The following is a 71309-nucleotide window of genomic DNA, read 5'->3' as shown; positions in this document are numbered from 1 at the left end:
CGCTGTTGCTCCTCCTTCAAGAGCGAAATGGGCGGGAAAGAAAAAGGGGCACGCGCCTCTTTTGGCCGTGGATGGGGGAGGAGGAGGTTGGGTGTTTGACAGCTGTTTACCTGATTGGACGGTGGCGCCTCGTGAGACAGCAGCTGGCCCGCCTCTCTCCCCACCTCCAGGAGGCTGAATTATATATTGTATTTGAGCGCCAGAATCTCGTGGCGCCTTAAGAAGCTTGACAACCTGTTGTTGTGTCAGATGGTTTGCTATAATAAACTCGCCTTTGTCTTAAAAGTGTGGCACTATTCTTTTCCTTGTCTGCGAAGGCAGATTTGAAAGCCTAGGAGTTGTTAATAATGGCCCTTATGGGTGTCTTGAGTTCCCACTCAAGACACCCAGATAGTTGCAGATAGTCCTCAACTTCAGACCACAATTGGAACCAGAATTTCCATTGTTATGTAAGATATGAAGTAAGGAGTCGCACCCAACTTGACAATCTTTTGCTAAGCGAATTTGGCTTCCCCCATTGATTTTGCTTGTGGAAAGCCAGATGGGAAGAATGCATCCCAGGATACGGCAACCCAAATTTTGCCCCCCCTTGCCCCCCAGGGGATGTGCTGCAATGGTTGAGGACCAGTTATCACTTTTTTTTCAGAGCCATTGTAACTGAACAGCTGCTAAAGGAATGGTGGTAAACCGAGGACTGCTTGTATACTGAATCCTTAAAAGTTTGTGTTTGGGCTAACCATTTATGATCTCATATGGGTTTAAAGTCATGGTTTATGGCTTGGCTTGGCTTGGCTTGGCTTAGTGTTAGATTGGAACCCAGCCATTCTGATGTAATCAGTATCAAGAGTGAAGCAACTGAGTGCTGAGTGCTTCCATTGACTTGATTAGTTTTATGCCAAATGGCTGGCTGGTCAAGACATAACAATTTGTGCATCTCCAAGCAAATGAGAGTATCAATTTATCTCAATCCCATTTGTAAATGAACACTATGATCATTGATGACATCACATTTTTCTTTGTTACTGTCAGTCGGAGCTGCCTTGACTTGGTCTCCTGTTTTAGGATAGCAGACGATGCAAGCTAGCCCCCTGTCCAGTTAATTTCAATTATTTTTAGAATAATTGAGAATATAGCATGATGGGAGGAGATCTGAGGTCTATCATTTGTTATTTAGGTGTTAACAGCCAAGATGTGACTGGCTTATGGATAAGGGAGATGATCAATATGGCTAGGATGTGTTTCTCCCCATTTGTACAAGCTACTCATGACCAAACTATCAAATCACCAGTCTTTTCCTGCCCTTCAAGAAAAGGAAAATATAATCACTATTTATTCCCCTAAATATATTGCTTTTATTATTATAATAATTCATTGCAAAGTAAAGGATTTCCTTCACTGCTTTCATGAGCATTATTTCATTAGAGTTAATTTGGAATAAGGACATCTATTACCATTACTATTGGGCTTTGGTATTCTGGAAATGGCAAAATATATAGGATCGCTAATGATAACTGGTGTCATAAATGCAAAGCTTTTTATATTTATGGGATAAATGTCCTAGTTCTGGGATATTGGCAATATTTGCAGTGAGATTATGATAATTTTCAACAAATTCTTTATATACTACTTTTCTGTCAACATATATTTAATTCTTGCAGACATAAATTATATATAAGTATACTACTAAGTACCTTTAAAATGTGCTAAGATCTGCAGTGTCACTTTCTATGATTTCACTGATTTGCCACTTGAAATTTCCTTTCCAACAAAAGACTAATGAATGGTACATTGAGTTATGCATGTAATTGATAGTAAATGAAAGGAAAATAATGTGTGTGCTTTATGATTACTAAAACAATGCTCCAGCAGGCCAAGTTATCTATTATAGAGCTAGAATTTGAAATGGAAAGTATTCAGAAATACATGTGGCTTTTTGAAAATAAAAATTATGTCAGAACTACTGTTTTTTTCTGCATAGTCTATTGAAGAAAACGAAGTTTATTTACCAAATGATGAACTTTGGATTTATGAAATTGACAGTGGATTATGGTAAGTTACATTATTTACTGTACTGTTAATTTATCAGAAGATAATTTATATAAGAAACTTTATTTATTGAAATTATTATTTTAGCTAAATAAGCTTTTTACTTCCTTGTTCTTTTAATTAATTTCTTGAAAAAGAAATACGGTCTTAAGGCTAGATTTCCATGCCAGAATATGTTGAAATATGACTGGCTAGTTCTAGGTTACAGCAAGTACAATTTATGGTTCAGTATTTTGTGGAAATTTAGGTAACTTGATTAACTGGACAAACCAATCCTAGATTGCCTACATTGTATAAAAGAGCCCTGTTAATTTTTATGTGATTTTAATGCATTTGGAAATGGATATCAGTGATAATTCTTTTCCTTCTCAGAGGCTATTGTAACTAGAAGGTTCTGTTCTCCTTTAGGAATGAGTCAGAAAGTATTGGACTAGCCAAAGAATGTTGCTATTGTTTCCAGTGTATTTACCTGATTGTGATGAAATAATTCCCCCAATTTACTTATACCTTATGTTGCCTGAAAATAATGACATGTAATGATCATATCTGGTAGGCATCAAGTTTGGGAGTACTAATGTATAATGACTGGAAGAGAATGACATAGATTGAGGTAGATAACATTTTTCGGCAAAAATATTATTTCAAAGTACTTAAAAGTATTATTTCTTTTATCTGTTTCTCATACACTCTGAGCAAAGTTAAAGTATATTCTGTATTGCCTGAATTGCAGGTCAATGCATCTAATGAAAGGAGAGTTACCTCCATCTATGTCTGGAAGCTGTGGAGCTTGCATTAATGGGAAGCTCTATATCTTTGGAGGATTTGATGACAAAGGATACAGCAATCGGGTATTGGATTCCTTTCATTGTTAAAAACTTTCCCAACAAAATAAGAAATGTCTTAAATGGTGAAAAATATTGTTCAATTTATTTAAAACTGAACTATCTTTTTATATATTTATAATTCTTCCATGTTTTTATGTATTAACCTTTTTGTGTTTCACATTTATGTTTTTATGATTCATTGTTGTAGCTATATTAAAACTTAAAAATACATAGTGGTAAGAATTTATAATGATCAAGAAATGTCAAGAATAAGATCTGAATTTGGGATTTTTCACAGATAAAGACTAATCAGCACAGATAATAATTTTGGGATATCTAGGTACTTGAGTACCTCATATGGCATAGTTTATTTTTCATTTGACAGTATAATCTTTCTTGTATATGACATAAATGCTGTATGGGAAATAAAAATAACATATCTCACAGAATGAATATATTTAGCATTGTTAATTCTTGTATGCTAAACGTAAGTACTACCAATGTTAATTACATCTTGATATCACTTCCAGGTGAATGATGACCAACAGAACTACCGTTTGATAGCAGTGGGACTTTATTGATAAATATGTTTAGGAGAGAACCAAACTTGGGCCAGTCACTCTTTCAGCCCTACGAAGGAGGCAATGGCAAACCACTTTCAAAAAACCTTGTGAAGAAAACTGCAGAGACTTGACGGGTGTCAAACTTGCAGCATCATGTTGCCGTCACATGAAGCTTCGCAACATTTTTTCCCTTCGTGAAGCTGGGGTGGGCATCAGTGGTGGGTTCCTCCCGGTTCGGCCCGGTTCTCCCGAGCCAGTAGCGGTGACGATATGACGTCACTGAACCGGTTCTGCCCACTTGCGCCCCCCTGCGCCACCCACCCACCGACCCCCGCGTTATTCTTACCTTTTATTTGGCCCTCCCCCAATCTATTGCTGCCTCCTGAGTCCCAGCTCATGGCTAGAGGGAAAAAACCTGTTTAAACTCTTGCCGCGGGGCTTCAAAGGGCCGCTCTACAGCTGATCAGTGTTAAAAGAAAACAAATGAGTAGACCAGTGCCTGCAAAAATACATGAGTAGATCAGTGCCTGCAAAAATACATGAGTAGACAAGTCCCTGCAAAAAATAAATGGGTAGATCGGTACAGCTCTGCAAGCAGTTAAAAGCCTGGTAGACCAGTACCTCTGCTAAATCCTAAATAATTGTCACATGACCATCAAGCCATGCCCACAGAACCGGTAGTAAAAACATTTAGAACCCACCCCTGGTGGGCATGGCCTGTACATGATGCATCCGGCCCTCAGGCTGCCAGTTTGACACCCCTGATCTAAGAGTATCAGACATGATTGAACAGAAGAAAAAAATATTTAGAAGCATCATAAAAAATTCTAAGACTTTAACTTAAGGCCTTTTATGGCCATCAGGTCTTCATACTTTAAATTAGAATGTATTAGTTTGGGATACCCTGGTTTCAATAACATTACTTGTTTAGTAACTTGTTTTTGTAGGTCCATGCAGTGAGGAAAATTTAGTTTCCAATATATGTTTTTTCTGAAAACCATGGGCATTAAATTTGCAGCTAGTTTCACTTCACTGGAACTACTAAGCATTTTCGTTACTAGAATTTGGCCTGAAAGGGAGCATCAGTTCAAAAACAGATCACAATTTCACAATTAGAAAATGTCTGAATGTTGTTAGCAGAAAAGCTTATTTAAATATTGGAAATAAGAGAATTTAATCCTTTTCATTAAAATAGTAATGGAATATTGATTTTTCAATTCACTATCTTTTTTCCATTAGCACTTATGTTTATATATTAAACATAATATTAAAATATTGTATATTTTAATTTTCTTTAAAGCTCTATCATGTTAATTTGCGAACAAAAAATGGAATTTATGTATGGAAGCAAATCACAGACTTTAAAGGTCAGCCTCCTACACCACGTGACAAGCTTGCTTGCTGGGTGTATAAAGACAGGTAATTCCATAAATGATTTCATAAATGGGGAGGAAATTGATAGCTGATTAAAAAATATCTGGTATCTTAATGGTTTGATAACATTTATCAGTGGGATATACTACTATGAACAACACTTACATTATAAGTAAATAACAATAGGCTGTAATATTTAGGATTTTTTAAAAGGTAAAATGTTTTGAATATTGAATTCATTTTTCTCTTGATATTGCCAGTGCATTGCTGACAGAAAAGTAGTATACTTTGGATGTCTTTCTTATTTATGTAGAGTTGGGAATACATATAAGGCAAATAAACAGATTACTACAGGTGACATTTGAGAAGTCTTGTGGAAAATGAAAGGGCAGAACTATAGTATTTTTAGGATTATTGCAGAGAAATTAATTAGTAATTTTAATTCTAATTATTTCAGGTTAATCTACTTTGGTGGTTATGGCTGTAGGAAACAAAATGAGCTAAGTGACTGTTTTGATGTTCATGATGCATTTTGGGTAAGATAAAATTTAATTCCAAGCAAAAAATAGAAGCTGATTTATTATTAGTGTTTTTATTGTGTTTTTTTAAATTATTATTATTACTACTACTACTAATGTCTTTTACTTTTTTTAGGAAGGTCAAATATTCTGGGGATGGCACAATGATGTCCATGTTTTTGATACAAGTACTCAAACTTGGTATCAGCCAAAAATTAAAGTAAGCGTTGTAACTCTGTGTATAGATATAGCCAGGTGCATTGGTGACACAACATATTTGTTGTAGGCATATTCTGATTACTGTTATTCTCTTGCTTGCAGCGTGGAATTGCACCTCAGCCTCGAGCAGCTCACTCATGTGCAGTCATAGGAAATACAGGCTATGTTTTTGGAGGACGGGTTTTGGTTTGTACTCAGTGCCCATTTATTTTTTTATGAGAAGGATGCTTTAATGCAGAAAAGGAAAAATATATCTTTCTGAAGTAAAAAGAGACTGTTAAAATATTGCTATGAGGAATTTTCCCCCTCACTTTTTCTCTGGCTGTAACTTGATTCCAAAATTTAGTCATCAAAGACTTAAAAGGGCTTATTGAAGAATAGGAAAGAAGAATGTTCACTATATTAAATGAGACTGTTGTCCATCTAGCCTAATATTTTTACGTGTAGAGCTGTCCAGCAGCTGCTAAGTGCGTTTAATGCTGCTCATTCTGGATAACGGCAGCAAGTAACCATGCACCAAAAAAGGAAGGAGTATTTATTTGAAAGGCTTCAGCAGAAAAAGATGAAGCCCTTCAGTCTTAAACCAGAAATTCTAAAATACTTTACCTGTGTGTTCTGAAAAATACTGTAAATGGAATGTGACCACACATACACTCTAGGCTAGTAGGAATTAGTTGAGTTGGTGTGAATAGTCACTTGGAACTTTATGTTGAATAGTTTAATTTGATTTTGTTGAAAATCAAATTACATAATTCAAATGAACATAACAGAATGAAAATAGTATGAGAACAGTTACATAACAATACTATTTATTTTCTTCATGTTCTTGTTGACCATAATATACATAATCTCAATTGATACAGTTAGATAAATTTTCTTATCTGAGGAATTTATAAACTGAAATTGATACTATATTTTATTTTAAAATAAAATGGATGTTGTATTTTTTAAATAGCAAACAAGGATGAATGATTTACATTCTCTGAATTTAGACACCTGGGTTTGGTCAGGAAAGTAAGTTTTTTTCTTCAATGTCGTTTTTTCTGTTGTATATAAATACCCTAGTTAAATGCAAGTTAGTTTTGAACATTTTCTTGGGATTTGCTTTTTGATAATAAATCACTACTATTTCTATTAATGTCACATAATAATGTTTTTATGATAGTAAGCAAATTTATAATTTATAGATGGATTTCTGCATATTATGTGGATGAAATTTTCAGAGGATAAAAGACCAACTTAAATATAAATGCAAAAGCACTTAAAGTTAAGGTTCCTCCCTCACAATATCAGCGACTGATTTTGCTATGATCCATCCTTTTGCTGTTGTAGACTGCTTTAATTTAAAAAGTTTTTTAAATTTTAAATTGTAAAATTTAAAAGTGAAGAAAATAGGTCAACAAAACACATCTTATGATTTTATTAAACTGCAAGGATTTCTTAGATGAAGTTTCTAAGAATTTTTACAGAGAAATGAAGAGATTTATTTTTAGTTATACATTAGATTGTCAGGCTGACAATTCATATTAACCATCATATATAGATTTAGTTGGATACGAGATGGGTGGCAAATAAATTTCCTAAATAAATATATAAATAAATGAAAAACTTATGTGTGTGTGTGTTACTTGTAAGTTGCAGAAATTGGTGATTATAACATGGCTCCTTGCTTCCTGGTTTAGTTGAGTTGTCAACCGAAGAAAGCTCAAAGGAGTGATTGAATCCTAGTTGTTTTGAATCTATACAATTCAGTTTCAGCAGTTAATGAAATAATTTATATCATATAAGCTGCCTTAGGAAATATTTCTTCACACCCATCCCCCATGCTGTAATATTCAATAATTATTTGGGATTTGTTTGTTTGAATTTTATAAGCAGTTGTGCTTTTGATTGCTCTTCTACTTAGAATTGCTACAAATGGAGAAAAACCAAGAGACAGATCATGGCACACGTTGACTCCTGTGGCAGATGGGAAACTTTTCCTATTTGGTGGGCTGAGTTCAGACAATGTACCCTTAAGTAAGTAGCATTTGTCCTGAAATGTTGAGAATGTGATACAGATATAGCTAGTATTTGAGTTACCGTGGCAATTGGGACTGGGATTGCCACCACTAAGTGATTCACTTATAAAGTGCACATGTCATGTGGCTGCATTGCTTGGCAGTCACAATTATTGTTGTAGTCCCAAAATGCACATGTCCTTAAGTGGGAAGAAGCAGAATCCCAGGTAGGGAGAATGGGTTGCAGGAAGGCAGGAAAGAGCTGGTGCAGGCTGTATGGGAGGCCAGAGGCGGGTTGGCCCAGGCTGTATGCAAGTCATGGGAAGGCAGGAGAAGATCTGGAAGGGCCCACAGAGCCTGAACATGGCTTGCGATCTGCCCTAACACCTTCTCCATTGAGTTTGCTTATGATTGCAAATGGCAATCATGCAACTGCGGCTCCCTGCAATGTTACACAGTAATGGTGAGGCAGACACATAAGTGCCTGGATCACAGTTAGTGTCCATTAGCAGCGTGATTTTGAACAGTACCATTAATGATCTCAAACTGGTTTTCAGCAAACAAGAGGACAAACTGGTAATAAACCAAGCTGCTTAATTAATTTAAACAGTATGACTTATAGTCCATGCAGAAAAGTCAAATGTTCATGAAACATTTGCCATATTCTGAAATGAAGATTCGGGTCACTTAAAGGAGAGTAGATTGCTTTTTTTAGGAAAATAAGCAATGCTACTCTTTCCAGCTACTTCTGAAACTGAGGTGAGCTAGGTGATGGAAAAAGGAAGAAAGGTACTATAGTCAAAGAACAATGTAAAAACCTACTAAACTAGTACCTGCTTCTCTTTTAAGTCCTGGTCAAAATAGCACCTGTTTTTCATGCTGAAAATCATTCACCTACAATACAAAACAATTTGTTACATAATTTCTTGTCACTTTTAAATAAAAACAATAGCACTAATCTTTTTATCTCTATTTTCAGGTGATGGTTGGATTTATGATGTTGCAACAAATGAATGGCAACAACTTACATATTTACCGCAGACTAGACCTAGGTATAATATGCTAGTCATATCCTGAAATTGAAAACCATAAGACTTTGTAATTGTTTAATTTTGAGAATTCAAATATAGATTTTGATCTAATGTTGAGGTATCCTTGGTGCTTTCTAAGCTTGGTTGTTTTCTTGTAGACGTTTCATTATTACCCAAACTAGGTAACATCATCAGTGCACTGCAAGAAAACAATCAAGCTCAGAGAGCACCAAGGACTCATTTCAATCCTGAACTATAAATATTCTCCTTTGTGGATCTAATTTTGGCTTATAAAAGTAGAAAAGAACATCTGCCACAGTGGAACAGTGGTTAGAATGCAGTACTGCAGGCTATTTCTGCTGACTGCCGGCTGCATGCAATTTGGCAGTTCAAATCTCATCAGGCTCAAGGTTGATTCAGTCTTCTATCCTTCCGAGGTGGGTAAAATGACCCAAATCGTTGGGGGCAGTATGCTGACTCTGTAAACCGCTTAGAGAGGGCTGTAAAAGCACTATAAAGCGGTATATAAGTCTAAGTGCTATTGCTAGCTAATAGCTAGCTAAGTGCTATTGCTAGTCATCACTCACAGTTTCTCCAGGCTCCCATTTTCCCAGTCATAGCCTGTTGTCATATCTATTACAATTCCAAAGAGTCCTATAGCCCTCAGAAGTCATTTTGCATGGTATTATAATGGGGAAAAACAAAATTGTGTAACAATTGAAATTTATAATTCACATGCTTCAATTCATTAAATTAAAAACATGGCTTAAATTACTTAGTACAATTTCTGTTTTTATCATTTTACCAGATTTGACTGCTTAAATATTTCCTATAGTTGTCAGCAAAGTTATTAAAAATAATTTGTTTTGATAGTTCTGTTCAGACCTTATGCCTAAAAAAAGGGTAAAAATGTCTCGTATTGTAGTTCCACCCACAGTATCTTCATTCAAATGTATCCCATGCCATAGCTTTTGTTTTCTCCATGCTTAATAATGTGACCCCAAAATAGCTTCAAGTTGGGGCTCGTTAACGCCAGTGAAGACCTCCATAAAATTGTGTATGTTTTTTTAACTGGATTGATGCTTCTCTGAGAGCAGGAAAAATCATCTTTACTCAACCTGTGGAGGTCAGGAACTAATGGTCCTTTACATGCACTTCTCTATCCTAGTGGGCAAAAGCCTGAATAAGGCTGCCATTATCAGAAAAAAACCCATAAACTGTAAGGATACTTGTTTAGCTTTTCAGGTTTCCTTCCTAGTGCATTTATTTGAGGAAAGAGGCACAGGAATTTCAACAAATATTGCTTCATAGTACCTGAAGTTAGGAAAGCAAATATTGGCCACTTAATCCTACCTTTTCAAAAATATGCGTATGAGAAGGAAACACATAAGTACAGAAGTAAGATCATACATCCGTGCTATATCTCTATGTCCATAGTCACTATCTAGTCACTCATAAGAGTAAAAATAACTACAGATAGTCCTAAGGTAGTAGTGCTAATTGGGACTGAATACTCTAATTTTTAAGCAATGTGGTCATATGTCAAAAAGTTTGCACTGCTTAACGGCAGTTCCAGCAGTTCCATTTGTTGTCATTAAGCAAGAAACCTGTAGGTCACTAAGTGAGGGCTTCAAGTGACCCAGACTTGTGACTTCCTGCCAGCTTCTCCATTGGCCTTGGTTGTTGGTACCAGTAGCTGGCAGGGAAGGTCGTAAATTGTAATCATGTGACTATGGTTATGCTGTAATGGCCATAGGTGGAAGGACTGGTTGTAACTACCACTCATTCAGCACTAATAATTGCTGAACACGTGTCATTAAACAGAGACCACTTGTAATTACAAATTTTGAACACAAAATAAGACAGAATGAAACATTACAATATCTCTAGAATAAATCAAAATAGATCAAACATTTATGAATCTTGCATATTGAATTTCATATAGGTGGGTTTCATGTAGATGAAAGGGGAAAGGTCTTGAGTCTGAGTACTCTTAAGTTCAAATACATGATCATTAGGGCTGCAATACCTCAGATGAGCGAGTGGTTACCAGAGAGACACTTTACCAGAGACAGAAAATGAATAAGAGACCTTGTCCTTTTGACCTCTGAAAAATTTTCATTTTATAGTAAGATTGTTATAGTTTGAATTCTATTACTTTACAATGCTTTTATATTTTGTAGATTTTAGATAAGTATATTGATTATATTGACATTTGTATTTTTGCTCTGATAATATGAAGATATGCAAGCTCTCTTCAGAACTTCATAATTTAATATTGAATGTAACAGTACAATTCACCAAAATATTATTTTTATTGGGGAAAGGGAAACCAGTATATAAAAACTTTATAGTATTAATCTATAATTTATCCATTGACATTACAACAAATAAGCTGATAAATATTGCCCCCTTATCCTGCTATTCAAATAAGTATGCTGAAGATCAGATTTACAACATCTGACTTTTGAGGGGTAATTCTTTACCTTATTAAACTAATTATGTACATTATGCACTACAGATCTCAATTTTCTGGTTTAGATGCCAGCCCTGATAGATATGTGTACAATTCAGTTATAATGTGGTATATTTGAATTACAACAGATACTGTAGTTTTTGACAAGGATTTGTTTAAACAGATGATGTTAATTTAGTTGATTAATAATGCAAATAACATGCTTTATTAGAATGTCTAGGTGCTAAGTTAGAGCAGCTGTGAGAGGACATAAACTCTGTCAGTCAATAGAAAAAGCCTCAGGTTTCAAGCTAGGAGTCAAGGCCCAGAGTGAAGGCAGGAAAGGCATTCCAGTGTTCTGCGATGATCCAATCCAGGCCAGAGTTTTCCTAATGCAGATAAGACAGAGGCAGAGCTATCAACAGGTATGAGGAAGAGAACAGGTGGGATACAGTTTAGTGTAAGGAGAATGGTATATAATTGCTGAAATAAATGAATGAAGTAAGTTTTACAGTAATCTTGCACATACTTTGTATATAAATAAAAGGGAACTAATCTCACAATCTTATTACCCAATGAGTTTCATCTGTTAATTTAATTTCTAGAAAATGACTTCACACACAGTGAAGCTGTCCTAACAGTTATTGCTGTGATCCTATACAAATGAGTTGCATTCTCAACAGTCTATATCTGTGTCTATTTATTTATAGTGCAAATTTCTATGCCACCAAACTCCAATAATTCTGGCAGTTTAGCAAACGGGGGTGGGGGGACCCAAAGGCAATGCCCTGCATCAGTTTGTTTACTTTGCACTAGTGTGTGCAAAATAACACCCAACTTTTGTAGGATGCAAAGGAGGAATGAGAGAACAGAATGCCCTATTTACTTTGGTTCCCAATCATGTTCATGGTTCATAGTAAAGTAAGAAGATGGAACTATTACAGCTCAGGTAATACTCATAGAAAACTGCATTCTATGTAGAGTTGCTATGATTTTTGGTACATTTTTGCCCCCAAATGTCTTTTTAGTCAAATAGATCTCATCTCTGTTTTTGCCTGTTTCCTTGATTTTTTAAAAGAAAGACGCATCACACTTCCAACTTGTTATTAACACACATAGTGCCTTTCTATTTAACCCACTGCCAGCCTATATAGTGATAGAAAAAAATATTGGTCCATATGATTTCTTTCTCCAATTAATGCAGGCAGACAATTAATGTTAAAGAAGATTATAGTAAAGAAAGTAAAGAAAGAAGAGATGATCCTAGTCCAGCATTTTCAAAGCTTTCATTTCTTGTAAAAAGAAATACAAATTCTAATGAATAATGACTAGGGGTTGCCTTAAATTAATGCCACGACTGGAAAAATAGAATATTTCAGATAGCTGAGTTTCTAAGTGATGCCATCTTGAATATTCATACTTTGATATTCATGCCAAATTTCATATTATGGCTTATGAATATTAAAAGAATTTTTTACATTTTCATGAATAGTATAAAACAAGTTTAAATTGTACTTAAAGTATTATATAATCTATTTTATAGAGATAGAATAAGCTGTTTTGATATTTAAACCATCACTCATCAGTGCAAACCATTTTTAAGATTGAATCAAATGCATTACTAATTTTTAAAATTCTTCCTGTTCTTCTTGTTAAGAAAGTAAGTCCACTAATAGTAAACAGGAAAATATCAGTAAGATTTAAATTTCTTCGTTCACTACTAACGTTCAAAATATTCTAAAGAATTGAGTAATCACTCTTAAGACAATATAGATATTATATGTTGGATATTAAGTGAAAGGTCCTATAATGTAGATATAATATGAACCTCTAAAACATGTAAGTAAATGCTTCTCCAAAATCAGTTATTTAAGCATTCATTCTAAGTATAATACATTCTAGGTTATGGCATACAGCCTGTGCTGGCAAAGAAGGTGAAGTATTAGTCTTTGGAGGAAGTAAAGATGATTTGCATTTCCTGGATAGGGTAAGTACCTTAAAGGATCTAATTGCTTTTTATACATTTTAAAGGAAATGCACATTCCGCTTTTTTATGGCAGAATATTTAAGGAGAGAAGATAATTTGGGATCAGTTTTGATTCTTCTTAATGACAGTGGCATCGGGAGACCCAGAAAATACTTTGCTTTAGTTTTTCACAGCATTGTCTAATTTTCATGCTATATTCAGTGTGCACGGAGTTAAAAAGTTCTAATTATTTCATCCAGTTTGCTTTTTCTACAGGCATATCCTACATATAGTATATAAAAAACAACATTTTAGTGGAGGCCAGATGTTAATATCCCACCTTTATTTTGTATAATTCAAGGCAGCATGCATCATTATTCCTTTTCTAACAACAGTGTGAGATGAGTCTGGCTTCCATGCCTTAAGGGATGATCTAGCACTCAATCACTTTTTCTGCCCTGAACAAGCCAGAGCAAGATTCCACTTTGTTTTAACATCCCCTCTCTAGCTTCAAAGATTGAGAGTAAAACTTGATACTTGTTACTTTTTAACACTGGAACCATGGGATCAACATATTCTGGGCTTAGATGAAAGTGAAAAAACAAATGAATTTTCTGGGGGGAAAATCAGGATTTGGGACTCAGCATATATTTGTTTCCATCAGTAGTATAACTCTCCAAAAAGTGAACAAAACAGGATCTGAGTTCATGTGGCAGGAGAAGCTAGTTACAACAAAAAATGATTAGTTCCAGCTGGATGCTGTGGTGGGGAAAAAACAATCAGAAAAACATTTCCCAGCACATCTCTATGAGAGAATCAGATGGGCAACAGTTTGAAATGTGTCAGGCTGTTCCATTTTTAATCCTACTTACACTTGGTCACAGGATAGATCTACTATTAAGAATTTCAAAAGAATTCCAGAATACACACCACCATGCTTGTCTTGCTTTGCTGCATTTTTTGGTTTTAACAACTGGCAGCTTTGACACTTTTTAATTGTGTATATGGTTTTCAATACTTTTGTAGGAAAGAGAACTGCATATATTTGAAATCATTGCTTTTTCTCTTCCTTAGGGACATTGCAGTGATTTATTGATTTTTCAAACCCAACCATATTCACTTCTCAGGTGAGTTGAGAAAAAAAACAGAACTAATAATATTGTAAAGCCTCCGGAATAATATACTTAAGCAAATACTAATAGCAACTATTACAGGAATAACTATCCTTATATAACAACTCCAGTGTGCAGAGCTATTTAAAGGACTCTGGCATGCGGAAACCTAAATTTGTAACACCAAAGATGCTTTTTCAAGAGGCAACTGGACTTTCTGATTTTTCTTTTCTTGATTTTGCTTCTCATCCAAGAAGCTTCTTCAGCTCTGACTGGATGGTGGGAAATGGAAGGATTTATATGCCAACTGTCTGCAAGGAATATAAATCCTTCCATTCCCCACCATCCAGTCAGAGCTGAAGAAGCTTCTTGGATGAAACACACAAAAACCTATATATAGAATAACAGAGTTGGAAGGGACCTTGGAGGTCTTCTAGTCCAACCCCCTGCTTAGGCAGGAAACCCTATTTCAGACAAATGGTTATCCAATTTCTTCTTAGAAACTTCCAGTGTTGAAGCATTTACAACTTCTGGAGGCAAGTTGTTCCACTGATTAATTGGTCTAACTGTCAGGAAATTTCTCCTTCATTCTAGGTTGCTTCTCTCCTTGATTAGTTTCCACCCATTGTTTCTTGTCCTGCCCTCAAGTGCTTTGGAGAATGAGAAGCGAAATGTCTTCAGAGAAAAACCAGAAAGTCCGCTTGCCTCTTGAAAAAGCACCTTTGGGACAACCATGACCTGGATAACTGAGAATCTCCATAGACATTTAAATATGTAATTGATATTACATACTAAATATGTAATAGGATATTAAATATGTCCTATTGTTTTGAGAGTCAAGTAATGCTGTGTACACACGGTGGCTGTTTTCCATTAATGAAAGGATATTTTCTCTTATAGAAATTTTAATACATTTTGCATTCTTAATATAAACTCTCTTGTGTCATTATTATATAACAGCTGTTTAAGCCAAATCCATAATCTATGATTCAAGCAAATCATAAAAAGTATGATGTTTCAATAAAATTCTAACAAAGAATATATTATTTTCAGTAATAGTTATCTAATGAAAGAGCTGACGTATTAAGACTGAGAACATTGCTGTGAAAGTGCATCGGGGTGGTGTTCACTTACCTTCCACGCATGCTCAGAGCGTCAAAAATGTGACATGATGATGTCCGTGTGGGTGGGCAGAGCCTCTCACAGCTGCCACTACCAGTTCTCCCGAACTGGATAGAACCAGCTGAATACCACCACTGGAGTGCATATTGCCATTCTTAGATGTTTTAACTAATTTACTACTATGTAATTTATAGAGAGAAAAACTTTATAACCTTCATATTGTTTCTTTTAGATTGAGTCTTGATTGTATTGGTAAAAATGCTGTTCTCTTGGAGAAACAAATACCGTGGTTGCCATCTAGACTTCTGGAAGAAGTTGTGAATAAGATAACTTTTTGGGTTGCTGTTAATCATCGTCAGAAAAAAAAAGCCAAAGCAGAGGAGAACGAGTAGATTAATGTCCTTTAAACAACAGTTCCATTATTTTAAAACAAACAACACTGACTATTATTGGTAAATTGTTTGAACTAAATTCTAAATTTCTGGATGCACAAGAAACAGTTTCAAAGGTTATCAGTGTCATAACAGCTCCAGTTCAAGGCGCTGAAGATTAAAAATATTCTTGGACTTAAGAGCAATTTGATTTGATTATTGTTATTAAAGATAATGGGATCCCAAACAGTAAAAATGGTGTTTGGTCATATTAGGTAGTTTATCTTCTGCTGGTATTTGAAAAGGATTTTAAAAAAAAAAGTTGAATTGTGTTTAAAAAATGTACAAATTCAAAATCCTTTCACAACATTTTGACAAAGTTGCTTATTCTGTTGATTGTATAAACTTCGTATTTTAACAGTTGAAAATATGTCCTTAATTTATTGTAAAAAGTGTTTATAAAATCCTGTTTTCTATTCTTTTTGTGTTTTGTGATTAACACTTGTTAGAGTCTGAATGTAATTTACTGAACATCCGTTAGTCTCTTGCCAGTGTGCCATTTTGAACAAAACCTTGAAAAAGTATGGTAGTTCTACTCCTGAACTTTAATTATAGTAATAATTAAGCTCATATGAAGCTAAAATATTTGGGTAGATTATGCCATATAAAATACTCTTTTTATATCCCTTTAAGGAGATTTTTGATAATAGACTATCAATAGGCAACATATAAATGATACTTGCTGCCTTATTCTTTGTGCAGGAATATTTTAGACATTAAAAGGGGAATGTAAGGTTTCCTTCTCATTAGCTGGGTAGCTTGCCAAATAAATAATATTTGACTAAATGACAATTACTAAAAATGTTCATCTGGTAATAAAGGGGTTTCTTTAAACAAAAGAATAGGTCTAAAAGCTATACTAAAATTATTGAGGTGAATTTTTTTTCCTGGGATAAAAATATACATGGATGCCCCAGTATTTGCTAATTTCAGGTTTGTTTTGATGATTTGGATTTTGAACAGATACAATAGATAAATAGGTATTCAAAGGAGTATCAAAGTAGAAAATGTTAAGCGATGTTCTTTCAAGATAAAATCAATTTTAAAAGGGGATTGGCATTGCAGAATACTGTGCGGAAACATTTAGTTCCTCTATATAGTGTCCTTATTACTTCTTGTAAATACTAGGAAAGGCTTGAAGTGTTGGAAGAAATATCCACATGGTTCAGTTCCAAGCTGGGAGAAAAACACTGGAAATATGGAGGCTGATTGGAAAGATGGTTTAATGATGAACAGAATCACCAGTGTTTATGGTTCTCATGCAGCTGACAAAATGGAGTTGGGAGGGGGAGGTTATACTTTCTTTGGGCTTTGTATTTGAGCTTCCTGTTCCTGTGCAAGAACATGTCCTTTAATATTCTATTGGCTGTTGCCTGATTCCTATGGGGTCATGTAGGTGTTATGTAGGGGTCGTAGTGGCTCTATAGGCAAATGAGAAAATGCAAATCCTAGGTGTTTGAGCTAATCTGGTCAACCTCTGGCTTATCTGAGCTCCCAGGTTTGAAGTTTGGACTGCTCTGGGATGGTGCAATGAAGGGGCTTGTCTTCTGAAAGGGTGTTGGGCAATTCCTATTATGGCTTAATGGCTTTCATCCTGTCTTGGGTGAGGGGCTACTTCTAATTCTGCCTTTGTTCAGACTTTGCTGCAGGGAGTTTCGAAATATCCTGTCTTGAATGGATTTCTGTCTGCAGTATTTGCTTTGCTTATGAATAGAGCTATCTAGATACTTGTCTTCCTCTTTCAATAAGCTCTTTATCTCTTAAGTGCTAGCATCAACTGTGGGCTATTAAGAAAGACTTGGGAGCTGCTTCCTGCCTCTAAAAAACATGTTTCTTCATTTCACATTTAGGGAAATACAATATTCCGCCTTTTTAATATTCCTCAAAATATTTCATTCTTCGAGGAGGGGGGCTTCCCACAGAAGGACCCTGCAAAAAAAGCATGTTGAAAGGAAAGATGGAATTCCAAGGACAGTCATGTAAGAAAATTTGAGGGGAGAATTGAAAAGTGCCTAAAAAAAGAGCAAGCCTCTGAACAGAAGCACTCATTTGCAGCATTTTATTTCATTTTTCCCTTTCAGTCAGCCTGACCATATTGCTGGTGGGGATAAGGACCTCAGATGCAATGTCATTGAATACAGCAAGGTGGGCAAAAGTGCATTCTCTGGTTCACACTTAATTGTTGCCTCTGAGCGTCATTGATAAATTGTTTGTACAATTTCTCACTATTTTGAGGGAAGCATGTTAAAATTAATGCAACTTTTAATGCAGATCAAGAAAATTCAGCTTAATTATTTCTGATGTCGTCACATGCATGCACTTTTCTTAGCATGGATAAAACAGTTTGCCATTGCTTCTGAATTGTTTTTTCAGTTTGCTAATCTAAGGAGTTTCTTTTGTTTTTGCATGCAAATATTAAGCAGATCTAATCCTTTGTTTTTATTTACATTAGCCAAGACCAGAACCAGACCTCCTATTGTAACTTCTAAGTTTCCCCAATTGGGGAAACTAATTCTGCTAAATTCCAATATGACTTTTAGTAATATCAATAATCTCTCAAAATTTTTATGGCTAGGTGTAGAGAAGTCATAGGTGTGCATGTTGTGTAAGTTCTGCCACAACTAACATGCATTGCCCAGAATGCAGCTTAAGGCGATTGCCCAAACATTAAAATGATTAGAATGATGTGGTTTTGTAGAATCAACAGCCTCCGCAGTTCACAGAATAATTTCCAGCCAAGTGTATACAATAGTTTGCATTTTATACATTTCAGCTCTGAAGCTGGATTCACCCACACTAACAAGCAGTTTGATGTTGAAAAACGAAAGGCTCCCCTCTGCAGGGCACGGTACCTAATAACACAAGCTAGCAAAGTGATTTTGGACGACAAAGCAGAAACAACAATAAAACAAATTAACAATCCATTCACTTACACCCACTACTAATATCATTAATAATTTGCCACCCGCCCAGAACTGATACAGCTGCATCTTTCTACCTAATGTTGGGAACGCCCCATTAATTCGCCAAATCCCGCGAAAGATCTTAGAAGCTGTTTTTTTTTGGGGGGGGGGTAGTTAACGTGAAACACCGATTCCCGCTTCGTGCTGCGCCTACATCACAGAAATAAAGAAATACGGGTTTGTCCTTAAACCACGGATAAACATCTCACGGGAAGACCTCCAGGGAAGTAATTCCACGCCTGGCCTGAAGAGGGAGGAAAAACGCAAGGCGACCTTTCACCAGAGGGGCGGGGCTTCTGACAATGGGTGGGGTGGATGTCTGTTCTGCGTCGCCGAATGTTGACAGTCTGAAAGACCCGGCATACAGTAAGGCGGAGGATTGGGGGAAGGGATCCTTCCCCCACTTCAGCTTAAATTGAGGGGAGGGGGCGGTGGCGGTCGTGAAATCAGTGAGCTGATAAAGCGGTTGACGTTAATGGCGTCCCGCTCTTTAAAGCTCCCTCTGCGGCAGAATGAGGAGGTGGAGATACTATTCGGACAGGGCAGGGAGGAAGAGGGGCGCCTTTTGGGAACATTTTAAGAACGAGCCTAACGTGACCCTAAAACATGAGTCCCATAAAGGCAAACGTAGCGGTGGTTCCTTCATTTTGTGTTAGGGAGGAGGATCCATGAAAATACACCATAGAAGAGGCTGTGTTTAAGCTCATGTCAACACCAAAGATTTCATGGCTGCTTTGGGTTGTGCTTTTGTTTCATCGACGCACAACCTCCCAGTCTTGAGGCTGACAATGAGGGTGGGAAGCTCAGGTTTCTTTCATGACTAGGAAAAAAGAAAATAGTTGAAAACCAGCTTTTTCTTTTCCCGTCACCTGCTTTCCATCTTTTTCTGGCCCACGGTTGATTTTTCTATTGAAAGCATTGGTGACAGCCTCGGTTGTTAGCAGGTGAAGGTTTTTGGAGCATCTCCGATTAATCGTATTTTGGATTTTCTTACTGTTTCTGCTTTCTTCCTGGTGATGACCACTGTGGTTTACAAGAGAAGTTCTGAATAAGAATTTCAGCATAATTAAATAATAATTATTTTTTGCAGACGATTGGGAAGAGATGTGTGGGTGACTTTGTGTTAACTTGATAAAGGTTCCCTATTGGAAGTTAAATAATTCTGAATGTGCATTCTCTTGGGATTGCATATCTTGGTCAAGCATGATAATTCATATGGACTATTTTTTTTCTTTTCATAATCCTCACTGTTTTGAGACATATTTTATCTTTACAAGGAACAAACATAACAGGTTGAAGAAATTACACCAGGACCCAATAAATTGAGACAATTTTTGTCTGATTGCCAATCTTCCATCCCTAGTGAAGGTTGTTGAGAAGATAATTGGTTTACAGTTCTAGACTATACTGGAAGAATTGGATTATTTGGTCCCCTTTCAGTCAGGATTCAGGCCTGGTTGTAGTATCAAGACTATTGTAATATGTTCAGTCTGGTGCTGCACTTGGGTTATGAAAAATCTAAAAAAAAATCAGTCTAATTCAAAACTGTCTTGGTGTTCTCTTTGTTTTCTTGTACAGTGCCTATGCAGTCTGCAGAGTTGGAAAAGCAAATGCAGTTCTAAAGTGCATACAGGTAGTTCCTGACCACAATAAGAACTGGAAAATTTATCGTTTAGGGGTGCATATTAAGAGACATTACATGACTGCACCCGATCTTACAACCTTTTTACCATAGTCATTAAGCGATACATTGCATGACCACAACTTGCAACCTCCTGCTAACTTCCCCATTGACTTCGCTTGTCAGAAGCTGGCTGGGAAGGTCACAAATCGTATGAACATAGGTTGCTGTTATGGTTGTAAATGTGTGATGTTGCCAAGCACCCAAATCACAATCATATGATTGCGGGGATGTTATGACAGTCGTAAGTCATTTTTTTCAGTGCTGTCGTAACTTTCAATGGTCACTAAAAGAATGGTTATTAAGCAAGTACTACCTTTAGACCTAAACTATAGCTGGCTTCTGCCCTGCTGATGTAAACAAAATCTGGTTTCTCAAGATAAGCAATCTCTACCAACCCTAGGAAATTTGAAAGTTATTACGTATAAGAAAAACGGGTGAAAGTTAGTTTTCTGGGACTGCCGAAGGCATTTTTCAATCTACAGTGTCATATCTTAGTACAGATGGAGAAAATAGCTTGGGGGGGGATGCTACCTTTTGGTTAAGTATATTTGAAATTGCCACAATCCATTCCTGCTTTCTGTCTCTTTTTGAAGGATAATATCCTATTATCAGTATGGCAGATGACAATGAAGAATTGCCAGCAGAGGAAGATCTGCCTGAAACAGAAGAAAATTTGGAACAGCTGAGCATGGGGAGCCCACCTGAACGGAGTGGTCATGTGGCTGTTACTGATGGAAAATGCATGTTTGTTTGGGGTGGATATAAGGTGAGGGTTTTGGTAATATGCAAATTGGTGCAATCCCTGTTGCACGCTGATACAGAAATACATTTCAAATGTATTTATTTTTTAAGCTTAATTTTAAATTGCTTCTCTTCTAAAATAAGAGTTATCCCACCATTTTGTATGTTTGCATTTGATAAGCATTCCCATCATTTTGTCTTGGCTAAAAAATTATAAGCTATATTTTGATATGTTGAGATGAAAATAAAAAGCCAGGTATAAAATGATTTGAGGGAATAGGATTGGCATTTCACAAAAGAGGCATTGCCTTTTTTGAGCCCAGAAATGGTATGCTTATCAATATATATTTGGGCTTGAGGGATAGTTCGTAATCTGTGTGCTGTAACTAGCATAAAAAGTCTGGGATGCTTCTCCGTTGCTATATTTTATTAAGCTGCAGCATCTTCCTTCCTTCCTTCCTGATTCAGAATGCTCAAGTGAGGGGCATTTATGACTTCTATCTGCCAAAAGATGAAATCTGGATCTATAACATGGAAACTAAACAATGGTAAGGCACTTAAATAACTTCCCTGGATACCCTTCACCCCTTCTGTCAGAGGATGGAATTTTTGTCATGTGTAGTTACATGCAATTACTGATTTTTAGAAGGAGTCAGAAAAAAGTTTCACAAGACTCATGACAGTTGCCTTTCTACCCTTGTTCTGGGTAAGAACTGGAGGGATTCAGTTGCAAAACATGGGCGTGAGAAAGGATGCAGTATCAACAGCAGAGGCCAGGAAAAAAGAGAAGCTTTGCTGCTGGAACTTGAAACAATAGAACCACAGATTTTTTTTTTCTTTCATTGCTTCAATTCAATTTTATAGATAAAGTCTTTAATTTAAAAAGACATTACAGGAAGTCCTTGACTTACGACCAAATTAAGCCCAAAATTTCTGTTGCTAAGTGAAGCATTTGTTAAGTGAATTTTGCCCCATTTTACAACTTTTCTTGCTACCGTTGTTGCATGAATCACTGCACTTGTCAAGTTTGTAAGATGGTCGTTAAGTGAATCTGACTTCCCCATTGATTTTGCTTGTCAGCTATTGTTGCAATAGTTGATCACATGACCCCAAGGCACTGTAACTGTCATAAATTATGACAGCAAATTCAGTTGCTAAGCATCTGAATTTTGATCACATGACCACAGGGATGGTGCAACGGTCGTAAGTGTGAAAAATGGTCATGAGTCACTTTTATCAGTGTTGTAACTTTGAACAATCAGTAAATGAACTGTTGTAAGTTGAGAACTACCTGTATCTCCTCTTATCTGCTTATCGACTTTAATGTTTCATAGAAAAAAAAAATTATGAGGGGTTTTCTTTCAAATTCCTTGGGGGTGGGGGGGGGCGCAGGCATGGAGAGAGTATTCCATCCTGCAGGGATCTTACAAGAGAAGGGCTGCCATATCATCCAGAGTCTGCAGATTCACTGGATCCTTGCTCAGTGAAGAGACCAGACGAGCAGATTCAGTTTTCATAAGGTTATTGCCTGATGGATTTGTTTAAAGTCCTTTGTGGCTTGATACCAAAGCACCTAAGGACTCCTTCAGTCTACTTTTCCTGCCCAGGTATACTTGCTATATAAAGCGATCTAGGGCAGAAAGAATCTTCATAGTGTCATAGCTGTAGAATTCACTTCCCCAAATTTGCTTGGAACCTAGCTTTCTTTCCTTTAATATCAGAAATATATTTCCTCCCCCCAATGTTTTAATTCTGTTTAAAACCAACCTAATCATACTTTGCTAATGCTGTGTTTATTACATTTGAATTTTAAAAGATGTGATTTCTGTTCATATGGCATCCTGAAAAATAACATCGTTACCAAGGTACCTATCGCAAAAAAGATAAGGGCCTGCATTTTGGGGAAGGCAGGTGCTGCTGGGCCAACTAGCTTCTAATCAGTATGTGCTAAATAAGCAATGTATCAAATTGATTCCCAGTGTTGTGAAGGACAGCTAAGCATTGAAGATAAAAAGTTTTCTTGTTTGATTAAAGCTCATTTTTTTAATTTATTTTTTTTGCCTCTTCCATCTTAGGACAAAACACAGAACAACGGGAGATGTGCCTCCCTCTATGTCAGGCAGCTGTGCTGTCTGCATGGACAGGGTTTTTTATCTGTTCGGAGGGCACCATGATTGTGGCAACACAAATAAGGTCAGTGATTGGGAATGTCTCAAACTCTGATCCATCTGTGAATTTTCTTTTTTCTTTTTTTTCCAATTTCCCAAAAAAAAGCCCCACAGTTTTGCACGCAAATGACAGTCTCTTATCAAGTGTTTAGAATGTGTAAAGATCCATATGGAAATTGAAAGAGAATTCATTGCCCCATTTTTGGGTGGCTGATTGTTTTTTGTGTATTATGAATACATCCTGAGTGTGTCAGTACAGTGGTATCTTGATACTCAACTGCTTTGAAATTCATTGAATTTGCTACTCAATACATTTTGACGTGACAATTTTGTCCCAGCATTTGGGGCTCATTTCTTTAGTACTCAACACACAAGCTAGAATTTGTCAGTGTCAGCTGCCTTGTGGCTCACTACATTATTCCTAATGGGAAAAATTTGTTCAGGCCTCATTACTTTTGGTACTCATCAAATTTCCTGGAACCAATTAACAATGAGTACCAAGATAACACTGTACATTGTAAGTACTCTGTGATTTCATTATATATGAGTCATACAGCTACTGTTACAAGATGGATAACCATAGAAATCAAATAAATACATAGATTAATGGTATGCTGCCCACCCCATGGACTCTAGGGATTTATGGTCATAAAGACACCACTATCAATTATAAACCTACTGTAATAGCCTTGGAAATTCTTGGCCTGTGTCTTCACAGTTAAAAGTTTTCTCTTCGAAAGAGCCTAATTCTCACTGCCTTCCTGAACATTAATAGGGTGGCAGCTATCTTGATCTCTGTAAGAAGCAAGTTACTCCAGAGTCAGGGTTTTGCCACCAAGAAGGCTATCCTTCTGATCTCCACTCACTTAACCTCTTGAGGATGGGAGCCCAAAAAGGTCGCTCCCACTAGCATGTATTAGGTGGGCAGATTGCACCTGCAGTAGATAGTCCCAAAGATATTGCAAACCCCAGCCATAAAGGTTTTAGAAATAATGACCAGGATCTTGACCTAAGCTAAGAAGCGGGGAATTTTGTGCTCCACTGTGGCAATAAATCTTCATTTGAAAGAGGCAAAAATGGCTGTGAATAAGAGTGTGCTGGTGTCCATATTGTTATGCGGAAGAGAAAGATAAATACCTCAGGAGAAGCATAAAAATATGCTGAATTCAGTGAGCATGTAGAAAGCCAGTTTGGTATAGAAGTTAAGGCATCAGGTTAAAAAGCAAGAGACCATAATTAAAGTCCCATCTTAGCCATGAAAGCCAGCTGGGTGACTTTGGGTCAGTCACTTTCTCTCAGTCCAACCCACCTCATAGGGTTATTGTGGGGAAAATAGGAGAAGGAGGTGTGTTGGATATTTTCGCTGCCTTGAGTTATTTGTAAAATAATAAAGGCAGGATACAAATAAATAAGTGTAGTAAAACAAGAAAGATACAGAGTCAAGAATGGATGGGGATTGGGAGTGAACCCTATGAAGATGTACATTGAGTTGGTTTGGCCCCATGGAGAGAATTGAATTAGGACTGAAACACAGAACACATAGATATAAGAAGAGACAAATGGTTGATAGCAAAGGAAAGATTAAGGAAGTTGTAGTTGAATGGTGATCGCCAAAAAGAGAGAGACGAGAAATTAAAAAAACAAAGAACAAAGTGGCATACAGATATGGTTGAAGCAAAGGTGCAGTACAAAGATAGAAATGGAGAAGGAGAGCAAATGGTTTTGTCTAATCAAATCTAGCTGTATTTTTTTCTCTCATGCCTTTAATTGATTTGTTCTATTTCTTACTTCCTTTCTGTGGTTTGCATAATGTTACTGAACCTGAAAGGGGGGAATAGCATGATGGGTATATTAGATAAATAAATAAATGTAAACCCAGAAAGAGTTCTGATCAAATGGGCTTTGAGGATCTTTAGAGAAAGTTGTATATTTATTTATTTGTTTATTTTTATTTGTATTTTGTGTTTCTTTCTTCAAGTTAAATTGTTAAAAGTTTTTCATCTGCTCTATCAGATGCAATTCAAACTATATAGTAGTCTAATGAAATCAAGGTTATTTTTCATACAAAGATTTTCTTCTACATATTTTGAGAGCTTATCAAAGTTTAAGTTCTACTTTACTTGGTGAGAGTTAACGCATGTTCCTCCTCAAACAAGTTTCATAATAATAAAATCTATTCCAGTAGTAAAAGTAGTAATAAAACTTTTTTCCCAAGTGTTATTACACAGTTTTTAAGATGGACTGCATATCTCTGACATTTCAGCTGCCTGTCATTTTCTATTTCCTGTCTCCCCAAAATATATCCCCCAAACCTAAGTGAAGATGTTCCCATTTTTCAGTAATCTCTTTTTATCCGTAACCCTTTTTTCTATTGCTTTTGTCAGAGGAATTTTTCCTCTTCGTGTTTGGTTTCTTGTAAACTTACTTGTCCTTTGTCCATGTTTGGGAAATTCATTCATAGACTTCTACTTCTTTTGCCAGCTGGACTGGTTTTTGGGAAGGAAGGTTATTTTTGTTTGATGCGGAAGTTAACAGCCTTAGTAGAATGGTGAATACAAAACTCCTTAGTGACCCAAAGAAAACTCTACAGTTATTCCTTCTCTCCTGAAAAGAAAGATCAGCTTTTGCTGTTTGTGCAGAAATGAAGTTTACTGCTATAAATTAAGTAATAGGTTCGTCATGAAATGCCTGTTGGGTTTGGGGGCTTTGAGAATTAGGGATTCTAAATTGATGTGACATAATCCAAAAGAGATGAGACTTAATTTTTGCCATGGAATTGGAAAGTCCAAGACCTGTTCTCTTTATTTCTTTGCAGTTCTACATGCTAAATTCCAGATCAAATGACGGAGTGTTGCAGTGGGTCAAAGTGGACTGCCAGGGTATTCCTCCATCATCAAAAGACAAGCTCGGAGTATGGGTTTATAGAAATAAGTAAGCAACTATCAACTATTCCAAAAATCTGTTATTTTTCTTGGAAACAATTGTGTGATATATTCTGCTACTTATTTTTTTAAAAAAATCAGAAAAATGAACTTTTATATTATGTTTAAAAGTTGGAATGGAAATGGAAAAAATGGAACTGCTTTGCTCCATTTTCCTTAGTTTATTCTTGTAATTGGATCATTTTGTACGTAACCATATCTAAGTGGTGGCTTCAGACAGGGATTCTAATGTAAACATAAAACTAAAAACCAATACAGCTTATCAATATTTGAGAATAATTTAAAATGTTGGAGTTACTAATAAGAATCAGTCATCTAAAACATTATATTAATTGAAACACTCAGCACCAATCGAAACCACCTGACATTGCATAGGTTTCATTTCACTTAGAGAATTGATCTAAACTGCTGAGAATTTTTGATATCCAAAAAGGGAGCCTGTAATTATGTCCTGCCCAATTTCCCTGTTAGAAGCAGTTTATGAACATTAAAAAAACTACTGCAGTCTTAAACGTCTTTTTGAAATATGTAAAAAAAATCTGAAAAACTGCATTTGAAATATCATTCCCATACTTTTAGGTGTGTTGTATTGCAACTGCCATAACCCCAGTAGTCGTACTCACTAACAATTATATACGATACAAATTTGGAAAGATAAAATTATCTAATCTCATAGCTACTCATTTGGATTCCCTTCCCTGTTCTCTTTGTTTATTCACAAAACACTGTGTAAACCCTATGAACCAAAAATGGTTGTTCTATCTAATTTAAATACAAAATTTCTACTAAATATAAAATAATTACAGTAATCTATCATGATAGTTTATTGTTGTGGTTTATTTTTTTTTCCCCTTATATCGTTTTGAACAGACTTATATTCTTTGGTGGCTATGGCTATTACCCAGATGTGGAGCAGATTGGGACCTTTGAGTTTGATGAAACCTCTTTTTGGGTAATTCATTTTATTTTTCTGAGCTGGAATTTTTTTAATGGAAAGTTGGAACTCAACCACGACTTGGCAAAGATGGGTTTCTTCTTACCATCTTTGCGGTCATGATATTGTGTGGAAAGAATTATATCTCAATAATAAATGCAGGCTTTGTTTTTAAGTCAGCTTGCTGGCTACATTTTGCATATATTTGAGAAAAGGGGATTCCCTTTGAAAGGGGCCCATAAGGTTCTAAGTAACAGAAAAGCCAAATTTATCCCCAAAAGATTTTGCATAGGAACTGTTCAGAATTTAATCCCTGCTAAAATGAAGGACTCGAAAGACTTCGAGAAATTGCTGCCTGCATTGCTGCCTTCCTAGTCCTGACTTTAGTAAATAAGAAAAACTTGTTATCTAAGACAGTACAATTATTCAAGAATTCTATTTATAGAAGCAAATTCAGTTTGATTTCATTTGGGGGATTATCTTAACCTGTCTAGAACAGTTTTTTTTAAATATAAACAGTCCATCTTCTCTTAAACAGTGTGTCATCTGGATACAAATATCTCTGTGCAATAACCATCAGAATTTACAACAACATTCACTACATTGATATTAATTCTCTAATCTTAAAATTATAATATATTAAACAATTGAGCATAGTAAACTTATTCATTTTCCCCTCTTAACGTATCTTCTGCCTGTCTAGAACTGTTGATATGCGGTGAGACAACATGTCCTCCCCCACTTCCTTCTAGATGCAACTAACCATGATTAAAAAGATCTATAATTTTGAAAGCTAATTGCTTCCATTCTAGGCCAGGTGTTAAAAACCTCACAAAATTGCAAAAAAGAACCGAATGTACACTCATGCAGCACTTTTCATTCGGCTTGACTGCCTTTCTGTCAATTTGAATGTCTGCAAGGCAACTCACAAGTCAAGAAAAAGGAATGATTTAAAAATAATTCTAGACATGCTACCTTAGTTAGAAATGTTGAAATGTTTAGCTATAGAAAACATTATAACTTTGTGTCTGTTTCTGGCTCTAGAATTCAGGTCTTCCCAGAGGGTGGAATAATCATGTACATGTCCTAGATACGGAGTCATTTACTTGGAGCCAGCCTGTGACTACGGTAACTCTCAAATAAATTTCTCTATGGCAGCTTTAATCTGCCAAATGTCCAGGATCCTGTTGTTCTCCCAGTGTGGATCACCTGGGCACTAATCTTTCTATTGGTGTAAAAGTGCTCCAATGGTGTGGTAATTAACAGTAACAGTCCCAGTTCAACTCCTACCTTTGCTTCTAGTAGATTTATATCAGCAGTGCTTTCTCAATCCCGTCCCCCTGGCTGTGTTTTTGTTATTGTGTTGTTAATTACAAAAATTATAAAAAACAGCTAGTTTATCTCTCAAGGCTCCTGCAGAGATAAGACTATTTTATGTGGAAGAGAGATTTTTCTATTAGTGGCCTGGGAAACAAAGGGGAGACAGACACAATTTTATACCAGGGAGGTCCATCATAACTTTGAACAATCAGTAAACAATCGGCCGCAAATTGAGGACTACCTTTTGACTACCTGTATCTTCCCTAACCTAGCACTCTCCAGTTGTGTTAATGACACCGTTGGTCATTTTCAGTATGAGTGGTAGAAGTTTTAGTTCCATATATGTTGAAAACATCAGACTGGAGAAAACTGATCTAAAGAGTACATTTGAGATAATGTTATATTCCAGGGGTTCCCAACCTCTGGGCCGCGGACCACCACTAGGCCATGAGCTGTTTGCAACCAGGCCACGGAAACAGTGGGCGAACACACATGCACACGCATCTCCACTTGCATGAGCAGCGGATGAGTGCGTGCATGCGTGCTCCATTTGCATGAGAGGCGGGTGCGTGTGCATGTCACTCGTGGAAATGGAGCTGTGCAGGCTTGCCAGCTGCTCATGCACAGAGCCATCCCCTCTCTCTTCCCGCCCTGCTGCTCCGCAAAGTCAGAAAGGTTGGTGAATTCTGATATATTCCTTTTTCTCAATTGCCTTCAGAATAATATTTTCTGGAATTCTCCTCCCAGGGTAAATCACCATCACCCCGAGCAGCCCATGCTTGTGCTACAGTTGGAAACAGAGGATATGTCTTTGGAGGCAGATACCGAGTGAGTAGGAATGCAGAATGGAGGTACAGTTTCCTCTTGGAGGACCAACTTCTACTAAATCCACGTCTCTCCCTCTCTTCTCAGGAATCTAGAATGAATGATCTTTATTTTCTTAATCTGGAAACATGGGAATGGCAGGAGATGTAAGTAGGTCTTTCTTTCCCTACATAATTGTGTTTCCTTTCAATATGGAATGTTTAAATTTTACAAAATTTATATCCTGCCCTTTTAGGTAATTTCTAAGGTTATGGCCATTTCTCACATTAGACTTTTTGAGGATGAAAGCTGTGACCTTTCCAGGGAAATATTTTCTGCACTTTTTTTCTTGAAAATGGTTCCAGGGTTCCATTTGCAGTATTACATTTAGGATTATCCTAATACTTAGTATTATCACAGCTTAGTATTATCACAGCATACGGAATTTTCTTCAAAAACCAAACTACATGATTCACCAGAAAACTCTTTGGGTCTCAAGAATTTCCACAATGTAGATGTTTGTTCTGTCCCCTCCCACAAGTGGCCTTGCAGAGGCTCAAACAGCCCGGCAGTAACAAACGCAGACTAGAGAGACTGAAGCTGGCCCTTTAATAAATAGTTCTCTTCCAAAGCGTATATCAGTCCAATAGTTACCGGGCAATGTTCCAAAGGACTTGGCAGACAGCCAGCAGACTAATGCAGGAATGCAGACTCTTTTCAAAAACTCCAAACTAACAGTTGTAACTCCACTGCATCCAAAACGCTAACAAATTGTTCAAGCCTTTCCAGCCCAGTCACATCCCTTTTATACTTTGTAGGGTGTGGCCCTACGTCTCCTGACCTCACCTCTTAGGACGTGGCAATAGCTGTTCTCTACAACGTCTCCTACGTCTCTCTCTTGCATCCAGTAGGGGCTCCCCCTCGTCGTTTATTTATTTTATTTATTTTATTTCGAATTTATATACCGCATCTTCTCCCGAGGGACTCAGGGCGATGTACAGCCAGATAAAAACATACAATATAAACATTAAAAACAATTAAAAGGATATATATTAATTTGGCCCCAATTTAAGATAACAAACCAATTAAAAAATATTTAAAAATATGTTAAAAAATATGTTAAGCCAGCCCGGCTTGCTGAAAAAAGAAAGTTTTAAGGGCACAGCGGAAGGCACCGAGGTCTTGGATTCTCCTTATCTCTGGGGACAGCTGATTCCAGAGGGTAGGTGCCCCCACAGAGAAGGCCCTCCGCCTGGGGGTCACCAGCCTACATTGTTTGGCTGATGGCACCCCAAGGAGGCCCTCTCTGTGGGAGCGCACAGGTCGGTGGGAGGTCATCGGTAGCAGCAGGCGGTCTCGAAAATAATTAGGTCCTATGTCATGGAGCGCTTTAAAGGTGGTAACCAACACCTTGAAGCGCACCCGGAAGACCACTGGGAGCCAGTGCAGCTCATGCAGGTGGCTCCCGTGATTACCCGCACGGCCACATTCTGGACCAGTTGGAGCCTCCGGGTGCTCCTCCATGTCGTTACTGGCCTTTGTTTCCTCCTCAATTTGGCTGGGGTCCATAGGCACGTCAGCAACTGTCAGTTCTTGCTGACTCACCAGTAAAGATGGCCCCTCTGGCACATAGCTCGTGACAGCTTCCTCCTCCTCCATATCATCCTCCGAATCAGCATGCAAAGATAAATCAGCCTCCGGGGCTGGGGTCACAACAATGTTCTTCCCCTTTATCTTGACAGATCTCTCTCTCAATCTAGGGATCTCTATAAAGTTCTGTATTTTTATCCACCGCTTGTAAAATGTTTACCGTTTTGCCTATAGAGGTTCTCTGTCATCCAGATCATGGTTGTCCCAAAGGTGTTTTTTTTTTTTTAAAGGCAACTGAACTTTCTGATTTTTCTTTAAGACATTTTGTTAGTTAGAACTGAAGAAGCTTCTTGGATGAGAAGCAAAATGTCTTAAAGAAAAATCAGAAAGTCCAGTTGCCCTTAAAATAAAAAGTACCTTTGAGACAGTTTACAATTTTACCCCCAGGGTAGACATTTCTGCCCCTGTGAGCCTCGGTTTTCTGACTTGGTGTGTTCTTCTCCCCCCCCCTCCCCACAGAGTTGTGCAGGGCATTTGCCCTGTTGGACGATCTTGGCATTCTTTAACCACCATTTCCTCAGACCATCTCTTCCTCTTTGGTGGCTTCACAACTGACAAGCAGCCACTCAGTAAGTAAATTTTAGAAGCGTAGATACCATCTTCAGTTTCTCAGATTACTGGTTTTTTCAGAGAAGAATCCTTAATTCTATGCCTTGGATTTATTTTTGCTTCCATCTGATGATTTCACAAGCCCCTTTAAATCATTTGTCTTCTTTTAACGACCCTGTAATCCCTTGCAGGGTAGAGTCTGGGCAACTGAATGGAGTTAGCAGAGTGTTTTAATGGCCGGATGCCCTTCCTGTTGCCAATGTGGAGTTTTGTTCAGCAGATACATTCTCAGTGTGCCCAGAGAGAGAAATCACTGCCTCTACCTAGGATTGAACTATAGCCTCCTGATTTGTGAGGCGAGAGATCCTCCTCTAGGCCACTGCACCACTCCTTTCACAAGCACCTTTAAATGGGGGGGGGGGGGGGTATAATCCAATAAATGTATGGAATGTTTCTTTCATCACCATTGTCCCACTTTACAGAGTTGCTTTATACAGGTAGTCCTCGATTTACAACCACAATGGAGCCCAAAAATTATGTTGCTTTGTTAAGTGATTTTCCCCCGTTTTACAACTTCTCGTCATAGTTGTTAAGTAAATCGTTGTAGTTGTTAAGTCAGTAACCCGGTTGTTAAGTGAATCTGGCTTCACCATTGACTTGTTAGAAAATCGCAAATGGTGATCACATGATCCCGGGCTCTAGTTGTCTTACATGTAGTAAATATTTGGCATCTTGTTGGGTATCATTCTATTTTTCTCTAATTACAGTGATTACAGTGTATTTATGAAATAGAGCCTGGAAATATCTGTACCATTTCATGATTGGTGCGGTGTCCTAGAAGTGGAGCTCTCGCCTCACAATCAGGAAGCTGTGAGTTCGATCCTAGATAGAGGCAGATATTTCTCTCTCTGGGCACACTGAGAATATATCTGCTGGGGAAAAAAACTCAGTATTGGCATCCGGCCAGTAAACACTCAACTCCATTCAGTTGCCCAGACTCCACCCCGCAAAGGGATTATGGGGTCGTTAAAAGAGGATGATGATTTCATGGTAATTTCTTTGCCAGGGATGAGGATTCCAAATTATTTAAGAAATAAATTAAATTAATGAGAGGACTTTTTTTTAAAAAAAAAAAAGTACCATAAAGAATATAGTTATATGGGGCATCTTGTAGTTGGCCTTCAAATATGTAGCCCTTGAGCTCTGTGGTAGCAGTGGTAGGTCTTCCCAGGAGAGCCCAGAGCCTCAGGTGATGCCTTTAAATCTGTACTTTGGCCCATCTTGTGACCAACCTAGTTCCTTTGGGCAGCACTGAAAACATGCCTTCAAAGTTAAAAATCTCTTTACATTGCAGGTGATGCCTGGATCTATTGCATCAGTAAAAATGAATGGATACAGTTTGAACACAACTATTTAGAGAAACCCCGGTAAGACAGTGGCAAAAGAACTGTATTGTATTTCTACATCCCAAATTCACTACAGCAATCTTCCCCAGCTTCATGTGTCCAACTGTCATGCATCTTGACTTCAGTCAACAAGACACTGTTACAGTACAGCAGGATTTTTCAAACTTGGTAACTTAAGTTGTGTGGCCTGGGAATTCTTGGAGTTGAAGCCCACATATTTTAAAGTTGGCAAGTTTGAAAAACACTGCAGTATATTAACCCTCAGAAAAATATTTTGCTGGTTTATCTGACTTTTATTTTTGCCACTCTGAGCAGTATCTTTTGCAGCATAATTGGGGAGAGAATGATTGAGAATATTAAGTTTTTTTCCCATTTCTATGTTTTCAAAGTCCCCTGTCAAAATGCAAGAAAGATTTTAAAAAATGGAATATTGTGAAGCAGTTATGGCATGCTGCTGCAAAAATATCAAATCATACATTTTCTTGGTTTTGTTATTTATGAGTGGAATATAAGGACCTATAGAAAAATGCAATCTAATACAGTAAATTCCAGTTGCTATACACTTGATGGGGTTGTTGATATACTCCCCCATCCAATTTTTACTTAGCTTGTAGTTTGCAACTGAAGCTGTAGTTACTGTGATTTGTGAAGTCTTACAGACTCCTGTACCCTTGACTCTTTTGTGTTTGTCCTGTTGCATTCTCAATGGTGCAAATGTTCTATCTGCAGACTCTGGCACACTGCCTGTGCAAGCGATGAGGGAGAAGTGATCGTCTTTGGGGGCTGTGCCAGCAATTTACTTGCCCATCACAAAGCAGTAAGTTCTTTTTTCAGGTCTATGTGGGGTTTTTTTTTTTTCAGTTCACTGGCTTTGACTGTGTATAGAGCACAAAGCAGCTGGTAGGAAAAGCAGTAAATGACTCTCTCTGGTTCGTTTTTACTAAGGAATGATTTCACCAATCTGTTGCAGTGCATTCAGGCCTGGGTTCAGGGCAGCCTGCCCATTTCTTTCCATCTAGCACTGCAATCATAAGTGCAGCAAAAGGCAGCCCTTTTGTAACCCCAAAAGGGTGGTTTGAAATTCAGCTGGTGATTTATTTAGCATCAACCACAATAAATGTTGTCCTTAACCTGTCAACAGTGGGGGATCAGGTTCAACTCAGATTGACTTCCTGAAGGTACTTAATAGACAGTCTTTTTTATTACTGTGTTGTTTCTGTGCCATATATATGTGGGTATATGCATAATTTTGTACTTACTTAGTCATGTTTATGTAGTGTATATTGGAGGTTTTCTTTTCTGTATGCAATGAAATTTCATTTTAATGTATGCCAAGCTGTTCCATTCCATTCCATTCTATTCATAAATTCTGTTTGATACTGAGCCATATTTGCATGGCTATTTCCCCCAATCAATGTTCTTTCATACAAATCAAAGACCTCTGTTCTAGACTATCTTGCTGTATGTTTCATGAAAGCACAGAGGACACATTACCCAAGAGTATAAGTGTTGCTTGTTAGCTATAGAAATGATGGAAATAAATATTCGTATGTGCACCAATTGATGTGGAGGGTTGGCAGCTGGTGGCCACAATGCCAGCCTGAGTGGAAGACTGAACTGCAGTATATGTGAAAGTGTTTGAGTTACAAAGACTGATGCTCATTAGCATTTTTCATTTACTGAGTCACAGAGATTTATAATAAATAACCTAATTCTTCATTGATTCACTTTTATTCTGCCTTTTGTGCAGGAAATCTGAGCATCATAATTTATTGTCTTCACGCACCTTGTGAGGTAGACTTGTTTGAGAAGCTATCTAAAGGCTAGACAAGGATTTTGAAACTCTTATTTCTGATCCAGGTTCAGCAGACTGTTCTCTTCCTTGTGAATTGTAGATTGAGGTTCTCAGTTATGACATTTCAGTTCTAATTGATTGTTTGTTTGCTTTCAGGCACATAGTAATGAGATACTTGTGTTTTCTCTTCAACCCAAATCCCTGGCAAGGTATTTTTAATACTTTAAACTGCTCTTTCCTTTGATAAATATGCAAAATGAGAATTTGAGGATATAAATCTGGCACTATGAGAACAATAATAAATGCTGTATTTATTTTGGTAGGAAGCTGACAGATCTCTTGAGGAAATTTCTAGTCTAGGCCAGTTCCCTCAAACTTATGTCTTCTACAAGTTCATGAAGCAGACCATTGAGTAGATGTTGTTTTTCTATTCAGCCTACGATTACTTGTATCTGTTGTTTCCTTAAGAAACCTTCAGTGTTCAACAAATACACTAAGATTCAATAGAAATGGATAGCTGTTCTTATCACCCTTGACCCTGTATTTGTATTGGTATTAAGTAGGAAACAGAAGAACAACAATTTGTCTGAAATTTTAAGTTTCTTTTCATTTACTCCCCTCCAGATTGTGTTTAGAGACTGTTATGTGCTTCAAAGAAATCCTGGCCAGTTCCTGGCACTGCCTTCCCAAGCACCTGCTCCACAAACTCAACCAGCGCTTTGGTAGTAACAACACATCTGGATCATAGGGAGAATCTGCACTGGTCATACTGTATATAGATGGCCTTTCTATAAAAAGATGTAATAATTTTACCATCCCTGAATGACAAAATGACATTTGTATAGATTAAATGTTCTTGTGTTGTAATTAGTGGCAACGTTGCTTTGATGTCTTTTTGACTGCATGTGAATAGCTTAGAAAGAGAACCTATTTTTGTGTAAAATTTGGTTGCAATAAATGTTATTATTTAATGCAATTGTGGAGAGATTTGCTATTTCTTCTACACTGGTGCTGGACCAGAAGCCTTGTGTAAGATTGCATTTTGTTCCATATAGCACAACCCCATATTTATTAAATCTAGGGTCAGGGCTCTTCAACGCAGCATAGCCTTACATGCAAAATTAACAGTTTGCCCCAAAATTAATTGTTTCTATTATTCCTGATTTCTGAGAAAGGGTAAACAATACTGTTTTGGCATCCAGCGTCTCCAATACTAAGAAGCATATTTTGAATGGGACTTCTGCGGAATGGTGGCTTGAAGTTTCTAATCACAATGGAATGTATGAAACCTAAGCCAATAATTCTTTTCTTCTAAACATGTATTAAATGCATCATCTGGGTTCATGCCAAATTTTTAAAATTATCCACACAGTCTTCTAATACGGGAGTCCCCAACCCACAGTCCAGGGACCAGTGCCGCCAAGAACTGGACCATGTGAGTGAAGCCTCATCTGTGCACATGCAGGAAGCGTGTGCACATGCAGGAAGCGTGTGAACTGGTCAGCGGAACTGGTCCCTGGAGTCCAAAAGGTTGGGGACCGCTTTCTAATACAATAAAGGTGATCATCTAAAGACAATTTAGCAAAAGAAGATGGGAAAAAAATCAGTTCTATGCTGTAGCAAAAGAGTACAAATATGAAATGTGACATGGAGCCCAGTTGGTCACAATCAAACGTACCAAGCTGGATCATAAGCGCTTTCCAATATAAATCCATTTTCTAGGAAGAAAGTGAAGTTAGTTTAGGACACAGGAGAGAGGAAAAGCACATCAATTGTGATCATTTGATCAGTAGTGGATTTTATTAACAAAACAGAAAGGTGCTCCAGTGATGATGTATCCTGTCATTGCTCCTGTCATTGGGCAACACAATCCAAAGGTGCAAGCTTGTGAAGTTGTCCATAATTCATATCATTTCTTTTTCAAATGTTGGAGATTAGGGGCCGATACCTTCACTTTGCCTGGAATATTTCTGGATAAGTCCGTATCCTATGCAAAAGAATGACATGTCCCTCTTGATTAGCTATATTCTTACAGTACTGTTAAGTCATTTTTCTACCAGTAGGAAAGCCAGGTGCTAAAACAAGCAGCAAATACCAGATAAACTTTTTTTATAGTTTTAAAATTCTTTTTAAGGAACTTAAAACTATAGGCCCATTGACTATGAAACTTTTCTTAATCTGGAAGGATACTGTGGATTTCCTAATCCATAAAGAGGAATATCTAAATATCTCTACTACTGGTGTCAAATGAAGAGCTTCTGAGTGCTCCTAGTAGAACTTGAGATCTAGTTAACTTTCTAAGATAGGTAGGATCTCTTCCTTATTGTTAATTCCAACTGTAGTTTCCAAAATCAATCTTACATAACTTTTTTTCCCTATGAAGACACTTCTGAGATGAAATTGTATTCTGTTAGGAGGGATGGGCTAGTCTTATCAGCCCGCCACTCATACCCAACCCCAATGTTTTCGCCAAAATATTATTCATTATCTGGAAGTCTGACTTTTGTGTCATAGGACTTTGGAGTTATCACTTTGCAATCCATCCCCTATTTTTCAAGACACGAGTCTATTTCAGTTTCACATGGAATTTACACCCGATTTTTCTTCCTTTTTGTTTCCACAACACTCGCTTTAGAAGCAAATATTTAAAAGCAGGGTTTTACCTTCACACTGCGGAAGAGATCCTTCTCCCTTGTAGTTGATTCCTTGGACTGCATGAAATTATGCAAAGCAGTCTTTGCAGCTGTTATGACACAAAACAACATAAGGCAGATGAAGTATAAACAGTTGATCTGTTTTGGGGAATTCTTGCAAACATCCCCATAGGTTTTCTATATCTTCTCAGCTCAGAAGACAGCATCAGAGGCTTCTTGGGGAAAAGCAGTTTTCATTTTTTAAAGTTTATCTTAATGTTTAAATGGCAGAGAGTTTGAGTAGAAAGACAGAACATTGTACGTATGCATATCAATAAAACAGAATTTAAGAGGAAAGGAGATACTGCCAACAGGACAATAAGGAGCAGAGAGAAAATGTGTGAAACCAAATTATTAATGGACAAGCTAAAATACACGTTTGCTGATCAGCACTTCTATTAAAGGGCTTAAATAATTAGCCACTCAATCTATATATGACCCACTGGGTCTTCATTTCAAATATTTTTTTACCAGGTTCCTCAATGCTTTCATGGCAGAGTGTATAAAGCACTTGAAAACTTCTTAAAATTTCAGGAAGATATTCAGAGACGTACCTGCTTTAAAAGTTCAATCTATGTTGAACTGTATAGCACTGTTAAACATCAGCAGTTGACCACAGGGAATGTTTTATGACATTTTGTATTATGTCCTAAAAATACTTTTATGATTTTTATGTCATAAAATGGTTTATGAAATTTGCTAAATGTCAACTTCATGGGAGCCACGGGTTCCAGATTTTTGATGCAATCTATAAATTATTCACTTTGAGGTACCCGGGTAGAAAACTAATTGTCCTACAAACATTTTCACCAATAAAGAGAGAAGGAATTTTAGATTAGATTAGATTAGATTTATTAAATTTGTATACCTCCCTTCTCCCGAAGGACTCAGGGCGGTGAACAGCCAAAATTAAAATACATACAATATAAAAATTAAAATAAATTAAAACAGAACTAAATCAGTTTGGCTTCCCCAAATTTTAAAACCCTTTACCCATAAAATAACACATTAAAATTTTAAACCAGCCCGGCTTGCTGAAATAAGGTCTTCAATGCTCAGCAGAAAGTACGGAGGTCTGGGATCAGTCGTATTCCTGAGGGTAGCTCGTTCCAGAGGACCGGTGCCCCCACAGAGAAGGCTCTCCCCCTGGGGGTCGTCAGTCGACATTGCTTGACCGACGGCACCCTGAGGAGACCCTCTCTGTGGGAGCGGATTGGCCGGTGGGAGATTATCGGTGGCAGAAAGTGGTCTCGTAAATACCCGGCTCTAAGCCATGGAGCGCTTTAAAGATGAGAACCAATACCTTGAAGCACACCCAGAAGACCACCGGGAGCCAGTGCAGCTCGCGCAGGAGAGGTGTTACATGGGAGCGCCATGTCGCCCCCATAATTACTCGCGCGGCTGCATTCTGGACCAGCTGGAGCCTCCGGGTGCATCCAGGAGGACATCCAAGTTACGAGCCCTCTCTGTGGGGGCCAATGACTCGCCCCCAATAGCCAGCGATGGCACCAGCTGGCTATATCAGGACGCCGGCAGCCACAGCCACTCGGTCTTGGAGGGGTTGAGTTGGAGCCTGTTCCTCCCCATCCAGACCCGCACGGCCTCCAGGCACAGGGACATCACTTCAAGGGCATCGTTGGGGTGGTCTGGGGTGGAGATGTACAGCTGAGTGTCATCAGCGTACAGATGGCACCGCACCCCAAATCCACGGATGATCTCACCCAGCGGCTTCACATAAATGTTGAACAGGAGAGGCGAGAGGACCGACCCTTGCAGCACCCCACAAATAAGGTGCCTCGAGGTCAACCTCTGCCCCCCAGCCAACACAGACTGCGACCGGTCGGAGAGATAGGAGGAGAACCACCGTAGTACGGTGCCTCCCACTCCCAACCCCTCCAGCCGGCGCAGCATGATACTATGGTCGATGGTATCAAAAGCCGCTGAGAGATCTAATAGGACCAGAACAGAGGAACATCCCCTGTCCCGAGCCCTCCAGAGATCATCAACCAATGCAACCAATGCCGTTTCCGTGCTGAACCCAGGCCTGAAGCCGGACTGGAACGGATCCAGATAGACAGTTCCATCCAGGTACTGTTTAGTACTATACAGATAGGACAAATGGCTCTCTTTATAAGAGAAGGAGTTTTAGTACTATACAGATAGGACAAATGGCTGAAAAGCACACAAGAAGGAATATATATTACCTTTCCCTTTCTTTTGAGTGCCTGGTGTCAGCTTGACTTTATATCTTTAAAAAAAAAAAACAAGCATAATTTTAATAGGAAGATAGCTTTCTCTGGGCAGGTATACCCATGCCAATAATTGATGACACTCACTTGTAACCGCCCATGGCAGTGTAAGGTGCACAGACTGGAACAGCAAAGAGGAGGATGTCTTCCTGGTGAGGCTGCCCAGTCAGAGAATCAAACAGAGCCGTCCCTTCCTGGATACAGCAAAGGATGAGCATGGTGAAATCATACAGACTGGAGACTGACCATGGATGTTCAGCTGCTCTCACTTCAACAGGGTGTGCTTATTTTGCAAAGAGGCGTTATTATCTGTCAATTTTGTAACTGATTGGACTGCAAAGCAGTTATAATGGGACACTGGTGAGTCGTGGTGGCGCAGTGGTTACTACAGTACTGCAGGTTACTTCTGCTGACTGCCGGCTGCCAGAAGTTTGGCAGTTTGAATAACTCAGCCTTCCATTCTTTCGAGGTTGGTAAAATGAGGACCCAGATTGTTGGGGGCAATATGCTGACACTATAAACCGCTTAGAGAGGGCTGTAAAGCACTATGAAGCAGTATATAAGTCTAAGTGCTATTCTATTCATGTCTTTTTTGTACTAATTTATCTCACAAGCCCAGAAATCCAAACATCAGACAAAGACGGCTGGAAACAAATTAAGACTTGCCTTCCCTCACACATTCAACATTTCCATTTTTATCAACATCAGATGATACTCCACAACATTTTTATAAAGCTAACAGTGAAACATCAGTCAATGGGATCTCTACAATTGAACAGGATCCAGAAATATGGAATTAGCTGCCTAATTCTTTGAGTCTTCCTTTAAAGAAATAAGGAGGAGGATCAGGACAAGGAAGAGAAAAGGCAACATCAGCATCTCCTGGCTTGACATCTTTTGCAAAGATGTGCTTGAAGGCACGTGGGCAAGGGCAGTTAGAACTGCAGAAGTGAGACAGAGCGGGATGGAAGATTTCTTGAGGCTGAGGCCAAAGCTTCCTTATCCTGCAGGTCACACTGACTTTCTCCATTGCTGGTATAGTGTTAAAGACTTTGTAATGATGACAAAATAGACATTCCACCACCTGCTCCTTTCTACTTGAGAGGACTCATTTTTAAGTGATCACAGAAAGCAGGTACATTCAGATTAACAGAGTTGGAAGGGACCTTATAGGTCATCTAATCCAACCCTCTGCTCAAGCAGGAGACCCTACACCATTTCTGACAAATGGCAGTCCAATCTTTTCTTGAAAGTCTCAAGTGATGAAGCTCCCACAACTTCCAACTTCCAAAGGCAAGTTGTTCCATTGGTTGATTGTTCTCACTGTCAGAAAGTTCCTCCTCATTTCTAGGTTGAATCTCTCTTTGGTCAGTTTCCATCCATTATTCCTTGTCTGGCCTTCAGGTGCTTTGGGAAACAGCTTGACCCCCTCCTCTCTGTGGCAGCCCCTCAAATACTGGAACACTGCTATCATGTCTCCCCTGGTCCTTCTCTTCACTAGACTAGCCATGCCCAGTTCCTGCAACCATTCATTGTATGTTTTAGCTTATAGTCCCCTAATCATCTTGGTTGCTCTTCTCTGCACCCTTTCTAGCATCTCAACATCTTTTTTATAGTGTGGTGACCAAAACTGGATGCAGTACTCTAGGTGTGGTCTTACTAGGGCTTTATAGAGTGGTATTAGTACTTCACTTGATCTTGATTGTATCCCTGTGTTAATGCAATTTAGGATTGCGTTGGCTTTTTTAGCTGCCGCTGCACATTGCTGGCTCATATTTAGCTGATTGTCCACTAAGACTCCAAGATCCTTCTCACAATCACTACTACAGAGAAACCATTTTCACTCCCAGGCTATGATGCCCTCCCATCAAATAAAGAAATCTGAGAATTTCCAAACTCCTTTTTTCCCCACTAAATAAAAAGAAATAACCAGCTCAAATTTACCTCGTTTATGTTTTGATCTTGGTCCTGCTCCTCCTGGAAGAGTCAAAGAAAACAAAACATCAAACTTGAGCCAAGACCGAGAGAAAGGGAGAAACACAACTTGCAAGACTCCATTCACTCTTATTTTAAGTACCCATGATTGCTTTATTAATCATTCTACCTTGTCATCCAAATGTTCCTCCAAAGAAGCACCCTCTAACTCAGGGATTAATTCTTCTATCCTGGCCCCCTGGCCAGGCTTCTGGTCCCTCCTCTGTCTCTGGGACTGTTTCTTGGCAGATTCTTGATTTGTTTTTCCTTTTTTGGTTTTCTTGGGTTTCTCTTCCTTGTTTGACCCTGCAGACTGGCAGACCAAAAGGATCAGAAGACAAATTTCACATTATATTGAAGTGGGGGTGGGGGTAAGAGTCAACTCTATTTTTGCCTTACTCCCAGCAGCTTCATGATCAGCTCCCGGTCCTCGTCATCCTGATCCTTGTATTTCTCCTTGATTTTTTTCAGCTTGTTCTGTGGGCAAAAACAGAAGGGAGTGAAATTGAAAAGTCTCATCGCAAACTGCCTTTCTTAACCTGACTGGTTACTCTTCCACCACAATAATCCACAGATAATATAGATTTTTGCATTTGTGATATATCTACTACGATCCTCTCACTGTGAAATGTAGACATTCTCAAGGAAGTTTGACAGATTTAAGCATCGAAGAAGGACTCGATCTGTGGTTTTTCAGGCAGCCTGGAAACAGGCCCAATTTGCCTGCATCCACAGGTTACTCAGAAGGGTTCAGGGCGCAGTGAAATCTGAAACATTCAGATAAAAGGCCAGGTGACCCTGCAGAATTGCAGCATTAAGAGGAATAAAGAGCTTTTCATCCCAACACACACAAATTCCAAACAGCCTGAATTGGCTTTCCCCATCATGAGGCCTTCCAGATGAGATCCGATTGCTTGGAATTGTATTTCTATCATATTTGGGTGATGTTGGATTGTAGACATGTGGCAGTTTCTTGCTGAACTCTCAGTGGTCCAAGAATCTCTAGTTTTGCCCACCTGACTGATCAGGCTACCTGAGGAGTACCCAATATGCACACAGTTCAGTTACCTTTTGTCTCCTCTTCACGGGCTGCTGCGTGCCAGCACTTTTACAATCATTGGGAGAAAGCTGGAGCTGAGGAGAATTATCTTCATCCTTCCCTTTTGGAAGATCAGAATCATCCTGGTCACTTGGCGGCTTCTTTTTCTTCATCTCTCTGAGAGAAAACAGAATTCCATACAATTTCTGCCAGCTAGCTGATTTATTTCAAAATATCAAGGACACCCCAAGTCTTAGAAGAGAGGGAAAGAAAGAGATCTCAGGCTGGCAACAACAGCCAGAAAAACTGTAGCATGCAATATAAGGTAAAGGTAAGGTAAAGGTTCCTCTCGCACATATGTGCTAGTTGTTCCCGACTCTAGATATATGAAACTGTTGTTTATATAGTATGGAGTCCACAACCAACTTTCTTGCTTGTGGGACTCCATAGTACATAAACCTCTTTGGGAAGGCAAAAAAGCAAGAATGCATCTTTGCAATAGCTGTAACTACCCAGGCAAATGCAAAACTGCCACTTAGAGCTAAATGTAAATCAGTATATCTCAACCATGGCAACTTTAAGATGTATGGTCTTCATCTCCTTTGCTGGCTAAGGAATTCTGGGAGTTGAAGTCCATACATCTTAAACTGCCAAGATTGAGAAACACTCATTTAAATGTCCTATCTAGGCCTCCTCACCTCCTCTCCTTGGCTGAGAGATGTCTCCGCCCCTGAGACTTGCTGTCACCCTACAAAAAAAAAAAAAGAGAGAGAGAGAGAGAGGGAGGGAGGGAGGGAGGGAGAGAGAGAGAGAGGGAGAGAGGGAGAGAGAGAGAGAGAGAGAGAGAGAGTTAGACTGTAGTTGTTTCGTCAGGATGAGCTGCAGCCAATAGTCTTCTATTGATATCAACGAAGAGCTCACCAAACTTGAGATGTTATCTTTCAAAGCAAATTTCAGCTGCGATCTACAATAGAACAAAGTTGGGTTTTCTTACAAGAACAGTCCAGTGTGAGAAGCCAGTTTATGTATTTATTAAATACATTTATACAGCCAAAAAGCTGAGTGGCAAATAAAAATACTATACAGTACAACTATTTAAAAGAATAAATTAGGCTGAGGTCCTGATAAAACTCATATCCATCCACTAACCAATCCATATCAACTCTGTCAACCTACTGGCCCAAGAACCTGGGAGAAAAGCCAGGTCTTAGCCTGAAGGCCCAAATGGCTGGAGCCAAATGCAAGCAAGAGACCCATGTTTCCTAAGTGAAAGCTGAGTCAGACAGCAGCTGACTCCCAACATTTATATAAGAAGGCAGAACATACTTTCTCAACTTACATTTACATTAACTTTCCTTACAGTTCTTTGTATACTTCCATAACAAAATATAGATCCTGATGCCCATTCTGTCCGTTAGCACACTAAAGCCCTTATGTTCTTAGAATATGAAATTTGGTCACCATAGGGCCTAAATACTTTTGACAAACATTGTTTCCCATCCATTACTGTACCATTCTTTCAGATTTTTTTACATATGTAATATGCCCCACATTTCACAAAAGTGACTCTGGGCAGTATGTAATAGTTGAAAACACCTATTTAACAGTAACTAAAGTAAAGGTAAAGGTTTCCCAGCACATACGTGCTAGTCGTTCCCAGCTCTAGGGGGCGGTGCTCATCTCCGTTTCAAAACCAAAGAGCCAGCGCTGTCCGAAGACATCTCCGTGGTCATGTGGCCGGCATGACTAAATGCTGAAGGCGCACAGAGCCCTGTTACCTTCCCACCAAAGGTGGTCCCTATTTTTCAACTTGCATTTTTTACATGCTTTCAGACTGCTAGATTGGCAGAAGCTGGGACAAGTAACAGGAGCTCACTCCATTATGCGGCACTAGGGATTCGAACTGCTGAATTGCTGACCTTCTGATCAACAAGCTCAGCGTCTTAGCCACTTAACAGTAACACTTAACGCTTCCCTTAACAGTAACTAGAATGCCCCAAATCACAAACATAACCCAAATCATTTTTTTAAAAAATCAAACCTTTACCAACATTAGTTCCAAATTGTTAAACTATTTTTTAATTTTTTTCTAATATACATATTATGCTCATTACACTCCTATTCATCCTGAACAAGAAGCAAAATTATTAAGCAAAGGTCTCTGGGAAGTATTGGCAAAAAATTTCAGGAGAGAAGAGACAAAGACTAATGCTCAAATTTTACACTTGTATTTGGCACATATTCCAAAGATGGTTTTGCACATATAGTCCTGCTTTCTATTACCTTTGGGACTGAAGATGTGAAAGATCAATGGATGTGTCTGGAAAAAGTATATCTGAAGCATTACTTGTCGGTTCCTCATCTTCCTCTTCCTCCAAAACTTCATTCTCTTCCTCAGATGATTCTTCCATGACCAAGGCATCTCCTGCCCCGTTCCCAACACACTCTTCATTATGTATCTCAGCAAAATGTTCTTCATTCTCTGGTTTCTCTTGGCTCTCCTCTTTATGAGCGTCCTCCTCACTGCTAGTTTCATCTCCCTCTGGTGCATCTTGGTAAAAAGCCAAAGAAGGAACGAACACACATTCAATTGCACTCATCATGATTTAAGACCGGCAAGCAAACAATCCTTGGAATTTTAAAAGGAAGAATAACTTATTGACTGAAGAGGGGGACAAGATTTGCCTGGGAGGATCAAGAGGGGATCAACATCTCAAAGGAAGAGGAGTTCACCTTGGGGAGACCCCAATCTGAGGAAACTTTCACTTTGGAGGAATCAATAGAGCTTACTGATCTCATTCTAGCAGTCCACAGTCATGAAAAGAGTCCCAGCGGAAGTAAATCAAATCAAATCTTCATTGTCAGTGCACAACATACGTACAATGAAATTGGTTGAGCTCCCTCAGTGCACCCCCCCAACATAATACAACTCACAGTGAAGACAAAAAATCCCTAACCCAATAAATTATATTAACAAAACACCCAGTCCTATTGCACCAGTGTGAACATGTTACACATTGTGCCGGCCCTGCAAGTCCATCATACTACGTAGTTATGATGTTATTTCTCATTCAGGAGTCTGACAGCCCATGGATAAATGGCACCATATGCAAATGGAAGCCCAGACTCCAGAAACGTAACTTTCTTTGGCAGCACTAGGTTAAAGCATACCCAAGGGCTCTGTTTCTTCTGCTGCCAGCTCACTGGTGGCACTGGTCACAGTCTCCATGTCTTCATCTTGCACTTTGATTTTCCGCTCACCCCGGTGTCTCCAAACACAGGATTCATCCACCTGGAGTACGGATAAAAAAAGTCATGTTTTCCTCGGATGCAGACCTAGTTCTCAGCATCTGACTGGTCACCTCACAGAAAAAAAGAAAGAAATACCTGGACCAGAAACTCTAATTGACAGACTAAGACCATATCTTTTAAGAAGAGACCGGATAACCATTTGTCTGAAATGGTATAGGGCACAGGTGTCAAACTCGCGACGTCACATGACGTTTCACGATGTTTTCCCCCTTCGCGGAGCTGGGGTGGGCGTGGCCTGTGCGTGACGCATCCGGCCCGCGGGCTGCCAGTTTGACACCCCTGGTATAGGGTTTTCTGCTTCAGCAGGGGGTTGGACTAGAAGACCTTCAAGGTCCCTTCCAATCTGTGTTATTCTGTTTTGAAAGGATCTTAAATTCCAGTTTTACCATAAAACAAAGGCCATTTCGTGTCTGAAAAGTATAGATTTTGTGAGAGGAGATTGGACTAACTTTTCCTTCTCAAAAAAAAAAAATCATCATCATCACGGACACAAAACCGTTAATGAAGCTATGGATGGGAGGCTACTTGAAAGCCTCATTATCATCCAAGAGTTTTAATCAGATTCTGCTGACTGATCCTTTCCTCCCGAACAGTTCTTTTAAAAAAAAAATCTTCCTTCAATTCACACACATGGTCAGATTTCAAAACAGATCCCACTAATATTAATGAAGGCTATTTTAAAACTCATTGCAATCTGGAATGTCTCTGTCTCTCTCTCTCTGTGCGCGCACGCTTTTACAAAATGTTATAAACCCACTAATATTAAGAAAGGCTATTTTAAAACTCATTGCAATCTGGATTATGTCTTTCCATTTGTGTGTGTGTTGTGCATATGCACCCACACAAGAGAGAGATAGAAATACAACAAACGTAACTGAACAGACACATGCAGATGAATTTACAAGCACCTAAGGCTGCTTTTACAGAATGTTATAAACCCTCTATGAATATACTGAAAAACAGAAAGGTACATGCATGTAAAGCTTAATAAAAATAGATTTTCCCTTGGAAAAAACAAAAAGAAACAAAGCACTACAGCTATGCGGACTTCCGGTACATGCAAGCGAGAGCTGCTAGGATTTCACTGAAATCACAACTTCACTTTCCTCGACCAGAAAATATCCTTTCTCTCAACTGTAAACTCCCAATCTAGTAAACAGTAGAGTTGAATACTTGGGAGATGGCATTTTGCACCTCATTTTTATACATCCCTAAAGAAGAAGCAATAACTTAAGGGCACACAGTACCTTAAATAAGAAACTGAAGCCCATCATAAGATAAGAAGGGGGAAGAAAATTCTTTTTTCCTGGAGGAAAAAAAAAAAGAAGAAATTAGATCATTGAGGTTTCCATGAAAAAGCAAACTCAGCCTCCTTAGAACATTAATATGGAGTCTGGTTCATAATTTCCCCTTCTCACTGAACTGGGCTATTAGCACAACAGCCATCCTGGGTTGGGAAATGAACTCGGGAAATGTCTCCTTGGAGAATGGAGATCTTACCTCTGATCATGAAGCTTCCGGTTGTCAGATATTCTCCAGTGGGAGCAGTTTTAGACACCTGCATGGAGGTTACCCAGATGAATAAACACGAATAACATCATACGCATCAAAGAGGGACCACAAAGGTTACCTTATCGTAAAAGAAGTGGGTATGAGGGTTGGACATGTAACAGAAATGAAAGCCAGAGTTTTTGGAAGAACAAGATAACAGATCCACTGATGCATGCCATATAACAGTGATGGCTAACCTTTTTGCCGTTGTGTGCCAAAAATGGGGGGAGCGGGGGGGTACGCAGGGGGGTCACGGGCGCATGTGCCCACACTCATAATTCAATGCCCCCCTGCTCCCCCGCGCATGCACGCGCAACCCCCCGTGCTCCCCCTGCTTTTGGCATGCGCCAGCAAAAAGGTTAGGCCCGTTTTTTGTCCTCCCCAGGCTCCAGAGGCTTTCTTGGAGCCTGAGAAGGGCAAAAACGGCCTTCCCCACCCCTTGGAGGCCCTCTGGAGGCTGGAAACGGCATGTTTCCCCACTTCCGGTGGGACTGGAGGCCCAAAAATCAGCTGGCCGGCGCACGTATGTGCGCTGGAGCTGAGCTAGGGCAACACTTGCGTGCCCACAGATATGCCATAGGTTCGCCATCATAGCCATATAACGTGCTGGGACTGGAGAAGGGAGAACTACTAATTAAGCAACTGGAACTTTCATCCCTGGCGATTTCCAACAATTCTGTAGCTTTCAGGGGAAAAAAACCCACAAATCTGTAAAAACTTATATGAAAAGCTTTTTACTTCTGAGACCAGTATTAAAGGAGCAGCACAATTAAGTCTGTTGCCACTTGTCTCAGTAAGATACTGTTCTCAATGTATTAGACTATTTATTCCTTTATTATTTCATTTATATTCTGTCTTTCCTTTGGAAGTAGATCAGAGGTCTCCAACCTTGGGAACTCTAGGACTTGTGGACTTCAATTCCCAGAATTCTTCAGCCTGCCATGCCGGCTGAGGAATTCTGGGAGCTGAAGTTCACAAGTCTTAAATTTGCCAAGGTTGGAGATCCGTGATGTAGATGACACTATATCAGGTGGGAAGGTCTCCCTTAATAATATCCCAAAAATAGCTACGCTATGAAGTAAGATAGGCCAAGAAAGAGAGAATACGTCTGTGAAATTGCCCCAAATTCAGCCAATGGGCTACGTTGTTGAATGAAGATTTGAATACAGTCTTCCCTACCTAAATTTAACCCTTAATTGTATGCTGGTTGGAGGATGACTGAACTGTACATCAGCATCTTTGGGAAATGTTTCAGATTAAAAAAAGGGCAAGCACCATATTATTCTATGGCTCTGAGCAGCCATCCCAGAATACTCATGGAGCAGAGGCTACTTAATCATTTGCACATTTATTTAGATGCACAATCCTCTTGTCTGTGAAATAGGAAAATGAAGCAAATTCCTTGTGTAACAGGAAAAGCACAAATAAATTTAACCAGGACGGTACTGAAAAGCCAGAAGTAGCCTTGACTAGATCTGCATGCCAGCACGGGAGAGCAGGAATGCATGATAAAGAACTAGAACCCCAAAAAGCCACAAGCTGTAAAAGCAATTACTGTGGGAAGTCATAGTAGTCTTGCAATTATTCAGTGTTAAAAAATATTTTTGTTAGGCTCCAAAACAAGGCATCTGTAAAATCCCCAGTAAAATGTTTCATTTCTTAAAACTAAGCCAGACCCTTAGATAGGGAAGTTTCCAGTGACCTCATTACCTGATTATGGTAGACCCACCAGGCACTAGTGATGACCCGAGCATCCCAGGCTGCGCTGTAACACAGGGCCATTGTGCCTGCCTCAGTGAGTGTCCGTGGAGGGATTCGATCTCCTGAAACAGCAAAACCAAAAACTGGCCATTATTACAGAATTTCATCACCAACTTGATTTTTAACTTTTCTTTGTGCTAAATCCCTCAATAGTCAGGAAGTGTGTGTGTGTGTGGGGGGGGGGGGGTTGAGGAACATGTGCTAGAAACTGCACTTGTTTTTAAACTGCAGTAAAAAATAAATAACACAGTAATTTGACTGAGGAAATCTGCCTTCTGGAAAGCAGAACAGAAAATAAACCTAGAACACAGAGCCCATTATTTGATCATATTTGAGACAAGGAACATTTAGGTGCTTCTATCATGGATATTTCCCAGTTACAATGTATGGCTGTGAAAGTTGGACCATAAGAAAGGCTGAGCGCCAAAGAATTGAGGCCTTTGAACTATGGTGCTGGAGAAGACTCCTGTGAGTCCCTTTGACTGCAAGACGATCAAACCGGTCAGTCCTAGAGGAGATCAACCCTGACTGCTCTTTAGAAGGCCAGATCCTGAAGATGAAACTCAAATACTTTGGCTACCTATAAGAAGAAAGGACTCACTGGAGAAGAGCCTAATGATGGGAAAAATTGAGGACAAAAGAAGAAGAGGACAATAGAGAATGAGGTGGCTGGATGGAGTCACTGAAGCAGTTGGCGTGAGCTTAAATCAGGGGTCCCCAAACTTGGCAGCTTTAAGACTTTTGGACTTCAACTCCCAGAATTCTCCAGCCAGCATAGCAAGTCTTAAGGCTGCCAAATTTGAAGACCTCTAGTTTAAATGGATTCCAGAGGATGGTAGAAGACAGGAAGGCCTGGAGGAACATTGTCCATGGGGTCACAATAGGTAGGACACGACTTCACAACAACAAATCATGGATATTCTAAAATCCATGATAAGTCTGAAAAAGTGGCATCCTGAAAAGGCCATGCCATTGTCTTTTTGTTTTGGTCTTGTTTTTGACCACAGCAAATGGTCTGGAATATTGCCCCTGGTTTAACATAATCTTTGCATGCTATCCTATCTTAGAGGATGATGAACACCCTTGGATGAAAACCTTATGCTTCAGGGGCACTCAATAAGCAATATACAACACCCAACTCCTACCAGTGTCCTCTAGTAACTGACAGTCAAGAGGGTTTTTTTAAGAGCGCACACACATTGTACAAAGTGGCATTGATTTTGTCAGAAAGAACATCTGGAAATAACAGGATAAAGAAAATGTCACCTCCTTTCAGCTTTCCCTATCCTGATACTCTTCAAATGTGTTTGTGTACAATTCCCGTCATTTGGAATGTAGGGGGGGGAAGCTGCCCCATTAGGAACTTGATGTTTCCTGATCATTTGAGTCCATGCTCCAAAAGTTAGGAACATACAAAAGCTCTGAATGTAGCAGGCTTCTCAGAGAAGATAAGTTTTTTCAATTACATGTATCATTGATGAAGGAAACAGAATTTAAGTTCAATTTGTATCAACTCTAATGCAACCAAGGATGACTCTCAGGAGTACAAGCATGCTTTTTAAAGAAATTACTTGTTGAACAATCTCAATCAGGAATGACATCTTGCTAAACAAGAGATTCATTGAATGAATCTCTATCTCTTAATTAACAATCTGTCCTCTCCATTTCTAAACTTACAAAAAAAAAAAAATAGACCAGTTTAAAACAATCCTTTAGCCCAAGGGTCTCCAACCTCGGCAACTTTAAGCCTGGTGGACTTCAACTCCCAGAGTTCCCCAGCCAGCAAATCTTAAAGTTGCCAAGGTTGGAGACCCCTGCTTTAGCCTACAACCTATTGCCCCAATGTATGCATTAACAGTTACCCAAAAGATTTTGAAAGCAGTTAAGAGTCCCTAATCTTTAATGGGCCCTTTTCCCTAAACCAGGGGTGCCCAACCCCCAGGATGTGGCCCACTACCAGACCACGACCCAGTCAGATCCAGGCCACGGAATGTGTGTGTGTGTGTGTGTGTGTGTGTGTGTGTGTGTGTGTAGTACCATTTGCACGTGCAGCAGGCAAGCACATGTGTGTAGCTCTTTTTGTGCGAGCAGCGGGTACACGTGTCCACCGCTTGCGCAAATGGAGTTGTGCACGCTCAGCCACCGCTCGCATGGAACCATCCTCCCCTCTACCACCCCCACAGATCTGCAAAGCCGGGAAGGTTGGAGACCACTGCTCTAAACACTGTTCCCTAAAACCATTACCTGATGGATTCTTAATGACACAACTGGTTGCTCCATGGAGATCAGCATGGACGTAAAGGTCCCCTATATGGAAGAAACAGGAAAGATCAGTTATGAGGATAGAATAAAAACATGTACTGACTGAAGGTGTTGTGGCCCGTCAGCGGCCTGTGCAGATTGTAGCTGATTCCGACAATGAGGAGGCTGGTGTGGTGCTGCACCAGCAGCCTGTGCAGCTGGCGCTCGAGTCGGACAGTGAGGAGGCTGGAGAAGATGTGGTGCCAGAGGCGGGGATTCAGTCAGGGCCTTCAGAACCTCCAGAAGCTCCTTTAAGTGAAGAGGAGCCTCTTCTCGATGCACAGGCACGCAGAGCTGCCAAAAGGCAGGAGTGGCTCCTCAGGAGGAGGTCTCCTCGAGAGTAAGGTTTGGGGCTAATTGGCCACTCCTTTAGCCTATTTAAGGAGAAACACCGCTTGCAGCAAGCTGTAGAGAACAACTTTAGTTCACTCTCTTTCGTGTCTGCAAAATTGCTTCTGGGATTTCTGCCAACTCTAGTAAGACTGTGATTACCTTATCTTAGAATTCTGGTAGGCTGTTAAGACAGTTCATTAACAGCCTTTGAATGATAAAGACTACGTTATTTGAGTAAAATAAGCTTTGTATAGAGTTTGTGTGTGTTGCATTCTTTGGGGTCCGTAGCTGGGGCAGAACATGAAGCTATGCATTCTCTGGCTTAGTTCTAAGAAGATATACTGTAACACTAAAGGTATTACATAATCTATGTGTTCTCCACCCTATTAAAAATACTATTCCACTGCATTGCTATTCCACTAACCCCATTTGGAGTGCCACAATTAGCAGAAAATCACACATTATTAATATGACTGTAATCTTATGTGATCCACTTTATTCACTGGCTTTACATTTGCACGACATTCGTTTCTTCCTTGTTCTCTAAACTACGACAAATAATAAACATTGAACAGCAAATGATCATCACCTAATGATATTAATTACACATCAAGTTGATACCACAGAAAGGAACAACATTAACACACTTAAATAAATACTTAAATATCACACAGGATTATATACAAGTTAAGGGTATTCATTAGTATTCTGCGTTAATGTGAACCAAGTCACTCACCTGGCTTTAAGTATCGCTTGACAATCATTTCATTTTGTTGTTGGTCTCTTCCAGCTATAATAAGGTAATTTTCAGAGCTAATGAACCACAGGAATTTCTCAAACCTGTCGGATTACAACAAACCAAAAGATAATATTGATATAAAGGATTCTTAGAAGGTCTTCAGTGTAAGGAACATTTAGCCCACCATTTACTAACCTCAATCTCACTCTCAGATGAAAATGTGGAACAAAAGGATTAGTGCAGAATCGTATTTTAGAAACTCACCAGTAAACCTTTCTAGCCTTCTGAATGGTAGTAACTGTTTGGACCTCTTTCAGTGTTTGCTTGGTCTTCTTTTCTGCTGATTTGAAAGCCTGTATAGATGAACAAAACCAAACCATCCACCACAGTTCGTCTTTTAAAGAAGCAACACAATCTATACCCAGCAATAATTTGGAACATGAATCAAACAAAGCTGTCTAAAAAATAGCCATCTTCTTCTTCTTCTTCTAGAATAATACCAATGTATTATTCTCCTACTAACTGCAATCCAGGTTATTTTTCTGAATTTCCTTAGACCCTAATGCTGCTACACTAACAGTATTTTTGATCACCTTTGTGAGTCTGCCTATATTTTAGTACAAGCTCTCCTCTCGGACAACTTATATGTTGAATTTGCAACATGATGTCTATGGGCATCTATGAATCCACTAACAGTTCTACCAGTCCTGTTAATTAATTTTGAAGGGTCATGTGATTAACAAAGCTGCATGCTGGAAAAGAAAAACCTCCAGCATTATCTTTATTTCCAAGACAATCCCTTGACTCCAAAAAGGCTCAAAAGTATGCTACATGATAAAAATGAGAACCAGTTTCAAGTCAGTGCTTTGCTTAAAAATGTGCCCATCTGCTCAGGAAAAAAAAGAAAGATAAAATGGGAAATGGAAGACTATATCTTGGAAGGCTAGTGAATAAATGTGGAGCATTCTCACTAATAGGCCTTCTGGTAAAGGAGTGTCCGATGATGGGCCACACTTATTGCAATAGCAACCCACCAAATGCATCAACCAGCCAAACAAGCGTAGATATTCTTGGTTTAACCCAAGTTAAGCTTTAAACCTCGTGATTTTAACCACTGCTTGACAGTAGTTCCAGTGAACTAAATAATTTTGCAAAGCCACTTCCTTCAGCATGATCAATATGCCACTACATAAAAATGGGGCAGCTGGTTAAGTCAATGGCACAGAGCTTCAGGAAAACTGAAATTGTATCAGTCTGAGTAGAGATTATGAAGGGTGCTGTTCTAATTTCTTTTTCCATAAACAACGAAAGCAAGAAAACCACCAATGTACCTTTTCTGCTGCTTCCACCGTTTTCTGGGTTTTTCTGGCTGCGTGTCTCTTGTGATCGTAATATCTGAGAAACATGAAAGCATGTCATATCTCTAGGCCAACCCTCTCCAAATTAAGCGCACATTTCAAGCAATCATATTTGCCCATCCTGCATGATTTAATTAACATTGGGAAGAAAATAGCGATTTAAATGGAATGCTAACTGTGGCCTCACTTTACTTCTTCAACCAATCCATCCAAAAGGCCCCACTTTTAAAGGTATGCCAGCCAATTCTTACCCTTTTCTTACTTTTTGGCATTTGCGTAAGCTGACAAGCTGAGATCCACATCCACTAGCATAGGCTGATTCTTCAGAGGCTTCTGGAGTTGTTTGACTTTCTTCTTCTTTTTCTTTCCCTTTGATTCTTCTATTTTAGGTTTTTCCTCCTCCTCATCCTCCTCCTCCTCCTCTTCTGAGATCACATACGGGTTTCTAATCCAGCAAAAAAAAAAAAATCTGTTTTGCTGACCAGAAGCATCTCTTTTAATAATAATTTTAAATAATTATGTATTTCATATTCAGGAGGATAGCGGAGTAAATTTGATCACCATTTTTCATTCTGGTTCTGTTCTACATTCCTGAAGATATACAGTAAAATTTTGCATGGTTAACACAAGTTAATGATTATTATTTTTTTGCCTGGGCCTGTTTTTGTCTTGACCTTTTATTTCCATATAGCTTCAAAGGTTGGAAGTTTTTGGTTTTTTTTTAAGTTAACAGCCATTTTCAGAATGGTGAGTTCTACAACTATAATTTCAATTCAACAATTGTCATCTATTCCTGATCTTGAAATTACTGGGCTACATCTCCCAAGATCCCTAAGGTATGATCATTCTAACTGATCTTGATGAGAACTGAAGCCTAATATCTGGATGTCAACAGATTCCCTTTCATTATATGGAAATATAATATTGCCTTGATAGGCAAAAGCCTTGGCTCCATTCCAGGACACTCCTCTCATCTGCTTGATAACTTACTTTAGGAGCATTGTGATATGGTTTGTCTGCAGCTTCAGTTCTTTGATGGCACTTGCTACTGGGTCTCCTTGGGCCTGGGCTTCTTTGACAATGACTCCAATCTCTGTCCAATCAATCTGGTTGGCTAAGGCACTGCGGACCACCTGGATGGCTCGATCGACTATCTCCAGGTTCATTTCCACAAGCTCACCTTTCACCTTGTCAATTTCCTTTGGAAAGTAAAGGAGACAGTAACTGTTGAGACCCCGCTTTTTCCTTTATCACAAAGATAAAAAAATTAGAACTTGCTAAAGACTTCAGAGCTGTATGTACTGAGACTTAGTATTTGGATGTTGGTTATGCTATGAGTATTGTGCTACAGGAAATTGTCAAGAATTGATAGAAAACCATTCTTCAAAAATAACTGGTGAACTGAAATAACAAATTATGGGATTTAAAAAGGGGGGAGGTTGAGGAGGAGGGAAAGAAAGACAGGTATTGCAATTGTGTAGATCAAGGTGCAAAAAAGGGTTTTGTTTATCTGGAAACATAAAATAGCTATGCCCGATTTAATAAACTGGGAAGTTGGTGCACTCCTGATCACAATTGATCTTTCTGAAAAATAGGCCGTCCCTAGACCAAGGTTAAGGCTGGCAGATTTATTGATTACATGTATCATCAAATCCTCATTCACAAAATTCTCAGTGTTTTACAATCTGCAGAGATATTTAGCTGTCTGCTGTAGAAAGCCACTATGCATGACTACATGGTCATTCTACCAGTAATAGTTCTGAGGAGGAGTAGTGTGTGTGTGTTTCAGTGAAAATACAAACATGACAGAAACACACAAAAAAGATGTACACCCAGATGTTCTTCCGAATATCTGAAGCTGAAGCCACAGTAAATTGTTTGCTCATTTAGCCCAGCATTTCCACGCCAGCATTACCTGTCTTCCCCATCATAATTTTAAGATTTATTCCAGTATGAACACATTATTTTACCGAAACTAGGCTAGAATTCTTGAACGACAAGACCATCCGAGATTGTGCAATAATGCTACATATTCCCACTGAATTTAAAAGGAAGCAATGTTTCTACCTGAGCTTGATGAAGAGCTTCTAATCTGTATTCGTGGTCCTTCCGCACATTTTCCAGCTTCTTCAGTGCTTGTTTTTCCTTTCAATAAAAAACACAGAAGTGGGAGAAGTAACACACTCATTTGAGCCTTCTCCTAACATAGACAGAGGAAGTGAAATGTAAAATGAGAAGAACTGAAGGCAATGGCAATATTTGAACAGAGGGCAAAAAGCAATGTTAGTTTATTTTAAATTCTGAAATTGGGAAAAGTATAGTATAGGCCTCCTCCCTGTATACATATTTATACATTTACCCTTTAAATCAATAGCGTAATGCAAACAAAGGAAAGGAAATCATAGAAACAATGACAGAATGACCATCTTGATGAGATTTAATGGTCAAAATTAACAATAACTAAGATAATGTTAGACACAAGGATTCACAATACTTTTTGCAATACAGGCACTTACAAAACTCTTGAGCAGTATGGAAAGAATTAAAAAAAATACACGTGCATGCTCAGTCTTACTGGAGCTTCATTGAGAGACTTAATCTTTTCAGGTGGAATAATTCTGAGGACATACCAGAATTACAATGAAAAAGCAGAGGAAAATTCAAATGTAAAAGAACAAGAAGGAAAAAAAATATATGGAGGTTAAACTTGTCATTTTCTAAAACCAAAATAGCCATGAGTAAAAAATGGAAATGAGAAGAGAATTTTCCTCTTAAAACTACAGTAGCATAAAAGAATTAACAGAGAATATATATAGGAATATAACATTTCCATAATAGTAATTTTGGATCAAGTAAAATAGATTCCAGGTTGTTCAACTTAGCAAACTAGCTGTTATTGGTTACCATTCTGATCTAATGATGAATGAAAGCTTCATCATTGCTTCTCCAGACAAGCGAGAACTTGGCTTATTGGCTAGGTCAGGACTGTCAAACACCCAGCACACAGGCCAGATGCATCACGCACTGGCCACACCCACACCCAGTTTAGCGATGGGGGAGAAAGTCCAGATATGTCACGTGATGCCACCATGATGACATGAGTTTGACATCCCTTGGCTAGATTATAATATAATTCTTCCCAGGTGAACTAGAGTGCCCATTTTTCAGAAAAACATAGTTCATCTTTTTCACAAGATGAGTACCTGTTGCAATGCCTTTAAGTCTATCTTCTGGCTTTCCAGCTTAGAGTAAAATTCATCCACTGCCTTCCAAAACCATAAAGAAACACAAAACGTAACAAGAAAAAGAAAATTAGAATATTTGATTGCACCAGTACGCCTTACATAGATCTACTTAAAATGTCCACTGGAAATTTGCAAAACAAATTTCAGACCCAAAGTTTGCCTCAGTAAAGGCACTTCTTTGTGCAGATTTCATTCGGATCAGCTTTGCCACAAAAGTTAACTACCCCCAAAAGCTGAGTAAAGTTCTCTCAAGATCAATTCAAAATCTTAATGTTCTCTTTAATTATTCAAGAAGATAACCAAATCATTCTTATTAACAAATACAAGGAAGAATTCTTGTTCAGTGTAATTAATTACATTTCCAGCCCTTGATATGATAAAAATGACATATAACATCCAGAACCGAGCATAGCACTGTACCTTGTTGAAAGATTCAAATTCCACGTAAGGACATTTTGAGTGTTGCGAAAACAAGAAAGGGTGAAATTCCTCATACCTGAAAGAAATGCTTTGCATTGGTGTTTGCTGACCACCAGAGCACAGCACAGTCACAAAACCCACTTCTCTCAAAATACATACGTGAGGATTTCTTCAGGAGACTTGTTTGGTTCCAGACTTGGTTTTTTCTCCCTTTTTTGGATGATGTAGCCCTATTAAAAAGATGGAGGGAAAAGAAAATCCTTATGCATTACATCTATTTTCTACTGCTGGAAATGTAAGAGTATATATCCTCTTTAGCCACTTGCAGATCTTCAGTACAATTAATGAGGCTTTTTGTTGCTGTTCTCTTTTACAGTTTGTCTGGTTTTTCTGCTAGCCATTTTGCATCCAGAGAATACTGAAATACGACATAAACATTAGCAACGTGGCCTCAAGGTAGTAAACCCAAGGCCAGAATTTCTTGGGAAAAGAATTAAGAAATGGCATGAAGCAACAGAAAACTCAACGTGGAATTCCTCTACATAATATTTGTTACAGCATCTGTGGTATTATTTTTTAAAAAATTTGATTTATATGCCGCCCTTCTCAGGGCAGCTTACAATGTGTTAAGCAATAGCCTTCATACTTTTGTATAGTTATACAAAGTCAGCTTATTGCCCCCACAAACTGGGCCCTCATTTTACCTACCTTAGAAAGGATGGAAGGCTGAGTCAACCTTGAGCCTGGTGAGATTTGAACTTACAGTAATTGCAGACAGCTGGTGTTAATCACAATGCTTTTAGTCTGCTGAGCCACCAGGCCCTTTTGAAGGCCAAATTTCCCTCACTTCACCTCCCCAGCTTCTTTTGTTGATATAGTATTTCCAAAAGAGCCCTCGGCAGCCTTGATTGTTAACTAGAAAGACTCAAGGTATCTCCCCCTGAGCAGTTGTGTTGCTGTAAAGCTAGAAATGCTTTAAATCCATGGAGTGTGCCAGGTATAAAAACCAAAGCGTTTGTCCCCAAATTATAAACTACCTTGGCATTAAAGTTCTCGGTTTCTTCCATGCAGTCTTCAGCTTTTTGTAAAGCGGCTAGTATCTTTTCAATATCTAGAAGAAGAAACAGGTGTTGAAACTCAAGATGTATAAAACTGCACATTCTTGCTGTGGCACAGCATATCCTCTCTATGTTGGGACTATCAGAGAACAGGCTGCCCAGAAAATTGCATGAACCCCAAGTTCAAGATTTTTTAAAAAAAAGGGAAATAAGTTTTTAAATAACTATTACATATTATTATAGTACACAGGAAATTATGCCAGACATTAACACATTCAAATGTTTCAGTACCTACCTTTACTTTCTATCTGCTCTACTTTGATGCTACCTGAAAATCCTGCTTCTATAAGGCAATGTTCAATCAGAGTGATCCCATAAGCTGTATTTTTTGGAGGAGGAAAAAAAAAAGATAATAGTTATTTTTTTAAAAGCCCAAATTTGAGGAAAAAAGGTGTGGCTTCTTCCACATCATTTACTAGAAATGCTATTTTTTAAGAGGGACGATTTTGATTATTTTAAAGATAAGTTTAAAATGAGAATTCTCAAAATAGAGTTGAACTTTTTGATTTATACATATCTGTTATTTCATACCCTCAAATAACATACAATCAAATCATCTTGTAATTTTCTTTAAAAATAGAAGAAATTGATACTTACGAAGGTGAGGATTTAGGACTCTCTTTAGTTGATCTCCTTTAGGTGCACTTGTTATTAATTCTGTTAACCTACGAAAGGAGTGAAGAAATAATAAAAAAGAATAAATTCTGATAATATACTGTTAACATATACAATAAAGTTAAACAAGGAATGTTTTCTCTGCTCAGAAGGCATCAATCATTTTAAAAAACAGATTATTCAAATTATACTCAAACCTAAATAATGTACAGGATTTGCATAACAGATCAAAAATAACTTCCTGTACAACTGCCATTGTTAAATACAGCCTAACTCAAGACAAATACTGTTATTTCATGGATCTAATAAAGCAGATGCATACATCAGCAGTCCATTTGTAAATCTTTTAATATGGCCCAAGATTTTTCATTTAGAAGTAGTTTCATTCTGTGTTCTTTAAAATGTTTATTTGCTTTTCCTATTGTAAAATGAGCTAATCAAACTTTTAGCAAGGAAAAAAATATCTTACAACTAAATATTACACACTACTTCATACTACAATACTATTTCTCTCATTACAATCCATGAGGCCGTCTTTACATTTTTAGGGCCAGAAAGCCTTTGAAATATCCTTTTGAAAAGATACATTATTTTATCAAAATACTCCTTAACATATTCCAATCACAAGTTTCTGGAGGCCAAGATTCTTTTTTATGATAAAATTAGAAGTACTACAAAAACCTATCATACTACTTACAAACAAAAATGCAAAATGAGAGAAAAAGATGTAAGCAAAATTTCCTACCTCCAGCCACTAGGTCTCTTAAAACACATAATTTATGCTTATTTCTTAAAACTTGAGTTTGCCCCAATTGTAAGCTCTGTATAAAATATAATAATACCTTTCTAAACTGGGCAATGATGTTGCAGTTTTGACATGATCAACTGGATAATGTTCCCGCACTGCAAACTTGACATCATCTGCATCATCTGTGCGAAATCTCAGGATATTCAAAATAAGGTACTCATGGTCAGTAAGAACAATATTGCCCTGCAACAAATTCAGAGCAGTTTGTCATTAAAATGCAGATCTGAAACTTTTTCCACAGAAGCTCAGATTTTGATCTGTGTATTTTCTCCTGCGCAAGCTAGAGGGGATATTCAGGTAAAGTTTCTGGAATATTTCCAAAATACTATAAGAAAATTTGAAAAAGAGACAGCACCAGAAGTTAATTAGGAAGCCCTAAATAAATGAGGATATGATGAAAAGAGAAATCTTTCAGAGTTAGGGAAGACATGACATGAAGGGATCTTTTTCAACAATGGCAAGAATCAGCTCCATAGGCCATGATAGCATCAGAAGATATGAGGAAATAGAAAGTCATATATGCCTTCTTCCCAACCTTGGCATCCTTCAAAGATCTGAATTTTAAGATAAGCAGAGATTTAACACCAAGATTAACATTAGGCCAACAATCAAGAAGCAAACAATACCCAATGAAGGAACTGTCCAACAAGCTAACAGTAAACAGCTCATCCAAAGAACCACCAAGGCCACTCCCACCAACATTGACAGGACAAGCTCTAGTACAGTGATGGCTAACCTTTTTGCCATCGTGTGCCAGGAAGGGGGGGCGGGGGAGGTTCGTGCGTGTGTGTGCCCACACCCATAATTTTATGCGGGCCATTTCAGGCCTCCGGAGGATCTCCGAGCAGGTGGGGAAGGCTGTTTTTGCCCTCCCCAGATGCATAGAGAGGATCTGGATCCAGGTGAGAAAGAAAAACGGGCCTTCCCCACCCACCCCAGGCCCTCCGGAGGCAGGAAACAGCCTGTTTCCCTACTTCTGGTGGGCCCAGAAGGCCCGAAAATCAGTTGGCATGCGCGCCGGAGCTGAGCTGGGGTGCCCACTGATATGGCTACGAGTGCCACCTGTAGCACATGTGCCATAGGTTCGCCATCATGGCTCTAGTATATAAAATGATCCAAATCCCACTCTCTTCTAGCACTGATGATGTTACCTACTTTGGATGAGGAAACATCTGCAAAAAGCAACCAAACTCAGAAAGCACCCGTCATTGGAATGTTAGGTTTGTAATTCACCACCACTACAGCCATGTCTAAACATTCTGTGAGCTCAACCCCACATGTAATAGAAACCAAGGTGGAGTATTTACCAAATGAGACTTTTGAAAAAAAAAAAAAACACCTTTTTTTAGGAAGGCATGTAGAGGAAAGAGACTGTCCCCAGGCCCCTGTCTCAGACATTCCTTCTCTACTTACTCTGTCATAAAGCTCTATAATCAAATGATATGCTGCTTCATCACTCCCAAACTGGAAATCGACTATTCTGTCAATGCCAAGTTGCTTCACACTCACAAGCCTTCTGGACTTCAAATGTTTGCGACACTGTTGATAAAAGAGAACAAAGAAGTCTTAAAACAATGACAGAGTAATGTGCATTCGATCAGAACAGAGTTGGCAACCTTTTCATGTAAAGAACATAAGAACAAGACCATCAAAAACTTCAATTTTCACGGAAATGCCTTGGATGAATTATAGTTTAGCCACATATTATCTTCCTTCCCTTGGATGAGGATAGTGTATTTGTTATTAAATAAAATAAAATGGTTGTTAATAGTCTGTCATATTACTATGAAAGACTTAGTTGCATTTGACAGTGGGAAGCCAACATAGTACCAAGCTAAAAAGCACATGAAATTGTCTGTAATGCATGGCAAGTTTGGTCTACAGATATTGCAATTCCCATCATCTGGGAGTTTACGAAACTCACATTTTGAAAGTTTCACAAATAACTGGGCATTTAACAGTTTTGTTAGAACCTGTCTCACAAGTTGTTTATGTTCTTCCATGGTGGTGGAATATATCAGGATATTGTCCAAATAGACTAGGACTCCCCTATACAGATGGTCATAGAGCACGCTATTAATAAGTTGCATAAATACTGCGGGAGCCCCCTGCAACCCGAACGGCATAACCTGGAACTTGTAACTCCCAAGAGGACAGTTGAAAGTTGTCTTCCGCTCATCACCGTCACGGATACGGACTCTGTAATATGCTTCTCATAGATCGAGCTTGGTGAAAATCTTACCAGTAGCCAAAGTGGAGAGCAGGTCTGTCATAAGGGGTAACGGGTACAAGGGTTCCACACATACTGCATTCAATCCCCGAAAATCAACACATAAGCGAAGGCCACCGTCTTTCTTCTCTTTAAATAGTACCAGCGCTGCCATGTGTGATCTGCTGGGTTTTATGAATCCCCTAGCCAGATTACTATCGATATATCGATGTAGCTCCTCCAGTTCCTGGGGAGTCATTGCATACATGCGAGGTTTGGGCAACCGAAGACCAGGCTTCAGTTCTATAGCACAGTCGGTGGGGCGATGTGGTGGGAGGGATTCACATTCCTTTTCGCTGAATACACGTTTTAAGTCCCAGTATATCCTTGGGACCTCCTCCAGTAGGGATGGCTCTGTTTCTCACCCCACAGCTCCTTTACTAGAACCATCCTCTGGGGGTTCAGGACCCAATACCATTTTTAGTTTGCGGTAGCCCCCCTCCCACCAAATGGTGGGCTTCCACTTGTCCAACCATGATAGCCCCAGGATAACAGATTCTATCATTGTCTCCACTACCACAAATCGCACCAACTCCCAATGTCGTCCAATTTCAAGTCTCGTCAGTTCTGTCACATATGTAGCAGGCTGTTCGCCTAGGGTTGAGCCGTCCATTTGTTCGAACTTAATGGGAGTCTGCAGAGTTATAATATGAAGACCCAACCCTTCAGCCACTGACCTCCGCAAGAGACAGATAAGAGCTGGAGATAACTATGGTATCTCCAGGAGGCCACATTGTCCAGCCCTACTCTAGGAAATAGTATGGCCTGAACTCAGCTATGAATTCAAATGGCCAGTCTCACAATTCAGTTCACTTTAAGAAAGAATGTTAATATCCTATTGAAGTTACACTAATGGGAAAGTGCACAGTTCAGCAGCTGTGCATATACTTTGCATTTTGAGGGTCCCAGGTTCAATCTCTAACATGGACAGACAAAATGATGAAGTAATAATGATGGAAAAGATCCTTCCCTGTCTTAATCCAGAGACTGAGTAACAGAATAGATGCTGAATCAGAATAGGACACTTTTATGAGTTCCCAATTTGTGTACTTAAAAAATACCATGTAATTATGTGGATGATGAAACTACAAACCATGTTTTATTGGGAAGTATTTGTAAACAAATGTACTCTAAACTAAACTTTATTGAATTAAATGGAATTACAGGTAGTCCTCGATTTATGACCACAAAGGAGCCCAACATTTCCATTGTTAAGTAAAACATTTGTTCAGTGTGTTTTGCCCTATTTTACAACTTTTCTTAAAACAGTTGTTAACTGAATCACTGAAATTGTTGTTAGTGATACGGTTGTTAAGTGAATCTGGCTTCCCCATTGACTTTGCTTGTCAGAAGATGATTGCATGACCCCAGGTCACTGCAACCATCACAAATATGAACCAGTTGCCAAGCATCTAAATTTTGATCACATGACCACAGAGATGTGGTCTTTTTAAGACCATAAGACATACATGTAAAAAGGGTCATTTTTCAATCCCTGTTATTCATCCTTCTACTCTTGAAGTAAACTAGCAGAATTTCTAATTAAATCAGAGAAAAGACAACTGCCTTGTTGTTATCAATCTTGCAAAACACCAACTATGTATCTGGTTGTTATTAACCCCAAAACAAATTCTGCCAAGCAAACTGATATTTACAAAAGGAAAATCAACAATTATTAGCTTCAATTTTCTCACCATTTTGCAAGGAATCTTTAATGAACAAAAGAAACTCAACTTACTTTCATTGCAAAACCAGATGGCATCATGTTTTTTGGCCATTCAAATTCTGTCATGTGAATCCTAATGCCAGATTCCAGAAGAAGTGTACCCTTGAAGTCTGGTCTAAAAGACAAAAAAAAAAAAAAAACCCCAACTGATACTGCAGTTGTATTTTTTCCTAGAATCCTAATATATATAAATGTTAACCCTTCTTCTTATCAAAACTTCCAGTTTGGTTTCCTTTTTCACTGAATTCAAAACCTTAATTTAGACAATTGAATCATAAATAATATTAATCTATAAAATCTGAATATGCCGGTCACTTGACTGAACACCCAAAAGTGGCACAGAATCAAATTATTTGTGTCAGGGTCTTTAAAATATTATATTGTATGATAGATTCAGCCCTAGATAATATAAACATTCTGGCAGGTTTTCTTTAGAGGTCTCATTAAAGCTTTGTCAGAGGTCAAATGTTGTGGTTTATTTTTTAATTACTATTTTAAACACTGATTTTTTTAAAAAAATATTTGATACAGCATGTTTGCCAGTTTTAAGATACTGAACACTGACATAAATATAAGCTGAACTACTGCTGTTCAAACTTCTATTAATTTGTAATATTATTTTTTGGGGGGGAAATTGTACATTTGCTTTAAAAAGGCTGGTGTGTAAGTCAACAAAAGATGTACTAAGGGAGATGGGGATTTCAAAAATATTAAAAATGAATAAGCACCAACAACAGAAATAACCAAAAAAAGAAAACAAAAGAAAGTTTGTTCTTACTTTTGGAATCGGATTAGGTATGTCTTATTATCCACATCATAAACATTGTTTACCCTCATTCCCAACAAGCTGTAAAAAGAAAAGAAAAAAATTAGAGCTTTATATATTTCTGATCAAATTATGGGAAAAAAAATAATTTTTTTATAAACTCTTTAGCAAATTATTACAAAAGATGACCCAGCAAACATTTATCCATGTACTCAGTAGGATAAACCTGATTTCATGCACTTAACTTATGCCTCATACAGGTAGTCTTCGACTTATGACCACAATTAAGCCCAGAATTTATGTTGCTAAGTGAGAAATTTCTTGTGAGTTTTGCCCCATTTTACGACTTTTCTTGCCACATTTGTTAAGTGAATCGCTGCAGTTGTAAAATTACGAACACGGTTAAGTGAATCTGGCTTCCCCATTGACGTTGCTTATCAGAAAAGGTCGCAAAAGGTGATCCCATGACACTGCAACCGTCATAAATATGAACCAGTTGTCAAGCATCTGAATATAAATCACGATGACAAAGGGGATGCCGCAACAGTCATAAATGTGAAAATGGTCATAAGTCACTTTTTTCAGTGCCATAGTAACTTCAAACAGTTGCCAAATAATTTAAATCGAGGACTATCTGTATTCAGTTAGATGGCAGCATGTGGACAGGCATGGTCAGTACTTGGAAGGGAGACCACAAGGAAATCCCAGGGCTGTAGGCTAAGTGGGAGGTCGACAAATTATGCCCAAGAAAGGCAATGACAAGCCACATCCAAATTAATGCAACAATCAAGCTCAAATTGAAGGAGACTTTATATCAGAGGTCTTCAAACTTGGCCGCTTTAAGACTTGTGGACTTCAACTCCCAGAATTCTCCAGCCAGCACAGCTGGCTGGAGAATTCTGGGAGTTGAAGTCCACAAGTCTTAAAGCTGCCAAGTTTAAGGACCCCTGCTTTATATCAACACCTTTACTTAATTTTAAATAATAGTTCCCAAACTAAGCAAATTAGCTTAGTAATAGTTCAGACTGGGAGAAGGGGAGCCTGAAACCATCTGAAGGCACAGAGCGGACTTCCGCTAACAGCCATCACCAACCAACCAAAAGCCGAGAAAGCTAAAAACAGGGACCGCTTGCTTGGAAGCTACCAGTTGAGGGGGGAGGGGCGTATCCCAAAGGGATTATTGGGCGGGGCCGGCAGTCATCGGGGCGTGGCTTCGAAAGACATCCGAAGGCCGTACCTGTGGCGCAGTTCGGCTATAACCGCCCTGATATCGACCGTGCTGAAACGGGACTTCATGGTGGACGGAAACGAGCCCCGCTCCGTCTACACGGCTTCCCTATAGCAGTTCCTACGCGCTCCTACGATAGGAGGCGACCGGGCCGCACGCCTGCGCGCCGGATTACGGAACTATGGCGAGACGGCGGGACCAAACTTCTTTATTTCGCGGAGGAAGGCGGAGCCAAAACGACTAGCTCCGCTACTAGGTGATTATGCGGCTTTTGGGATCTGAGCTCTGTGTTATATCGTGAATCTACGTGTATTTGCACGAAGTTTTGGGAGCTAGGAGAGCCGAAATTCAGCTATTCATGCGGCAACCTAGAAATCGGAGTGGATTTTTTTTTTGTTTGGTTTTTTGAAAATCCTGTGCAACTATTTGGGGAGAGAGATTAATACTGCATACTGCTTTAAGCGTATTATATATTTTTAGTTTAGCATAGTGTTATTTTTCTTGAACAAGGAGACATTCGCAAATAACGATGAAAAATACCAACTTTTATAGGTACACGTGTAGGAAATTAGCATCCACCCTATTTCTTCCAACACACCTAACACTTGAAAATATTTTTTTAAAAAACTTGGAAACTGTATTTTATTCGTACTGCAATACTTATTAGCTCGCATTTTTAATTGTTTTCTAACTTGGACCTGAACATAAATGAAACATGACTTCCAAAGGTTTGCTAGGCTGGGGAATCTACAGACCAAGTCCGGCTGCTGCTCTTCTCAATCTTCCAGACTGTCTGTTTCTTCCAAGGCTAACATTTACTTGGTTTATATTCTGGTCCAATCACTGATTCAAAGCAGCTTTTAACCTGCTGTGGGTAAACAGAATCCAAATTAAAAAAAACAAACAAATTAACATCTATGAATGTAACAGAAAAATAACAAAATAAAGCATCTTATAGCTTTATTTTACCCGTTTATATTTTTTTACTCGTGTATATTTAGGAAGAATCTCAATTCACCTGCCCTAGAGGATTACTGAAATAAATCCTGTGGCAATTATTGGAGGAAGTCAAACCTCTGGAAGTATGCTGTTCCAGAGAAAGGGGATAGATACATTCTTCCTAATATAATTGAGTGGAGAAAGAGTACTGAGAGCAGGTTATCTTGATATCAGGTTTTGAACCATAAGAGCTTCAGGTGTGAAAAATAGCACATTAAATTGCCTCCAGATACCAACCACACAGTTCTTAAAACTTTTTACATGCAAAACCAATATTAAACACTTGATTTCTGATGACTTTATGGGTAGGTCCATGTAGTCGTCTTGAAAAGAAGGGGGTATGTCTTTTTCAAGATCATTTATGCTTATTTTCAATGTTTTTAAATAGTATATTAAATGAAGATTCACTATCCTGCTGAGGCTGAAGTTAACTATCCAAAGTTCTTCTCACAATCACGATTAATTTGTGCTTTCATGTGTAACCTTCAAGAAGAAAACATGGCCAGGTTCAGTATTTGGGACAGCAATCCTTTAAAATTGTATTTAACTGAATGGCCATTTTTCTTTTGAGTCACCTTCTGGGAAGTACATTCTAGTAGGGAACAGAGTCAAAGGCCATAACCTAGATATTATTGCTATGTACCATTATAAATATTTAAAATAAGTGTTTTGGACTGCTTTTAGGAATGATTAAACTTACTATGGGTCTTAAAACTGCCATCTTTTTTTCAGGCACATGTGGAACTAAAATGTACTGAAATGAATAATGAAAGAACTGTGCTTGTGCAAAATCCAAACTACTTCCAAATAATTTTTGAAGCATACACATTTGTAGTAGATATGAGTTGCATCGTGGCCTCCCACTCAGAAGGTTGAGATTTCAACCCTAGGTAGTGGCAAACGTTTCTCACTTAAGGTGCAAAGAAAAAATATCTGCTACAAACTCCACATAGGCATCAGGAAGGGCATCTGGCCAGTAAATGCTCAGCTTCACCCAGTTGCCCCAACTCTATCCTGAATTAAGGGACTACATGTTGGTTAAAAAAAAACAAAAACCCATACCTGTACTAGAAACCCAATTTTGGACCACAATAGATAATCCAATTCAGGAGCTGGGTTTCATTGGTATAGGCCAGGGATCAGCAACCTGCGGCTCCGAAGCTGCATACGGCTCTTTGGGCCCTCTGCTGTGGCTCCCTGTCAGGTGATCCCACCACTGGCTGGCCCTCCCCTCCCAGTCACTCCTCGCCTGGTCTGAGAAAGTAAGGGGGACGGCCAGGGCAGAGACAGAAATACAGAGAGAGGGGGAGAGAGAGGTGGGGGGAGAGAAAGAGATGTCAAAAGGATTTTGTGGTTCCCAGTGTTTTTTAACAACTGGTTCTCTGCCCTAATGACTGGCTGGGTAGGTGTGGCTAGGGGGGGGTCATGTGACTGGTGGAAGTGAGTGGCATCGAGTTGGCCACGCCCATCCAGGTTTTGTGGCTCCCAGTATTTTCTTTTCTGTGGGAAACGGGTCCAAATGACTCTTTGAGTATTTAAGGTTGCAGACCCCTGGTATAGGCAATCCTTGACCAACAACTGATTGCTTAGTGATTTGAAATGAAGACAAACCCTCCAAAAAGTACTTATGACCCGGTTCCAAGTGTTGCACACATATGCATGTGATCACCCAACTGCATTTTTTGTGCTCTTGGCATCCGGCGCACATTTACAGCTGTTTGCAGCTAGGAAATTGACAAAACATTCTAAAAGAAGCCAAGAAACAACCATATTTTTGCCAACAAAACAACACTAATATGTCCAATAAGGATCCAAATTCAGCTTGAAGGACACGTTATCTGTTTTTTGTTTACTTGGCTCTGCATGCAGAGGTTATACCTTAACTTGTCTAGTCTAGACATTATATTTACTGCATGATTGGATCTGCAACCTGCTCTGCTTTTGATTTTTCTGTCAGAATTGTATATTTGATTAGGAACGTGCTTTTTTCCTAGGCTCAATTGATCCAGCTAATTTAGCCTCCCCAGGAGCTGGGATTACTGGCTGTTTGCTTCTTGCCTAAAGTCATTTTTTGTATCATTTCCTATCAGTCTGAAGGTGGCAGCAAAGAACAGAATACTAAAAAAGTATCACTATATGATACCAAATACCAAATCATATAGGAGAATAAGAATACTTTTTTCTGAAGTTCACCTATACATAAGTTAAGTCATAGGTTCTTTACCAGTGGTGGGTTTCAAATTTTTTTACTATCGGTTATTTGGGCGTGGCTTGGTGGGCGTGGCAGGGAAAGGATACTGCAAAATCTTCATTCCCACCTCACTCCAGGGAAGATTACTGCAAAATCCCCATTTCCTCCCGATCATCTGGGACTTGGGAGGCAGAGAATAGATTGGGGCGGAGCCAGTCAGAATTTTTACTACCGGTTCTTCGAACTACTCAAAATTTCTGCTACCGATTCTCCAGAACTGGTCAGAACCTGCTGAAACCCACCTCTGTTCTTTACATATCCTTAAGTAGTCCATGTTGTTGCTGGCTGAGAAATTCTAGGAAGTGAAGTCCGCATATTTTCAATGTTAAGAAGCACTGTCATAAAGACTAGCAAATTTATTCTGATCCAAATGAAGATAAGTAGGGGGTGGCCAATCATCTATAAGTTGTTTCTTAAGTACATTTGTCAATTGTTTATTGTAGCATGATTTCTTTTTGGCTTTGTTTTAATCAACAGATCTGGAATTCCATGTACTATACTTGTGTCTCTTTTGTGGCTGAATGGCCAATATTGATCAGGACTTTGTGGAGAATATTTCATAGTACATGCAGAATTTATTTTCTGCTTCTTGCAGACTTAAGAACCCTGGGAAACAAGTGTAAAGCAGCTTGTATGACTTCTGGGTATGAAGCGTAACTGTTTCCTCCTGATCTCACCATGACTTTCATACAGTGTAGGATTTTTATACCATGATTTGCACAAAAAGCTTAATGGGTGGATGTACTCACACTAAATCAAAAATATGCAAACTACATTATAGCTAAACAGAAGAGCGCTCAATGATTTAATATGTAGTATTTAGCCATGATTTGGTTAAGTACAATTAGTGTATTGTGTGAATACAACCAGCACCACAATCCTTTGCAGATTCCATAAAGCCATGCCTTCCAATGCAGCAGGTTTGGTCTACCTCATAGGCCTGTCACCCAGGGGTTTTTGGACTTTTTCAGGCAGTGGAACTAGTTGTTTAAAAAAATTCCCAGAATCTTTGGTCGAGGCAAACTCAAGTGATAAACTTCCCTATATTCAAGTGACAGATGGGGGGGGGGGTTGCCTTAGTTTTATAGAACCCCATCATGTTATGAAAAACCCCATTCTATTCTTACTTCACTGAGGCCTTTTATATTTTTAATCCAGCCAGGTGTGATTTCAAAATATCATAAAATCTTATTTAGCTGTGTTTTGATGTTGGAAATTTTGCAAGGTAGATGGAGCTCAAAACCATCAGGCTAGAAACTGGAAGACTGTGAGTTCTATTACTACTTTTGGCATGAAGGCAGGTGTATAACCTTGGGCCAGTCAATCTCTCTCAGCCCTAGGAAGTAGGCAATGGCAAATCAGTTCTGAAAAACCTGCCAAGCAAACCGCATGGACTAAAGAGTCATCAGGTGCCAGCACTGACCTGAAGGCAAAAAAAGGGAGTTCTTTTGGTATATCTGCTCTTTTGGTATATCCAGTGGTGGGTTGCCCCCGGTTTGCACTGGTTCTATAGAACTGGTAGTAAAACCAGTGGGAGGCTCTGTCCACCGACCCCAACATCATCAAAATGCTTCTCCGCATGCGCAGAAGAGCACACGTAACCCCATTGCGAACCAGTAATAAAGGTAAGTAGAACCCACTCCTGGGTATATCACTGAAATTCTAAAAACAGACTGACCAGTTTACCTCACTAGTGACTTTAAACATTATCTAGCTACCACTATGCTGCCAGAGCAGCAATGGGACCAGCTTTATGCATTAGTGCCCCGATTGCATGAGAAGGTTCTTGAAAGGAAATGTGACACTTGGCTTTCAATCAGATTAGGATGATAAGGCCTAATATTTGGATTTTTTTCCCCTGCAGCTAATAAAGCCAGCTTTGATTATGTTACAATTTATTTTTTTTCACGGAGGGCTCCTAATTTATGGCTATACAT

The 71309-nt window shown here is 38.8% G+C and overlaps 3 protein-coding genes across 6 annotated transcripts in view; 2 read left to right on the top strand and 1 right to left on the bottom strand.

Annotated features, from left to right (window-relative positions):
- KLHDC1 (kelch domain containing 1) overlaps positions 1–16077 on the top strand; it is a 16420-nt gene extending 343 nt beyond the window's left edge. Inside the window, exons 2-14 of one of the 3 annotated variants that reach the window (XR_011599713.1) lie at positions 1979–2049; positions 2777–2894; positions 4734–4852; positions 5265–5343; positions 5462–5545; positions 5647–5730; positions 6500–6558; positions 7451–7563; positions 8524–8596; positions 12933–13017; positions 14071–14123; positions 14703–14882; positions 15463–15536. Coding sequence is in view for 2 of the 3 variants with exons in the window: in XM_070931695.1 (XP_070787796.1) it covers positions 1979–2049; positions 2777–2894; positions 4734–4852; positions 5265–5343; positions 5462–5545; positions 5647–5730; positions 6500–6558; positions 7451–7563; positions 8524–8596; positions 12933–13017; positions 14071–14123; positions 15463–15622 (1098 nt within the window). In the remaining variant the exon portion in view is untranslated. Of the gene's footprint in view, positions 1–1978; positions 2050–2776; positions 2895–4733; positions 4853–5264; positions 5344–5461; positions 5546–5646; positions 5731–6499; positions 6559–7450; positions 7564–8523; positions 8597–12932; positions 13018–14070; positions 14124–14702; positions 14986–15462 lie in introns of those variants that run through there. The other 2 variants (XM_070931695.1, XM_070931696.1) reach the window with 2 other exon arrangements.
- A 2843-nt stretch (positions 16078–18920) lies between these two features.
- Positions 18921–35593, top strand: KLHDC2 (kelch domain containing 2). 2 transcript variants are annotated; one of them, XM_070931693.1, is made up of 15 exons: positions 18921–18990; positions 20203–20257; positions 20902–21074; positions 21518–21597; positions 23125–23242; positions 26033–26148; positions 27030–27111; positions 28138–28221; positions 29161–29241; positions 29326–29384; positions 31327–31436; positions 32771–32843; positions 33552–33639; positions 34774–34826; positions 35242–35593. In XM_070931693.1, the coding sequence occupies exons 3-15, from the start codon at positions 20922–20924 to the stop codon at positions 35363–35365; spliced, it is 1221 nt and encodes a 406-aa protein (XP_070787794.1). In that variant the 5' UTR covers positions 18921–18990; positions 20203–20257; positions 20902–20921; the 3' UTR covers positions 35366–35593. The 2 variants fall into 2 exon arrangements, with proteins under 2 accessions (XP_070787794.1, XP_070787795.1); XM_070931694.1 differs by lacking the exon at positions 20203–20257 and having other exon boundaries at positions 18929–18990.
- An 805-nt stretch (positions 35594–36398) lies between these two features.
- On the bottom strand, positions 36399–66260 carry NEMF (nuclear export mediator factor). The gene is made up of 33 exons (XM_070943127.1): positions 66132–66260; positions 64907–64975; positions 64141–64243; positions 61547–61672; positions 60168–60316; positions 59308–59375; positions 58946–59029; positions 58630–58703; positions 57752–57822; positions 57593–57668; positions 57131–57193; positions 55995–56072; positions 54918–55126; positions 54190–54372; positions 53901–53964; positions 52834–52922; positions 52567–52670; positions 51441–51503; positions 49146–49258; positions 47385–47442; positions 47132–47190; positions 45744–45864; positions 44856–45123; positions 43494–43536; positions 43271–43320; positions 42602–42749; positions 41933–42010; positions 41664–41846; positions 41504–41536; positions 39647–39753; positions 39515–39558; positions 37281–37360; positions 36399–36604 (listed from the first exon to the last, which is right to left on the bottom strand). Exons 1-33 carry the CDS (start codon positions 66188–66190, stop codon positions 36527–36529), a joined length of 3195 nt encoding a protein of 1064 aa, XP_070799228.1. The 5' UTR covers positions 66191–66260; the 3' UTR covers positions 36399–36526.
- Between the last annotated feature and the right edge of the window lie 5049 nt (positions 66261–71309).

This window comes from Pituophis catenifer, unplaced genomic scaffold (genome assembly GCF_029215685.1).
Source record: "Pituophis catenifer annectens isolate HBS135680 unplaced genomic scaffold, rPitCat1.0.hap2 SCAF_1, whole genome shotgun sequence".
Classification (NCBI taxonomy): domain Eukaryota; kingdom Metazoa; phylum Chordata; class Lepidosauria; order Squamata; family Colubridae; genus Pituophis; species Pituophis catenifer.
This window is presented reverse-complemented; position numbering and strand designations above follow the sequence as displayed.

Excerpts from the sequence above, each read along its gene's own strand:
- NEMF (XM_070943127.1), bottom strand. The coding sequence starts at position 66,190 with ATGAAGTCCCGTTTCAGCACGGTCGATATCAGGGCGGTTATAGCCGAA. Across the intron at positions 47,443-49,145 it reads GGTGGGTCTACCATAATCAG|GTGTCTAAAACTGCTCCCAC; the intron begins GTAATGAGGTCA and ends ACCTCCATGCAG. Across the intron at positions 43,321-43,493 it reads AAGATAACATCTCAAGTTTG|GGTGACAGCAAGTCTCAGGG; the intron begins GTGAGCTCTTCG and ends TTTTTTTTGTAG.
- KLHDC2 (XM_070931693.1), top strand. The coding sequence starts at position 20,922 with ATGGCAGATGACAATGAAGAATTGCCAGCAGAGGAAGATCTGCCTGAA. Across the intron at positions 31,437-32,770 it reads AACTGACAAGCAGCCACTCA|GTGATGCCTGGATCTATTGC; the intron begins GTAAGTAAATTT and ends TTTACATTGCAG. Across the intron at positions 32,844-33,551 it reads AACTATTTAGAGAAACCCCG|ACTCTGGCACACTGCCTGTG; the intron begins GTAAGACAGTGG and ends TTCTATCTGCAG.